Raw genomic sequence first — 58,859 nt, 5'->3', positions numbered from 1 at the left:
GGGCGGAAGCCAGTTAAAAATGTCCCTGGCTATGCGAGTCCTATCCCTTCAAGAACAAGGATATAGTGGGTAGCTAAAAACGGGAAAAACATGTTTTTCCAACTTATTACGCCAAAGGAAAGACCTATTAAAGTTCCTTGACTCAGTGTAATCCGTTGTCAAAAACCATTGGCTTTTCCTACTCTTAGTTTTATGAAGTGCTTATGGCTACGATGAATCAACTTAACATTTCTTTGTTATTCTGGTAGAAAATTGACCATTTTTATGTATGGCATTCATTATCCTATTTGTCATACATTACTTTATAATTGTACCTAAATCTGGCTGTGAATCGAGATTAAGTATTTGCTCTTTATTTTTTTGCCTTTGTATTTAGGCCAATATAATTTTGTGTGTATTTTTAAGAAAGGCAAATAAGATAGTTATGTTCATTCTTAGTTAATTTTAATAAAATGTTCAATTAAAAATGCTATTTGTTGAAATTCCTACAGGTTAGTCAAAAGTCTGTTGTTTTTTTAAGGTAAACTCCCTGCTTTAAATTCACTTCTAAGTTTGTACTCTGAAACACTTAAGCACCCTCTTCTTTTAATTATCGGAAAATATTTTTGTTTTGCGGAAAAAATTCCATTAGAGTGGCTCGTGCACATATGCTGAGTCAATAATCTGGGGTTCCTCTACCCCCTGAAATTTCTGGGTTTTTACGATGTGCCAAAATTGTATTCGCCAACAAAAACGATGTTCGTGGTAACGAACTGTAAGTGAGGAGCGACCCGGCTCAATAGTAACGGAATTTTACTACCAGTAGATACATCAAAAGAGTTGGATTTTTATGCTGATTTCAAATATAAAAGTTTCATCAAATTTAGTCTAACCCATCAAAAGTTACGAACCTAAAAAAATTTGCAGCATTTTCCAAAAAAGGGGAAACACCCTCTAAAAGTGATAGAATCTTAATGAAAAACAAACCATCAGATTCAGCGTAGCAGAAAAACCTACTGTAGATGTTTCAAGCTTTTATCTGCAAAAATGTGGAATTTTGTATTTTTTGCCAGAAGAAAGATTACGGATGCGTGTTTATTTGTTTTTTTTTTTTCCCAGGGGTCATCATAGCAATCAAGTAGTCCTAGAATATCGTGAGAGGGATCATTTTGATTGGAAATTAAAAGTTCTAGTGCCCTTTTTAAGTGACAAAAAAAATTGGAGGGCAAATTGGCCCCCTCCTACTCTCATTTTTTCCCAAAGTCACCCAATCAAAATTTTGAGAGAGCCATTTTGTTCAGCGTAGTCAAAAATCTAATAAATATGTCTTCGAGGATGACTTAGTTCCCCCCAGGGCGCGGGAGAAGGGCTGCAAAGTAATAGTTATTGGGAAGTATACAGACGTTTTCAGGAGGGGGGGGTCGGAGGCGGGGGTTACGTGCGAGGATCTTTCCATGGAGGATATTTCCTTGGGGGAAGGGAAATTTCAATGAAGGGTGTGCCGGATTTCCCATCATTTTAAAAAACGATCAGAAATTAAATAAAAAAAACAAGTTTTTTTAACTGAAAGTAAGGAGCAACATTAAAACTTAAAACGAACAGAAATTATTATTCATATGAGGAGGTTCTCCCCCTAGTCAATAACTCGCTCTTTACGCTAATTTTTTTAATAGTACTTTCAAAAAATCTATTTATTCTAATTAAACGGCCTTTGTGATTCGAACAGGGGTTTGTGATTCGAACAAAATTCGAACATTAGTGTTAAGATTGAGGTATTGACGAGGCGGCGAACCCCCTCATATACGTAATAATTTCTGTTCGTTTTAAGTTTTAATCTTGCTCCTTACTTTCAGTTAGAAAAAACTTGTTTTTTTTTTATTTAATTTTCTTTCAAAGACAATACATTTTTATTTAAACTACGGATTTAATATGCTCATTTTAACTCTTTCGCCCCGGAGCCCGTCAAATGACGGGTGGCTAATTTTTGCTCTCCAGATGCTATCTAGTGTGAAAAGTAGTAACTAAAACCATGCTCTTTGTATTCTTGAGACATCTACCAATCTATTTATGTATCACACGTGTTGTTCGGAACATTGCAGTGGACGAAAATTTAATTAGAAAAAAAGTGGGAAATTTCTAGTTAGAAATTCAAGTCTGCATAACGTTTATTTGTCTACTTTTGTAATTTCAATTAAAACTAGATAGCCGAAACTAATAAATGAGAGTACTATTTAGTGACTAGCGCCATCTAGTGGGCTGTCAGAATTTTCACAAGTCAGTGTACGTCAAATGACAAGACTGGGACTCTCAGACTGAGGGGCTTACTCCTTTCGAATACTTCTACAAGTATATTCCGCTTGAGTTTTTTGAGACTATGGCTGAAAAGACGGACTTTTACCATATGACGGAACACGGTAAAAATATAGCAGTCAGGGACAAAAGTCTGGCTCAAGAGATACGCCAAATGGTTGGGATCTCAATCCTTATGGGATCTCTGAACCTTTCGCAGATACGACTTTACTGGAACAAAAAGTACTTTCTTCCCATAGTGGCAAGAACACTTCCAATAGATCGATACCATAAATTACGGAATCATCTCCACTTTGCGTCCCGAGAGGACAGGAACGAAAATGATGCGTTATGGAAAGTCAGGCCTGTATTATCCCTTGTTAGAGCGTGGTGTTTCGACCTTGAAAGGGAGGAAAACCTATGTGTAGACGAGCAGATGATCCCCGTCAAAGGTCAGACGAGGATGAAGCAATGCATAAAGACAAAGCTAAGACCGTTGGGACTGGAAAACTTAGTTCTCTGTGGTTCTTCCGGTATAAGGCATGACTTTGAAGTTTATCAGGGAAAGAGCACCCCTACTGGGAAGGAGCACAGAGAAACATTTAGGGGCTTGGGAGGAGCCATTCTTCTTAGTCTGCTGGAGAAAATTGACAAGCATGTCTATCACAAAGTGTATTTGGACAACTTCTTTACACCGTTACCACTGCTTGAAAAGTTGACAGCAGATAGCTTCAGGCAGCAGGAATTATCAGAAAGGGCAGGATAGCCAAAGCAAAGCTTGCAGATGAGAAGGATCTTAGGAAGAAAGGACGGTGGTCGTGGGACGAAGCTAGTGACATTGAAAAGGGACTCGTCCTTGTGAGTTGGTTTGGCAACAGCACAGTAAACATGGCATCGAACTACTGCGATGCAGGTGCAGGCGGATTCGTGAAAAGATAGAGTAACGAGAAGAAGGAGAAAGTTGATGTGAAAAGACTTGACGTTATTGGTCACTATAACCGCAACTTGGGAGGAGTAGACAAGCTGGATCATCTCGTCGCCTTGTATCTAATTGAAACAAAGACGAAAAAGTGGACCAGTGTCACTTTTCGAGTTCCGGAACGGAGTTGCAGAAGCACTGCTGAAGTGTGAATATGAGGAGCAGATCTCTAAACGAAGAGCTGGTCGTCCTCACCAGCAACAAGATGCCGAGAATTCTCTGGCTCCTTCGCCTTCCCGACCTGCTGCGCGATCAACTTACACGATCGAAAGCGTCCGGTATGACCGAGAAAATCACTTGCTGTGCATTTAAAAGTTCGGGAAGCCCAGTGCTGCTTTGAAAAGTGCCCAAAAGGAAAAAAGGGGGTTTCACGGATTTGTTGTGAGAAATGTCAGGTTGTGCTGTGTCTGAACAAAGACAGGAATTGCTTCAAGATGTACCATGTTCACTGAGTTTGAAACTTGGCTTTGTGCTTATGTTTTGTGCCTTTTTTATATTTTTCGCATAAACGAAGTTGTCTTGCTAGTATACCCTTCTAGTCCCATTAATATCATTTGACAGGGATCGAGATTTCTAAGAATATGTGCCCCGACGGTGTTCTAACACAGCCATAAGTTTTTTAAGGTCGAAATGAGCCCTATACTAGAAAATCAGAATTTTCCTGTGTAGGAAAAATATTCAGGGCTGAAAGGGTTAATGGGGAATTGTTATAAACACTAAACTGTGACTGAAAGAACAAACTGTGGAGAAAATAGACCAAAGGGAGATTAAAAACCATGTGAACAATAGTAAAAATATTGCAGAAATTTTTTCATAAGCATCAAAACTTAATCAATAAGTTGTATTCTTTGAATTACTGTATGAGTGTTTGCATTTGTTTCTATTGGAATTGTTTCCGTCTCACGATGTAATGTTTATGCTTTTTTGAACACGATAACCCTTTGCCAAAATATTTTGCCCGTCTTGGGGCTCTCAAGCTGTGCAGCATCTGCTGGCCTACTCTAAGGTAATTCAATATGTTTTTCCCTTCCTTCTTCAGACTAAAATAATCTAGCTGCAAACTGTAACAAAACCTCGTAAGGTGATGTTTTCAAGTACAACAAAACACTGGAGTACTTAATTTCCAAAGATGCCTTTGATCGAGCCTTAGAGATGTGACAGACAATCGACATCACGGCAACTAATTTTATTAGTGTTTGATTTGCGTTTTTCTGTGCCGATTGACTTACTTAACTTGACTTAAGGCTCCTGCCGAGGGTTCGGCGTAGAGAACGATGAGACTAGGCGCCTCCAGGTTGACCTATCGCTTGCCAGGCTCGCAGCTTCTTCCATCGGTATGTGGGCTTGGGTGAGGAATTCATCGGCTTTGTCTTTCCACCTAGTGGGGGACGGCGTCCTCTGGGCCGCTTCCATCCGTGTAGGGTGGGGTCGAAGTCGAATGTGACCCGTGCTGCGACGTCGCATGACATGCAAAGGAGGTGGTCGTTCCACCGAACAGTACTCTGGGCGAGCTTCCTCGAGAAAGGAGTTTGTGCCGTACGTGACTGGAGAGTCTGGTTGCTAACGAAGTCAGTCCAGTGATGTCTTTCGATTCTTCGGAGATGTTTCGTCTGTGTGACATCGACGGCGCTGAAGATAGATTTTGCAGCTGGCCACGTCTCCGCTCCATACAGCAGGACGGTGCTGACTGACGCATTGTAAATGTGCATTTTGGTAGAGTGGCTAATATTTGGCTTTCACCAGATGCTGCTAAGCCTCCCAACAAGTGCTGGAGCTTTGGCAATTCGAGATGTAAGCTCTTTTGTGATCAAGCCGTCATTCGACAGAACAGATCCCAGGTACGTGAAGTCTTCATCCACATCTACTCGGTTGCTTCGGATGTTGACTTCCTTTATAGTAAAACGGGACGTGGGGGGCTTAAGGAGCATAACTTTGGTTTTCTGCCAGTTGATCTTCAGTCCAATTTTCGAGGCTTCTTCTGAGAGCTTTGGTGATCTTTTCGATGGTGCTCGCAACTAGCGCTATGTAGTCGGCGAAGTCAGCATCAGACAGTAGCCGGTCTCCGAGCTGAAGACCAAACTGAAGGCGACTCGTCGTGCAGGTCATAACATGGTCTATAACACAGTTGAAAGGCTTGGGAGTGGCGGCGCAACCTTGCCGGACGCCAGTCTTCACCGAGAATGTGGGACTTCGTCTTCCATTGACTTGCACGCAGCTTTCAGGATCCTCATACAGCTTTTTAAAAAATGAGCAATATTTCTTGGGTAGACCCGTAGTTCTTGGTATCAGCCAAAGTGAACGGCGATCAACAGAATCGAAGGCAGCTTTAAAGTCCACGAATGCGATGTACGCTTTTCGGTGGAACTCTCGCGTCTTCTCGATCAACTAGCGCATAGTAAACATTTGCTCCGTCGTCGACCTGCCGGGCATGAATTCGGCTTGCTGGACTCTTCTCTTTCTACGCAGAAAGGTGGAACACCTGTCTAGGAGTGACATGGCGAAGAGTTTACCAGGGACGGAGAGAAGCGTGATCCCACGATAGTTGGAGTAGATTACGTTTACGATTATGCCCTTACGTTTCCAGAGCGGCAATATGATGCCAGCACGCCATTCATTCAGTATGCATTCCGTCGTCCATACAGCTGAGAAGATTAGCTGGAGCCACAGAATCATCGCTGCACCCCCGTACTTGAGGAGTTCTGCAAAATACCACAGACGTCGGGAGCTCGATTATTATTTAACCGTTTCACAGCATTTTGGATCTCAGAGGCGGTAAACGGTTGCGATATGAGGTCGGAAGTAGCCTCGGGTGTGGCCATGGCTGCTTGAATCAGATCTGGGTCGGGATGAGCAACTGCCTCGGCGTTCAGTAGCGTTGAGAAGTGACTGCTCCAGGCAGAGAGTTGGCCTGCATCGTCATCCGCCATGCTTTTGTCAGCAGACAAAACACGGCTCACGGTGGAAGTCTTCCCTTCCGTCAGCTCGCGGAGGTGTTTGTACAGGGAGCAGGTGCCTCCTTTTCTTGAAGCATCTTCAAGATCGCTGGCTTTCTTGTCGACAAAGGTCTTCCTATCACTGTGCAGTAGGCTATTGCCATTGAGTCGTCTGTACTCTGGCATATTCTTTGCTAAGCAGGCCTTCTGGCGCAGCTCGATTACAGACAGAGTCTCCTGGGATATCCAGGGTTTATTGTTGTGTCTACTGCGGCCAATGGTACTGCCAGCAGAATCGAGTATATTTTCTTTGAAAGACTTCCATGCTACTTCAGGGTCGTCCAGATCTTGGAGGCAGCTAAACGGTTAGAGATATCGAGAGCATACTTCTGTTGCATCTCAGATGTAGCCAGACTACTCAGATCGAGCTTGGGGGGCCGTTTTTTTTGTCCTTGTGCTCTCAGGTGTAGCCTCAGTGTGGCGACTACCATCCTATGGTCTGTGTTTCCAAGCTCGGCCGACCTTTAAGTCCGGCAATTTGTTATTGACGAGCGCCAGCGACCTGAGATCATAACATAATCTAGCATCTTCTTTGTCTGGGTGTCGTTCCTATACCAACTGCATTTGTGTATATCTCGTCTGTGAAAAAGCGTGTATGATATGACCTGATTATACATTTTGCAAAGCTCGAGTAGTCTTTGTCCGTTGTCATTCAGTGGATCTGGAGTCACAGGACCGAGAACACTTCTCCACACGCCCTCCCTGTCATTTACCGTTGCGTTACGGTCTCCCAGAAGAGTGACGATGTCGTGGGGTGGGACTCTAGACACGGTCGCTGAGAGCTCCGCATAGAACTGATCCTTCACTTCCGCAGGACTCGGATTAGTGGGAGCATAGCCAGGGGCGTCATTTGGGGGTGGTAAGGGGGGCAGTTGCCCCCTCCCCCAATAATGTGGAGAAAAAAACATTATACACCCCATGCCCTTTGACTATCCAGATATAGACCCCTCTTGCCCCCCCCCCCCAATAAAATTGCTGGAGATCCGCCCCTGAGCATAGCATACAATAATTGTCCACTTTCCATGCTTGTGCTGGAGCTGAGCCATTAGTATTCTATCTGAAATTTGTTTATAGGAGAGAAGGTATCTCTTGGCTCTGGCGTTCAGCACGAGGCCTACACCATTTGTCTTGCTTTTTGGGTCACCAGACCAGATCAGGTGATATCCTTCACTAATATCCTCGGACTTCCTTCCGACAAGACGGGTTTCCGTAAGACCAACCACAGTTACATTGAAGCGTTTTAGCTCATAGGCAAGCATTTTAGCTCCAGGAAAGTTGAGTGTGAGTACGTTCCAGGTGGCGAGTCGTATTCCACCCTCGTCAATAAGGTTCATTCGATGGTCTGAAATCAGTCCACGGACATGCTGGGGTCGTGGAAGGTAAGGGGGGGGGGGGTAGGTCATCCGAGGCTGTATCATCTTTTTTCGTTGCGGTAAATTTTTCGGGTGGAGGGCGGCCGCCCCAACCGACTCTAGGTCTGAGATCTAATTAAAGCTAGGACTTGCCTATATGCTGAGAGTCCCTTGGGTGGGCTTCACCCACCTCTTTAGGTTGAGGCTGCCCATTAACATGGAGCGTTTAGTTAGGGGAAACCCCATATCCAGAGGCACGTGGTCAAAAGACATAGTCTGCCTCATTCCGGACGAACTCCATCCGCCTCCATTGGAGAGACAGCATTGGAGAGCACTGTGCCGACTGGAGACAGCAAAACGAACATATCTCGGGTGTTAGTTTCGAATTCAGTTTCTTAATAATTCTTTAATTTACTGTCAGATTTTATTCAATTAATTAATTGATTAATTATTGCTTCCTGTCATTCTTGAACTCAAATAAACCATCATTTTTATTTATTAGCTCATTTTTATTTTAATGTTATTAGTTCACTTTCCATTGTGAGTTTTCTATTTTGAAGTCAATATTATAGCAACATTTTACATATTGAACACTCGCACTACCTACAGAAAATAAAAAAGGAGCAAATTTCCTTGTGTCGACAAAGATGCTAATTCGGATACGGCTTTGCTAATTGAACCACTTGCTTGTCGACGGAGAATCAAACCAAATGGCAATGTTCCGTGTGTCGACAGAAATTCTAAATCAAACGAGGCTCAAACTTTTTGAAGGAGTTTGGTCTGTGGTTTTATGGTAAGTCCACCCAAATATTTATGATGGGAGGGGGAGAGGGGCTTCAGATTCGTTCATTTGAATTAAATATATTTTATGTCGTTCTCCATACATTCTTGTTGTTTCTACCTGGTTGCAATTGCTTTTAACACTTTTCTCTAAGGGAAAGATTGTTAAAAGAATCTTACCTTAATTTTTATGGTATCCAGTCTTAATCGTCCTTTTTTCATTTTTCTTTAAAATGTCGACATTAGATTTCCTGACTCAAGATATCTATTGATGATAATAATAATATGCTCTTATAATAAGTATGTACATGATGCTAGCCACTTACAAAAAGGAAAAAATGGAGTACAGCCGGAAAGAAAATAAACAAAAAGACAATAAAATAAAATTAAAAAATATTTATAGAAGAGGTGGATCAGACGATAGTTAGGGATGTCCGAGTTCTAGCTTATTCTTAGTGTCACGAATTATTTGAACACGAAAATAACTTAGGAAATTGCAGACAGAGATTCTGAACCCATCGAAAAAAGGTACTTGAGGTATGCAAAATGAATTACAATCCCTAGTATGAGCCGATTAGATTCATATAAAATAAGGAATTCACAATCATCAACATTTAGCAATGGTCCAATACTCTTAAATGCAGCAGCGACAAACCTGAAAGGATATACAAAATCAACCTCGGCTCGGCTAAGAAGAGGCAAGTCGTCAGCAAAACTAAATTGTATGCGTCTTTGAATCTCGAAACCCAAGGTCCCCGTATACAAGACAAAGAATTTTCAATGCATTAAAGATGTGAGGAGAGACTTCTGTCTAACTATGAACTTAACTGGTACATGTCCCATAACTTTAGAACGAGAAGGACAGAGCACTCACAACAAGTTGACTAAGAGCATGCCAAGCATGGCAAATATTCAAGGGTGCGGAAATGAAGCCTGGTGAAAACTAGTTGTTCCAAACTTCTTCTTTATAAGACTTGCTAAAACATGCTGACAAACCAGACCTGATCCGAATTTGTTGGTGTGGTAATTAACAAATTCTTATTAATTTATGTTCATTTTATCGGTTTAAAAAAAGTCTAATTGGTTTCTCTACATTTTGAATATATTATCATTATCGTCATGATAATGGCAAAAAAAAGGTTTATAGGGTTCAATGTTTTTTATTTGTGAGCATAATTCCTCTTTGTTGGAAGTTGGGTAGTCCCTTGGCTCTCTGCCAAAAAAATGATGGCTAAGAAATTCTTATTTCTAGAACATCTTTAATTACCATATAAAAATGCTTTTAATATTTTGCAGTCATTTGTATCTAAATACATTTCCTGATTCTCAGCTAATCTCAAGTTTGCGGTGGGTTATATCAAACAGTCTGTCACGACTGGGCAAAGTCGTTGTCGATAGTTTTCTTATCAGTAAGATTTCTAATCCGTCAAATTTAGTTCTAATCATGAATCCAGCGTATATAGACGGCGTTTGGTCTTTTTCCAAAAAGCAGGAATCATTTCCAGTTTTTGACCCTGCGACGGATGAAAACCTTGGACTGGTCACAAACTGTACTGTGGAAGACGCGCAATCTGCTATTCTGGCTGCCAATTCTGCTTTTCTGCAATGGAGTAAACTGACCCCAAAGGTATTGTTTTTTCTCCGTTATTTCAATCGAAGGAAAAAGTAGAGGATACGGATTTGGATTTTCGCTAACTCGGAAAGTTGTTTTACTAGGTGAACAACAGTTTCAGCAATCAACCTAAATTCTTAACTTGGGACTGGGAAGGCTTTTTTCAAATATCCATCCCGACCCTTTCTCTCCTTCTTGAAACTGAAGTTTTATGAAATAGGCAAATATTTATGCTAGGTGGGTGAAGCTATATAGGCTCTTGCCTGCACTAGGCCTACTTTAATGCTTGTATGATTTGAAAAATTGTATGAAAATAGGCTAAAAAAAAAAAGTCAAATTTAGCTCAAAACAAAGTTGAAATTCCGACTCAGCCAGAGCCTACATTTTAGAAACAGATTCTAAAGCAGGTTTGATTTCGTTTTTTCTGTTTTTTATAGATTCAAGACAGGTAGCAAAATCTCTTTAAGTGCTTCAAGGAGGGAAAGGCTGAAGGTAGAACTAGAGGACACAATCCCTGCGTTTATGTATATATCTATTCCTAAAAATTCCATTTCCCATGACAGGGTTTTAAGCTAGCAAATGCTTTATTTTATGTCATCTTTGACACTTCATCTACTTGTCTATTTGACGCAAGAGCACTCTAAAATTACGAAATTGTGATTGGAACTACGAATTGTCTCTCTTTTGGCAATTCTTACTCTTTTTGCTATTGGCCGGCTGAGTTTGTAGTAATGGAGGGTAAAAAGTAGGGGATTCAAGACCGCCCTCCCCCTGAACTTAGTTTCTGGGTCACCGCCCATCTCCTAACCAAACTTCCGGGTGCTCGCATTCCAGAATTTATCTAACTTATTACATTATTAAATAAAAAAACAAGTTTTTTAAACTGAAAGTAAGGAGCGACATTAAAACTTAAAACGAAGAGAAATTATTCCGTATATGAAAGAGACTGTCCCCTCCTCAACGCTGCGCTCTTTACGATAAAGTTTTTATTTTTTTAAAAAATAAAGTTGTGAGACAGAGTCAAACTTTAGCGTAAAGAGCGAGGCGTTGAGGAGGTGACAGTCTCTTTCATATACAGAATAATTTCTGTTCGTTTTAAGTTTTAATGTCGCTCCTTACTTTCAGTTTAAAAAACTTGTTTTTTTATATAATTTCTGAACGTTTTTGGATAAAAGCAGGTTTTGATCTTGGCTCACCGTACATGAATAATTAAAACAAAATTTTCATATTAATTTACTTTTATTTAGTTAAATGGGTTTCTCGAAACTTGTTTAATTTTATTTACGAACGTTTTTATTAGTAATAAATATACGTAACTTACGAATTAACCTACGTAACAAACTTCTATATTCATATATTTTTAATACGTTTATTAGGGGGTTCGCCCCCTAGTCAATACCTTGCTCTTTAAGCGAAAGTTCAAATTTTGTTCCAATTCTTTAGAAATGACTGCTTAATCACAAAGGCCGTTAATTAGAATAAATAGCTCTCATGAAAGTACTAAAAAATCTTTGGCTTAAAGAGCGAGGCATTGACTACGGGAGTAGAATAGGTATAATGAATTTGCATAGGCCCCCGTACCAAACAGGTTTTTCTGGTAGGTATTCTATTCTACAGGGGCATTACACCTTTCAAAGAGATTTACGCAATACCGGTCCTAGTGTGATGCTATTAAACTTCCGATGGTTAAGAAAGCGTAACGGGCAATTAAAGTATGAGGAATGGGATGTTATAATTAGAATGGTTTTAAGTTGAAAATTGTGACGTAAAAATAACTCTATTTGCGAATTTTTTGCGAAAACGTATTTGCGTAAAGGTATTGCGTTGGTTAAGAATGCCTCACGGGTAATTTAAGAATGGGATGCTTGCATCAACAATACAAAAAATATGCTCAGATACTTAATAGATTTGACGCCTACAAGAGACATTAGTAGAAGGTATTCAATAGCTCTATTGAAAAGTAACGATAGAATGACATTGTGACTTGGCCTCGCTTTACCTCTCCGATGTGTGTCTGTATAATACACAAGTAACGTTTGAAAAGTATTGTCAATTTAAAAAGAAATGGCTGAACAGTGTTGTGAGGGGGATGGGTTGCATGGAGGGTTGAGTTGCACGAGGGTTCAGTTAAAGGGGGTACAGTTACACGGGGGGGTCGGTTAGACAGGGGTTCAGTTGCACGGGGGTTGAGTTAAATGGGGATTGAGTTCCACGAGAGTAGTGCTTTGTCGTAGTTGAGCTTGTCAAAGTTACATTCTCTTGATCATTCAAAGTTCACTTTGATTTTACTTACCTGGGGGGTTCAGTTGCAAGGGGGATGAGTTAAAAGGGGCTTGAATTCCACGAGAGTGGCGCTTTGTCGTGGTTTAGCTTGTCACAGTTACTCTCTTTGGCCTGTTTGTGTTTCTTTGGGTTGCGTGTGTCTCTTTGGGTTCTGTGTCTATTTGGGGTGTTTGAGTCTTTTTGATCTGTTTTTGTTTCTTTGGGCTGTTTGAGTCCTTTTGGACTGTGTTTGTCTCATTGGGGTGTTTGTGTCTCTTTGGACAGTTTGTAGTTTTTGTATCTTTTAAAAGAGCTTTAAGGGGTTTGAGAGACTCAGTTGCCTGATTCCGTGTGGCTTTTTTTTACATGGTTGTCATTAAAAACGAAATTTTTGTGTTAAATAAGTAGTTTTTGTATCTTTTAAAAGAGCTTTAAGGGGTTTGAGAGACTCAGTTGCCTGATTCCGTGTGGTTTTTCTTTACTTGGTGGTCATTTGTTGTATATTTTAAAAGTGCTTTAAAGGGTTTGAGAGACTCAGTTGCCTGATTCCGTGTAGTTTTTCTTTAATTTGTGGTCATTAAAAAATAAATTTTTGTGTTAATTCATTAGTTTTTGTATATTTTAAAAGAGCTTTAATGGTTTTGAGAGACTCAGTTGTCTGATTCCGTGCGATTTTTCTTTCCAAGGCGGCCATTAAAAACGAAATCTTTGTTTTGAATAAGTAGTTTTTGTATCTTTTAAAAGAGCTTTAAGAAGTTTGAGAGACTCAGTTGCCTGATTCCGTGTGGTTTTTCTTTACTTGGTGGTCATTTGTTGTATCTTTTAAAAGAGCTTTACCGGGTTTGAGAGACTCAGTTGCCTAATTCCGTGTGGTTTTTCTTTATTTGGTGGTCATTAAAAACGAAATTTTTGTGTTAAATAAGTAGTTTTGGTATCCTTTAAAAGAGCTTTAAGGGGTTTGAGAGACTCAGTTGTCTGATTCTGTGTGGTTGTTCTTTACTTAGTGGTCATTAAAAACGAAATTTTTGTGTTAAATAAGTAGTTTTTGTATCTTTTAATAGAGCTTTACGGGGATTGAGAGACTCAGTTGCCGGATTCCATGTGGTTTTTCTTTACTTGGTGGTCATTAAAAACGAAATTTTTGTGTTAAATAATTAGTTTTGTATCTTTTAAAAGAGCTTTACAGGGGTTGAGAGACTCAGTTGCCGGATTCCGGGTGGTTTTACTTTAATTGGTGGTCAATAAAAACGAAATTTTTTTGTTAAATAACTATTTTTTTTATATTTTAAAATATCTTTTCGGTGATTTAGATAATCAGTTTCCTTAGTACGTGTGTTTTTTCTTTACTTGTTGGTCATTAAAAACGAAATTTTGTGTTAAATAAGTATTTATTTTATATTTTAAAATAGCTTTACGGGGTTTGAGAGACTCTGTTGCCTGATTCCGTGTGTTTTTTCTTCTTTTCAGTAAAGACACTCGATATCCTAAAAGTGTTTAATTCAAACTTTTTTAAAACTTCGAAATTTTTCAACTTTATTAATTTTTTTTTTTGTACATAACTTAAAATGTCAAAATATGCTTACAGTTCTAACAATTGCGCTCTGTGGTTGGTCAGAGACACGATGTGACTTTCCCACTGGTATTCTATGACCGGTTATTCACACTACCTAATCTATTGCATGTATTAAATAAGTGTTTTTTACGCAGTGGAACGATAAACACCTAAGTCATATCTTTAAAAAAAAGTGAAGATGGAGCATTTTAATAAAGTGTGTTTACATAACAAGGTTATTGTAGCATTGAATGCCGACAAAGAGAAGTATTCAAACTTTGAAACAAGTACAGGTGGTAGCACTATTGGAAATGTATGCATGCATTGTCATGACATTAAGGAATTAAATTTCTTTGGAATACCGAAAAAATTCAACTCTTATGTTGGTGGTTATACGAGATTGAGATCTCCAGAGATGATTGCACTCAAAGAGAATGCCAACATAAAAATAATCATTGATGATAGAGGACAACTCCTTGCTACTGCTGCAGGTAACAAATTACCTACTGATATATCCAATCGTCACCTTTCGGGTATTAGCATTCAACGGAAGATCAATAAAAGAAAGGCCTGCTCTTCTACTAATCTCGTAAACCATATCTTGTCTACGTGCCGAAACTTTTACCTGTGTAAAAATAATGTGATAATAGAAAGTGAAATTGCCAGAAAAATAAAAAGGGCATTGTCAGAAAATATCACGATGGAATATAAAGATAAATTGATGAAAAACAAAGCACCAGCAAACGTTACTGTCCTTTCTCAAACAGTCATTGAACAAAATAACACCAAAGACGAAAATCATATTAAGCCTGTTGATGAGACACCAGTAAAAATTGTGTATGACTCAAAATAGAATAATGATTACTCTACTGATTGCGAACTAAGAGAAGACAATAGCTATAATATCAAGAGAGAACATGGTGAACTATTTTATGGAACAGATTCAAAATGTCCAAAGTTAATCATTGATATTAATAATGTATCGTAATATATTTTTTGTATTAATATTCTACATAGCATTATTTCATTAAAAATATATTATGCATTACGTTGTTATGTGTTAATTATTTTTAGAGTAAGCTAGCACATCAAACGTTTAGAATGTCTAATAAAACGTCAGAGATGTAAGAAAAGGAATTTGCATACATCTATTGTCAGACACATGGGAACAAATTCTTTCTTGAATTCGCCTCCTGGATAAATAAAAAGAGACATTTCATTCAAGAAATTATGACGAAACTCTAAGTAAGCAACAAACTCTTTCTTGAATTTACCTCATGGATACACAATGCAGAAATTTCATTTAAGAAATTATCAAAAATTGTAAGTAAGTAACAAATTCTTTGAAAAATATGTTAATGCGTTTAAGCAATAAGTATCTGTAAGCTTAACCCATCTTTATTCTTTAGAAAAGTTTTATTCATTTCATTAAATTATGAAGAAATTGTAAGTAAGTAACAATAGCTTTCTTGAATTCGCTTCCTGGACACAATACAGATATTTAATTCAAGAAACCATAATAAAATGGCAAGTAAGTAATAAAGTCTTTATTGTTTTCACCTATTGGATACACAATACTGAAATTTCATTCAAGAAATTATGAAGGAATTGTAAATAGGTAACACACTCATGTTACCTCATGGATACACAATGCAGAAATTTCGTTTAAGAAATTATCAAAAACTTTAAGTAAGTAGCAAATTGTTTCTTGAATTAGCCTCCTGGGTAAATAAAAAAGACAGTTCATTAAAGAAATTATGAAAAACTTGTAAGTAAGTAGAAAATTCTTTCTTGAATTTACCTGCTGGATAAACAAAACAGACATTTCGTTCAAGAAATTATGACAAAATTCCAAGTAAGTAACGAATTCTTTATTGTTTTCATGACTTAGATACACGATGTAGAAATTTAATTCAAGAAATTATGAAAATATTCTCAGTAAGTAACAATTTCTTTCTTGAAGTCAACTCTTGGATACACAATACGTAAATTTCATTTAAGAAATTATGAAAAAAAACAAATTCTTTCTTTAAGTCAACTCTTTGATACAAAATATATAAATTTAATTAAATATATTATGAAAATATTTTTAAGTAAGTAACAAAATATTTTTGTTTTCACCTCTTGGATATACAATACAGATACTACATTCAAGAAATTATGAAAAAATCGCAAGTAAGTAACTTTTTTTTCTCTTTATCACAAACAATTTTCACTTAGATAAAAGATGTAGAAATTTAATTCAAGAAATTATGAAAAAATTCTCAGTAAGTAACACTTTCTTTCTTGAAGTCAACTCATGGATACACAATACGGAAATTTCATTCAAGAATTTCATGACTTAGATACACGATGTAGAAATTTGATTCAAGAAATTATGAAAAAATTCTCAGTAAGTAACAATTTTTTTCTTGAAGTCAACTCTTGGATACACAATACGGAAATTTCATTTAAGAAATTATGAAAAAATTGTAAGCAAGTAACAAACTCTTTCCTGAAGTCACCTCTTGGATATACAATACAGAAACTTCATTTAAGAAACTATGAAAAAAATTGTAAGTAAGTAACAAATTCTTTCTTGAAGTCACCTCTTGGATACACAATACAGAAATTTAATTAAAGAAATTATGAAAAAATTGTAAGTAAGTAGCGAATTCTTTCTTGGATTCACCTGCTGGATAAACAAAAAAGACATCTTCGTTCAAGAAATTATGAAAAAATTCTAAGCAAGTAACAAACTCTTAATTGTTTTCACGACTTAGATATACGATGTAGAAATTTAATTCAAGAAATTATGATGAAATTCTCAGTAAGTAACAAACTCTTTTTTTTTATTTTACCTCTTGGATATACAGTACAGATACTTCATTCAAGAAATTATGAAAAAATTCTCAGTAAGTAACAATTTCTTTATTTTCACTTAGCTACACGATGTAGAAATTTAATTCAAGAAATTATGAAAAAATTCTCAGTAAGTAACAATTTTTTTCTTGAAGTCAACTTTTGGATACACAATACGAAAATTTTATTCAAGAAATTATGAAAAAATTGTAACTAAGTAGCAAATTCTTTCTTGAATTCACCTGTTGGACAAACAACACACAGAGACAACACACACAAAGAGACGCCACACACAGAATGAAACTGAATTACAATATGAATATGGTCAGGAATTGTTTACAAGTCAGGTTGGCCGAGTGGTTAAGGCTCTAGACTCAAGATCTGGTCCCAATACGGGGTCTTGAGTTTGAACCCCAAGCCTCAAAATATTTTTCTTATGTACTTTTTTTCTTGAAACTTTCCTTGTGATTTCAGTAAATAGCTTCGTAAAAGAATCTATGCAGAAACTAAATTTTTAGGGCCTTTAATAGATTAAATAAAAAAAAACTAGAAAAGTGCAGACTGTTCAAATTCTCTTCTGAATTTTCTTAAAGAAGAGAAAAAAGTTAGCTCAATTCTGAACTTTACCAATGAAACTGAATTACAATATGAATATGATCAAGAATTGTTTACAAGTAAGGTTGGCCGAGTGGTTAAGGCGCTAGACTTAAGATCTGGTCTCCATATGGGGTCGTGGGTTCGAGTCCCACACCTGACAATTTTTTCTTATTCTAAATCTTTGGAAACAGCCTCTATTTCTGACCGTTTAAGTTTTGATGTTAGTGTTGTCAGTCAAAAGCTATGACCTTGAGAAAAGAGCTTGAGAAAATTGCCTGATTATCGAAAAATGGGGGAAACATCCTCCAAAAGTCGACAGGAATGCCCCCCTCCAGCGCTTTGTCAGATATGTTGAATAAAATATGCAAAGTCGACATAGATTTATTTAATTTTTTTAAGGTTAATTTAGACGAGGTTCTGAATTTTCTTAAAGAAGAGAAAAAAGTTAGCTCAATTCTGAACTTTACCAATGAAACTGAATTACAATATGAATATGATCAAGAATTGTTTACAAGTCAGGTTGGCCGAGTGGTTAAGGCATTAGACGTAGCTTTATTTCATTTTTTTAAGTTTATTTTAGACAAGGTTCCGTGCGCCCCCGTAACCACGTCTAAATTAACCTTAAAAAAATGAAATAAAGCTATGTCGACTTTGCATATTTTATTCATCATATCCGTGAAAGCGCTGGAGGGGGGCATTCCTGTCGACTTTTGAAGGATGTTTCCCCATTTTTCGATAATCAGGCAATTTTCTCAAGCTCTTTTCTCAAGGTCATAGCTCTTGACTGACAACACTAACATCAAAACTTAAACGGTCAGAAATAGAGGCTGTTTCCAAAGATTTAGAATAAGAAAAAAATTGTCAGGTGTGGGACTCGAACCCGCGACCCCATATGGGGACCAGATCTTAAGTCTAGCGCCTTAACCACTCGGCCAACCTGACTTGTAAACAATTCTTGATCATATTCATATTGTAATTCAGTTTCATTGCTAAAGTTCAGAATTGAGCTAACTTTTTTCTCTTCTTTAAGAAAATTCAGAACCTCGTCTAAATTAACCTTAAAAAAATTAAATAAAGCTATGTCGACTTTGCATATTTTATTCAACATATCTGACAAAGCGCTGGAGGGGGGAATTCCTGTCGACTTTTGGAGGATGTTTCCCCCATTTTTCGATAATCAGGCAATTTTCTCAAGCTCTTTTCTCAAGGTCATAGCTTTTGACTGACAACACTAACATAAAAACTTAAACGGTCAGAAATAGAGGCTGTTTCCAAAGATTTAGAATAAGAAAAAAATTGTCAGGTGTGGGACTCGAACCCACGACCCCATATGGGGACCAGATCCTAAGTCTAGCGCCTTAACCACTCGGCCAACCTGACTTGTAAACAATTCTTGATCATATTCATATTGTAATTCAGTTTCATTTGTAAAGTTCAGAATTCAGCTAACTTTTTTCTCTTCTTTAAGAAAATTCAGAAGAGAATTTGAACATTTTGCACTTTTCTAGTTTCTTTTATTTAATCTATTAAAGGCACTAACAATTTAGGTTCTGCATAGATCCTTTTACGGAAGCTATTTACTGAAATCACAAGACATGATGAAAGAAAAAAATTGCATAAGAAAAAATTGTCTAGCGTGGGGCTCAACCCCACGACCCCTTATGGGCACCAGATCTTGAGTCTCGTGCCTTAACTACTCAGCCAACCTGACTTGTAAACAATTTCTGATCATATTAATATTATAATCCAGTTTCATTCTGTGTGTGTCATCTCTTTGTGTGTGTTGTCTCTGTGTGTTGTTTGCCCAACAGGTAAATTCAAGAAAGAATTTGCTACTTAGTTACAATTTTTTCATAATTTCTTGAATGAAATTTCCGTATTGCGTATCCATGAATTGACTGAAATTGTTACTTACTGAGAATTTTTTCATAATTTCTTGAATTAAATTTCTACATGGTGTAGCTAAGTGAAAATTCTTGAATGAAATTTCCGTATTGTGTATCCATGAGTTTACTTCAAGAAAGAAATTGTTACTTACTGAGATTTCTTAATAGTTTCCTAAATTAAATTCTACATTTGGTAGCTATGTGACAATGGTTTTTGATAAAGAGAAAAAAAAGTTTCTTACTTTCAATTTTTTCATAATTTCTTTAATGAAGTATCTGTACTGTATATTAAAGAGGTGAGAACAAAAAGAGTTTGTTACTTACTTACAAATATTTTCATAATTTCTTTAATGAAATTTCACTATTGTGTATCAAAGAGTTGACTTCAATAAATAAATTGTTTTTTTTCATAATTTCTTAAATAAAATTTCCGTATTGTGTCTCCTAGAGTTGACTTCAAGAAAGAAATTGTTACTTACTGAGAATTTTTTCATAATTTCTTGAATTAAATCTCTACATCGTGTATCTAAGTCATGAAAACAATAAAGAGTTTGTTACTTACTTGGAATTTTGTCACAATTTCTTGAACGAAATGTCTTTTTTGTTTATCCAGCAGGTGAATTTAAGAAAGAATTTGCTACTTACTTACAATTTTTTCATAATTTCTTTAATTAACTGTCTTTTTTATTTACCCAGGAGTCGAATTCAAGAAAGAATTTGCTACTTACTTACAATTTTTAATAGTTTCTGAAATGAAATTTCTGCATTGTGTATCCATGAGGTAACATGAGTGTGTTACCTATTTACAATTCCTTCATAATTTCTTGAATGAAATTTCAGTATTGTGTATCTAATAGGTGAAAACAATAACGACTTTATTACTTATTTGCGATTTTATTATGATTTCTTGAATTAAATATCTGTATTGTGTTCAGGAAGCGAATTCAAGAAAGCTATTGTTACTTACTTAAAATTTCTTCATAATTTAATGAAACGATTAAAACTATTCTAAAGAATAAAGACGGGTTAAGCTTATAGATATTTATTGCTTAAACGTATTAACATATTTTTTAAAGAATTTGCTACTTACTTACAATTTTTGATAATTTCTTAAATGAAATTTCTGCAGTGTTTATCCATGAGGTAACTTCAAGAAAGAGTTTGTTGCTTACTTAGAGTTTCGTCATAATTTCTTGAATGAAATGTCTTTTTTTATTTATCCAGGAGGTGAATTCAAGAAAGAATTTGTTCCCATTTGTCTGACAATAGATGTATCCAAATTCCTTTTCTTACATCTCCTAAGTTTTATTAGACATTCTAAACGTTTGATATGCTAGCTTACTCTAAAAATAATGAACACATAGCAACGTAATGCATAATATATTTTTAATGGAATAATGCTATGTAGAATATTAATACAAAAAATTTATTACGATACATTATTAATATCAATGATTAACTTTGGACATTTTGAATCTGTTCCATAAAATATTTCACCATGTTCTCTCTTGATATTATAGCTACTGTCTTCTCTTAGTTCGTAATCAGTAGAATAATTATTATTCCATTTAGAGTCATACACAATTTTTACTGGTGTCTCATCAACAGGCTCAATATGCGTTTCGTCTTTGGTATTATTTGGATCAATGACTGTTTGATCAATGGCAGTAACGTTTGCTGGTGCTTTGTTTTTCATCGATTCATCTTTATATTCCATCGTGATATTTTCTGACAATGCCCTTTTTATATATATGGCAAATTCACTGTATATTATCAAATAATATTTAAAAATTTAAAAGATTCTGCACGTATAAAAGATATGTTTTACGATATTATTATAAGAGAATGCATTTATTTTATTGATCTTCCGTTGAATGCTAATAACCGAAAGGTGACGATTGGATGTATCAGTAGGTAATGTGTTACCTGCAACAGTAGCAAGGAGTTGTCCTCTATCATCAACGATTATTTTTATGTTGGCATTCTTTTTGAGTGAAATCATCTCTGAAGATCTCAATCTCGAATAAACACCAACATAATAGTTTAATATTTTCGTTATTCCAAATAAATTTAATTCCTTACTGTCATGACAATGCATGAATACATTTACAATAGTGCTACCACCTGTACTTGTTTCAAAGTTTAAATACTTCTCTTTGTCGGCATTCAATGCTAAAATAACCTTGTTATGTAAACACACTTTATTAAAATGCTCCATCTTCACTTTTTTTTAAAGATATGACTTATGTGTTTATCGTTCCACTGCGTAAAAAATACTGATTTAATACATGCAATAGATTAGGTAGTGTCAATAACCGGTCATAGAATACCAGTGGGAAAGTCACATCATGTCTCTGACCAATCACAGAGCGCAATTGTTAGAACTGTAAGCATATTTTGACATTTTAATTTATGTACAAAAATAAAAAAATAAATAAAGTTGAAAAATTTCGAAGTTTTAAAAAAGTTTGAATTAAACACTTAGGATATCGAGTGTCTTTACTGAAAAGAAGAAAAACCACACGGAATCAGGCAACAGAGTCTCTCAATCCCCGTAAAGATATTTTAAAAGATACAATAACTACTTATTTAACACAAAAATTTCGTTTTTAATGACCACCAAGTAAAGAAAAACCACACGGAATCAGGCAACTGAGTCTATCAATCCCCGTAAAGCTCTTTTAAAATATACAAAAAATACATATTTAAAACAAAAATTTAATTTTTAATGACCACCAAGTAAAGAAAAACCACACGGAATCCGGCAACTGAGTCTCTCAATCCCCGTAAAGCTCTTTTAAAAGATACAAAAACTACTAATTTAACACAAAAATTTCGTTTTTAATGAACACCAAGTAAAGAAAAACCACACGGACTCAGGCAACTGAGTCTCTCAATCCCCGTAAAGCTCTTTTAAAAGATACAAAAAAACTACTTATTTAACAAAAAAATTTTGTTTTAATGACTACTAAGTAAAGAAAAACCACACGGACTCAGGCAACTGAGTCTCTCAAACCCCGTAAAGCTCTTTTAAAAGATACAAACACTGCTTATTTAACACAAAAATTTCGTTTTTTATGACCACCAAGTAAAGAAAAACCACACGGAATTAGGCAACTGAGACTCTCAAACCCTGTAAAGCTCTTTTAAAAGATACAACAAATGACCACCAAGTAAAGAAAAACCACACGGAATTAGGCAACTGAGTCTCTCAAACTCCTTAAAGCTCTTTTAAAATATACAAAAACTACTTATTTAACACAAAATTTTTTTTTTTAATGACCACCATGAAAAGAAAAACCACACGGAATCAGACAACTGAGTCTCTCAAACCCCTTAAAGCTCTTTTAAAAGATACAAAAACTACTTATTTCACACAAAAATTTAGATTTTAATGACCACCAAGTAAAGGAAAACCTCATGGAATCAGGCAACTGAGTCTCTCAAACTCTGTAAAGCTCTTTTAAAAGATACAACAAATGACCACCAAGTAAAGAAAAACCACACGGAATTAGGCAACTGAGTCTCTCAAACCCCTTAAAGCTCTTTTAAAAGATACAAAAACTACTTATTTAACACAAAAATTTCGTTTTTAATGACCACCAAGTAAAGAAAAACCACACGGAATCCGGCAACTGAGTCTCTCAAACCCCTTAAAGCTCTTTTAAAAGATACAAAAACTACAAACAGTCCAAAGAGACAAAAACACATCAAAGAGACAAACACAGTCCAAAAAGACTCAAACAGCCCAAAGAAACATAAACAGATCAAAAAGACTCAAACACTCCAAATAGACACAGAACCCAAAGAGACACACGCATCCCAAGGAAACACAAACAGGCCAAAGAGAGTAACTATGACAAGCTAAACCACGACAAAGCACTACTCTCGTGGAACTCAAGCCCCATTTAACTCAACCCCCATGCAACTGAACCCCCCATGTAACTAAAATCAAAGTGAAATTTGAAAGATCAAGAGAATGTAACTGTGACAAGCTAAACCACGACAAAGCACTACTCTCGTGGAACTCAATCCCCATTTAACTCAACCCCCGTGCAACTGAACCCCCCTTGTTACTGATCCCCTGTATCACCGAAACCCCAGTGCAACTGTACCCCCTTGATCTGCACCCTCGTGCAACTCAACCCTCCATGCACCTCAACCCCCACAAAACACTATAGCCATTTCTTTTTAAATTGACAATACTTTTCAAACGTTACTTGTGTATTATACAGACACACATCGGATAGGTAAAGCTAGGTCAAGTCACAATGTCATTCTATCGTTACTTTTCAATTAAGCTATTGAATACCTTCTACCAATGTCTCTTGTAGGCGTCAAATCTATTAAGTATCTGAGCATATTTTTTGTATTGTTGATGCAAGCATCCCATTCTTTAATTACCCGTGAGCCATTCTTAACCAACACAATACCTTTACGCAAATACCTTTTCGCAAAAAATTCGCAAATAGAGTTATTTTTACGTCACAATTTTCAACTTAAAACCATTCTAATTATAGCATCCCATTCCACATACTTTAATTGCCCGTTACGCTTTCTTAACCATCGGAAGTTTAATCTACGTAAATTTAGTTATAGACAATACTGGTTTTAGATTTTTCTACTCGTAAACTAAAGAAGTAATTACCCTTTTCAAAAACATTAGTCGTTCTATTAATGAACCCATGAAACGAAACCAGTCTGATAGCATCACACTAGGACCGGTATTGCGTTAATCTCTTTGAAAGGTGTAATGCCCCTGTAGAATAGAATACCTACCAGAAAAACCTGTTTGGTACGGGGGCCGATGCAAATTCATTATACCTATTCTACTTACGGGGTGAACTTTTAAATAATGCTGGGAAGTCCGGCGTCCCCTTCATAGCAATGTCCCTTCCCCCATGAAAACTTATTTCATGGAAAGATCCTCCCACATAACCTCTGACCCACCCACCTCCCCACTACCAGGAAAAATCTCCCCTGAAAACCTCTGTATACTTCCAAATAACCAATACTATATGTTAACATTTGGTAAAGTTCATATCTTTCAGCCCTCCCCCCGGGAACTTCGGGGATTAAGTCATCCTAAAAGACATACGTATAATATTTTCAAACATGCTGAATATAATGGCTGTCTAGAAATTTCGATCGGGTGACTTTGGGAAAAAAATGAGCATGAGAGGGGGCCTAGTTGCCCTCCATTTTTTTTGGTTCACCTAAAAAGGGCACTAGAACTTTCAATTTCCATTCCAATGAGTCCTCCTACGATATTTTAGGACAACTGGTTCGATACGATCACCCCTGGGAAAAAAAAAAATTAAATAAACAGGCACCCGTGATCTTTCTTCTGGCAAAAAATGCAAAATTCCACATTTTTGTAGATGGGAGCTTGAAAACTCTACAGAAGGGTTCTCTGATACGCGGAATATGATGGTGTGATTTTCATTAAGGTTCTATAGCTTTTAGGGGGTCTTTTCCCCTTTTTTCGAAAATCAGCCAAATTTTCTCAGGCGCCTAACTTTTGATGGGTTCGATTATACTTGATGAAACTTATATATTTGAAATCAGCATTAAAATCTAATTCTTTTGATGTATCTATTTGTATCAAAATACCGTTTTCTAGAGTTTCGGTTACCATTGAGCCGGGTCGCTCCTTACTTACAGTTCGTTACCACGAACTGTTTGATAGCAATATAAAACAATCGTGGATTTAGTCGAAATAAATACATTGTCATGTTTTTCAAATAAATGTTGTGATCTGACTACATAATTTAAAACAGTTTACCTCTTATTTTATGGATTAAACGAGTTGTAATTTCTGTGTGCACTTATGTCAATTGTCTGTCATTGCAGTTAATATATAAAAATAGTCTTTAAGAGTGTTATCCTCAGTAGTGTATTAATTGCCCGGTAAATTATTTTGTACATATATTTAATTTCGTAATTAATCTTATATTTTTCTAGGAAAGAGCTTCATTTCTTCACAAGATCAAAGAGGAATTACTGCTGCAACAGAGTTATATTGCAAATATCTTGTCTCGAGAAAATGTAAGTATCAATGTATTTTTTTCGGACAACTATAAAAAAAAAATAACCGAAAACAGAGTAATTATACAGAAGGTAGAATAAGTTATACGAAAAGTTCTAAGCGCTTCAACGTTTTATCTTGGGGGGGGGGGAGGGGTAACTTCATTCTGATTTGTCTTAAAACTTAACCATTTTTTATACATCGAAGCACTAGCGAAAGAGCCTGTTGAACGGCATGCATAGGAAAACCCGTAGCATATACTCTTGCGAAAACCAGAGAAAAATATTTTGTCCTCTTTCCCCAAACACAAAACTATAAGCTCCCTTGCCCCCTTTTCCTCACAACAAAGTTTACCTGAAAGTTTCAACTCGATCTCCTACCCGTGAGTGAAAGTAGGGTAAACTCTGATCAGGAACCTAAAGGCCGTGATTTTAAAAGTGCCCCAGAGACATACTGGCTTCAGCTAGCCTTTGTATAACCTTGCGTGATTGACTAGACGTCACAGGAGCTTACCGCTTATGTAAAGTAAGACTAACAGAAACTAATTGATCATTACATATATCAAATGGTACAATATCAAGACTATATTATAATTAAATTTTACTATCCCAAAAATAATTGCTAGGATCGATTATAATCAGCGAAGCATGTCCATGAAGTTGTAGAATTCTCTTTCCAGTGATTGTTGGTGAATATCTCCAACAAAAATAAACATTGTTTGAGATATAGTTTAAAGCATGTCTCCGCTTAGTACTTTCCCCATAAAACTGAGCAGAAAAACACAAATTTCTTTTGAAATGCAGACTATGATTAGCGTCATGGATTTTCCGTACTGTTGTTGAAAATGGGACTGATAGATTACAGAAAAAGTGTGTTTGTGGAATTGGGGAAAATTCCAAAATAAAGATTGGCTATCAGGGTTCTGATTGGAGTATACACAGAATGAGCTGATCGTTTTGATTGTGCTACGTCAATTTTAAAAACAGACTAAAAATGCTATTGCATTTGATTATATGAGATTTTTTTTTAGGGAAAACCACTTCCGGAAGCAATGGGAGAGGTTGGCTTTGCGGCAAGCTTTTTCGAGTGGTTTGCTGAAGAAGGAAGAAGAGCTTACGGTGAGCACATTCCTGCCCCGTCAGTAGGTAAACAGATTGTTACTGTCCGAGAACCAGCAGGCGTTGTTGCCGTGATCACACCGGTACATTTTTTGCAAGTATCCTACGATTATTTTTAATTATCTTACAGAGTTTTCAATACTACAGGAGATTATGTAATTAATCTTTTTTTAATACCAAAACAACGCTAAATTAGTACGCTTACGTTTTTTTACGCTAGTTTTGTTACGCTAGTTCTTGGTAGAATTTATGTGGTTTTTGTCAGCAATATCTTTAGAAAATAATTTTCATCAGTAGCAATTTCCAAATAATTCTTATGTTTTTTCTTGTCCTAAGACACAGAACAAATTCAAATACTATTACGTTTTCCGGAAAAAATGTCTTAAACAAGTACATTTGTGACAATCGATTATGTTTTACTGGTTTAGAATGATCCTCATCTTCATCAACATTTCTGTCCTTTAAGTTGAGTTTAATTACAAAGGATGGGAAACTGATAGCTATTTAAAGCCTTTAAAAATAATATTTGAGTAACTTTTTTGTTTTTCAGGACTCCTCCCCCTCCCTCTTGCCATGGAAAACCAAAAATATGCAAAGCATTTAAAATTGTTAACATTTGGGGTAATCTAACATTTTGTTGACCCTTCTGGAATAGTTTCTTGCATCTCATATATTTAAACTCTTTGGGCTGGAAGCAGCGTCAAAAAGAAATCATGTGACGTTTTACGCATCATACGACGTGCATAAAGCGGCTTTTCAAATGTTTTTTTTAAATCTTCGTAAGTAAGGAGCGACCCGGCTCAATTGTAACCGAAACTCTAAAAAACGGAATTTGACACCAACAGATACATCAAAAGAATCAGATTTTTATGTTGATTTTAAATGTATAAGTTTCATTAAGCTTAGTCTTACCCATCAAGAGTTACACGCCTGAGAATATTTGCCTAACTTTCGAAAAACGAGAAGAACAACCCTAAAAAGTCATAGAATTTTGATAAAAATAAAACCGCTGAAGATAGCATCACAAGAAACCCTACAAAATAGGTTTCAATCTCTTATACGCACAAACATGGAATTTTGTATTTTTTCCCAGAAGAATTATCGGATGCGTGTTTATTTTTATTTTTTTCTTTTTCCAGGGGTGATCGTATCGACCCAGTGGTCCTAGGATACCGCGGGAGGGCTCATTTTAACGGAAATTATAAGTTCTAGTGCCCTTTTTACGTGACCCAAAAAATGGAGGGCAACTAGGCCCCCTCCCTCGCTCATTTTTTCCATAAAGTCACCCGATCAAAATTTTGAGACAGCCATTTTTTTCAGCATGGTCGAAAAATATGATAACTATATCTTTGATGATGACTTAATCCCCCATAGTCCCCGGGGGAAGGGCTGCAATTTATGAACTTTACTCAGTGTTTAAATATAGTATTGGTTATTGGGAAGTATACAGACGTTTTCAGAGGGGATTTTTTCTGGTACCGGGGTGGGGGGAGGTCGGGGGTTACGTGGGAGGATCTTTCCATGGAGGAAGTTTTAGTGGGGAAAGGGACATTGCTATGAAAGGGACGCCGGATTTCCCAGCATTATTTAAAAAAAAACGGTCAGAAATTAAATAAAAAAAAACTAGTTTTTCAACTGAAATTTAGGAGCAACATTAAAAATTAAAACGAACAGAAATTATTACGTAAAGAGCGTAAAGAGTGAGGCGTTGAGGAGGGTACAGCCCCTTTCATATACGGAATAAAGTTTTTTATTGTTTTAAAAAATAGAGTTGTGAGAAAGAGTCAAACTTTAGCGTAAAGAGCGAGGCGTTGAGGAGGGTTCATTTTTTTTAGCTAATTTCTGTTCGTTTTTTCGCTCCTTACTTTCAGTTAAAAAAACTTGTTTTTTTATTTAATTGAGAGTAGGAACAATGAATCGTAAGATTTCTCACGCCCGCTGAATTCAGAGTTGCATACTGTATGGTGTATTAAACGACTCAACGTCACCGGGGTCCTATAAAATTGAACTTTAAGATTTCATATAATGATTTAAGTTAAGATAGCCAAGTTAAAATTTTGTTTAATTTAACTTATTGATTAATAAAGTAGATTGTAATGAGATAACCAATAAAATTTTATCCAAAGTGTACTGAAACTCTTTATACTTAAGCATTCAGAAAACTTTCAGAATACTCTTAACTATTCCTGAGTTATTGCATAGACTATTTTAACAAACTGGATACACATGGTATCTTTTAGTTTAGTCTAACATCTCCCTCAGCATTCCGTGAAGTATTCATCAGTATTCCTCAGCATCCCCCTCAATATTCCCTGAGACTTTCAACTCAGTAACATTAGCCATTCGTCAGAAATCATAGATAAGTCTTTCTGACAACCTGGACACACTTTTCCATTTTGCAAAGCAGGACGTACTTACAGTCTTTCGATTTAATTGAGTAGTTCTAGTTGTAGTAGTTGAAATATAATAGTATTTGCACTTAGAATTGCAGTTGCAGTTGTAGTAGCAGTAGGCTACTAGTTGTAGTAGTAGCAGTCGCAAGTGGTAGCAGTTGCAATCACAAATTGTCCCATTTTGCAAGTGCAAGTAGTCGCAATCGCAATTGAAAGTAGTCACAGTCGTATTTGCAAGTAGTCGCATTCACGAGTAGTCGCAGCAGCAGTCGCAGTCGCAAATAGTCACAGTCACAAGTTGGCATAGTCGCAAGTAGTCCCAGTCACAAGTAGTCATAGTCGTAAGTAGTCACAGTCGCAATCAGAAGTAGCCATAGTTGCAAGTTGTATTCACAAGTAGTTGCAGTCGTCAGAAGTTGGAGATGCAACTATTCACAGTCCCAGTCGAAATTAGTCATAATCGAATTCGGATACAAACACAGTTGCAAATAGCTATAGTTGTTATCACTGTCGTGAGTAGCTATAGTCGTAGTAGCAGTAGTAGTTGCGGTAGCAGTTGCCCTGAAAATTCAGGCTAATACCCTTAGCTGTCCTTAAGGTGATTCAGATACGCCCTTTTGATAACCTGGATACACAAAGTATCTTTTGATTGATTTCAGTATCCTCCTCATCATTCCCTGAAGTTTCAACTTACCGTACCACACTTAGCCTTTTTACCCATAGTGTTAATTATTAAACCTTTAGACTACTTTGAACAAAATGACTTTTCGAAATTTCGATCAGTGTCGGAGAAGGGCATCTAAAAAGCATGAGGCGGCTCATGGCCCTCAGATCACTTTCCAATATACCCTCAACATGCCCTAAAAGTTTCCCGAGATATAATGTAAGTTTCCTGAATCTTTCCTGAGATATTGAGATACGCCATTTTGACAACCAGCATGTTCATACTTTTTGTTTTTTTTTTATAACCCCTCACCATTTGCTAAAAGTGGTCAAAAGTAAAAGCAGTTGTAGTCGCTAGTAGTTGCAGTGAGAGTCGTGAGTAGTCGCAGTCACAATCGCAAGTAGTCGCAGTTACAATCGCTAGTAGTCGCAGTTGCAGTCGCAGCAGTAATTGCAGTAGCAGTGGTCCTAAAGTTTTTATGTTAATACCCTTAGTCGTTCCTAGAATAGTGCAGATATACCTTTTTGATAACCTGGATGCACATAGTGTCTTTTATAATTATTTCAGCACCCCCCTCAACATTCCTCGAAGGTTTGCCTTAAACTTTTTGGAAACACCCAAAATCACACATTTTCCTTTTTCCAATGATTAATTTAAAAAACTTTTTCCACAAAATAAGTTGATTTTGAAAAAAAGTAAAGAGCTCCGTTAAGCTAAGAATGAGCAAAAAAAAAATCGAATAATCTTCCAAGCGTAAAACTACCACAAGTCACTATCAATAAATAAATTAAACTTAAAACGAACAGAAATTACAATAAATAGCCAAGTCAAACTCAAAACGATCAAAAATTAACATGAGTAGGGCTGATAATCCCAATGCCTTCTCAAGACCAGAACACAGTTTGCGCTTGGACTTTGACGTGGACTGTCAGTTTGATTGACATGATACTGATGTTTATTCCTTAAAAGTTTTGATAATTTCTTATTTATGAAAGTAAAAAAATTGAAAACATTTCAAACGTATTTTGTTTTCAGTAAAGTGCAAATTGTGTTCTGGTCTTGAGAAGGTATGGGGGTTATCAGCCCTACTCATGTTAATTTTGGCTTGTTTTGAGTTTGACTCGGCTATCTATTGTAATTTCTGTTCATTTTGAGTTTCATTTATTTATTGATACTGATGTGTGGTAGTTTTACGTTTGGAAGATTATTTGACTTTATTTTTTCTCATTCTTGGCTTAAAGGAGCTCTTTCCTTTACTTTGAAAAATTTGTCTAGTGGAAATATTCTTTTAAATTAATTTCTGTTCGTTTTTTATCGACATAGTCTTTTTCATGGAAGAAATAATATTTTATATCTTTACAGTTTATATCTTTTAAAATTTTGATTGGATGTGTTTGGGGAAATGATGGGCGTGAAGGAGGGATTAGTTGCCCTTCAATCACTTTTGACTATTAAAATGGGCACTAGCTCTTTCAATTTCCAGTTGAATGAGCTCTTTTCGAAGTTTCTGCGGCAACAAATGGCCAACTCAAAATTTCTGTCAGATGCATTTCGGGAAAATACGAGGATCACTCTGGATATTAAAAAGGGCACTAGAACTTCTGATTACCAATCGAATGAGCCCCCTCCGAAGTTTATACTATCAACCTTTCTATATATACCTTATGCCCCCCCCCCAGGGCATAACTTACAGCCCTTGCCCTGAGGGCTCTGGATGGACTGTCATCCTCAAAGACATAATTTCTGGACCTTTTATTTACGTTGAACAAAATTGCTATCTATAAATTTTGAGTGGATGTATTTGGGAAAATGGTGGGCGTGGGAGGGGGTTAGTTGCCCTCCCATCACTTTCGACCGTTAAAAAGGGCACTAGTCCTTTCAATTTCCAATCGAATGAGCCTTTTTCGAAGTTTCTACGACAACAAATGGCCATCTCAAAATTTTTATCAGATGCATTTCGGGAAATGCAATAGTATGGCGGGGGGGTATCCACCCTACCATCCTTCTGAATCTAAAAAAGGCACTAAAACTTCTGATTAGCAATCCAATAAGCCCTCTCAGAAGTTTATACGATCACCCTTTCTATATAAACCTTGAATGCCCCCAGGGCATAACTTACAACCCTTGCCCTGAGGGCTGGGGGGTGTCATCCTCTAATACATAATTTCCGGACCTTTCAACTACGTTGAACAAAATTGCTTTCTCAAAATTTTGATTGGATGCGTTTGGGGACATGGTGGGCGTATTGGGGGGGGGGGCCTAGTTGCTCTCTAATCAATTTTGACTGTTAAAAAGGGTACTAGCCCTTTCAATTTCCAATTGAATAAGTCCTTTTCGAAGTTTCTACTACAACTATTTCGATACGAAGTGCCCTGGTCTAAAACCAAAAAAAAATAACACATTATGCCGACATCGCTCTTTACTTAGGCGCCTATGATTAACTCTGTACCTTAAAAGGGACAAACAGCATAATTTACATCCCTTGTCCCCGGCGGCTGTGCAGGCCATGGCAAACCTGGAAAAACAGTTATAAGACCTTTCATCTATTTTGAACAAAATCGCTTTTCCGATATTTCGAATGGCAATGAGGGGGGCATATAAAAAGGACGAAGAGGGCTGCTTGTCCCCCCATCACTTTTCAACATTCCCCTCAAAAAGCCCTAAAAGTTTCAATTTAATACCTTCAACTGTTCCTTTGCTATTGCGGATACGCCCTTCTGATAACCAGCATGCACGTAGTATATGTCAATTTTCTTCAATATCCCCCTCAACATTTCTTGAAAGCAGTCGCAAGTAGAAGCAGACGTAGTCGAAGTTGCTAGAAGTCACAGTTGCAACTAATCACAGTCACAAGTACTCGTAATCGCGGTTGCAAGCAGTCAGAGTTGCAGTCGTACTAGTAATTGCAGTAGTAGTGACCCTGAAAGTTTGAAATTCATACCTTTAGCCGTTCCTGAGATATTGCAAATACGCCTTTCTGATAACCTGGATGCACATAGTTTCTTTGATTTAGTTCGGTATCCGCCTCAACATTTCCTGAAGTTTCAGCTATTACCCTTAGGCCTTTTGGACACACTCAGGATCAAGCATGCCCCCTGTTCCCAATGATAAATCATGCATGTAAACAATGGGAAAATTGCGCAATTTATAACCCTTGCCTTGGGGGCTGTAGGGGGTGTGGTATCCCCAGAGGCATAGTTTTTAGATTTTTCGAATATTTCGAACAAAATATTTTTTTTCTGTCTGTGTTGAGGGGTATTTAAAAATTGCAAGGGGGCTGTTCACCCTCTGGTCACTCTTCAACATCTCCCTCAACATCCCCTTAAATTTCCTGCTTAATATCCTCTGCCGTTTCTTAGATATTGGTGATCCCACCAGTATACACATAGTGTTTTTTTGATTGTCCAATATCCCTCTCAAGATTTCCTGAAAGTTTCACCTTAATACCCTAGCCCTTTTTGGAGACTCAGGATAAAATTGTCTCCTTTTCCTAATAAAAAAAAACGTTATATGTAAGCAATGGGCAACTTGGATAACTTGTAGCCCTATCCCAGGGGCTGTGGGTGGCTATATTATCCCTGGAGGCATAACTGTTTGACCTATACACTATTTTGGACAAAATGGCTATTCCAAAATATTGATCGGATGTCTTTAGAGAGAGGTCAGCTAAAAAAAAGGGCGTGGGAGGGGGGCTGGTTGCCCATCGATCAGTTTTAACTCTAAAAATGGCACTAGAACTTTCAATTTCCAATCGAATGAGTCCCTCTGAGGTATCTATGACCACCCCTTCCATATGAAGTGGTTATGGAAAACTAAACAATACTAAGTAAATAAATAAAACATTGATACCTTGTAGTTCTTTATTATAGGAAACGCTAGAGCATTGCCTCTAATATTTCCATTTGTTGATCTCTTAAATACCGCTCCCACCAGGGGCGTTCCGAGAAGAGGGGCGCCGCCCCTCCCCCAACTTTTACGATTCGGTAAAATTTACGAAGATTGCCCCCCCCCCCCCAATAAAATGAGCCTCAGGACACCCCTGGCTCCCACACATGTATGGCTATGCTAGAGCTAGACTTGTATGTTCTAGTTAAGTCTTTGAACAAATCTGGTTCAAAACAACTTCTGTATTCAAACGTAAATATTAGTAATTCGATGAAACACCTTACAGCATAGCCTGCTCTAAAGCCTGAAATCATATGTGCACAGGGCCAGATTTATAGCTCTGATGCTCCTACGCCCAAGTGTTTTTGCCGCTCCGTTTTTGCGAGATTTTTGGGGAAGTCTCCGAAAATTCGGAGAAAGTGGAAGCACTGAACAGAACGCAACTGATTAGCCAAAAGTAATGAAAGAGAGAAGTAATACCGAACTCTCATCTGTCATTCTCGGTGGAAATCGGACAGCTTATAAGTCGCCACGTAATTTTTGTGTTGTTTTAAAATCCCTTTTCTGTGAAAAGGCTGCATGGCAGCGGACGGTAAATCCAGGCCTGCATGTGTAGTATTGCAATTTATGTCAGTCAATGAGATTTTTTGCCACCTATTTCTAGAAAACAAAAAGCTAAAATGGATTTTATTACTAATTACACGACTTCATATACGACTTTGTTATGTGTGAGACTAAGCTTATAATTTTGTGAAGACAAAAAAAAAAAAATATTAGTGTGTAGCTTATGTATCCCAAATTGAAATGCAGTCGATTTCACGGTTAAGATCATAAACTGATATTTAACTGCCGTAACTATCTTAGAAATTATTATTAGAATTATGACCAGTTTGCAAAGTCACGTCATAATTTAAAGTGAAACGAGTGAAGAATCATGAACTAATTTTTAAATGCTTGAACTGTCGAGGGACTGTCGTTAAAATTATTGGTTTACCAGTTCACAAAGTCAAGTCTAATGTCATCAGATAAATAACCGTTTGTCATTTTGCGCCCGATTTAAAAAGAAATGTGATCGCCAAATTGTGATGAAAGTGACATTGTGTTTTATATATGTATAAGCTTCACCAATGTTTGATATCTATTTCTAGTGGAACTTCCCTATTGGTATGATAGCAAGAAAGGTAGCTGCACTATTGGCTGCTGGGTGTACCTGTGTTGTAAAACCAGCGGAAGATACTCCTCTCACGGCCATTGCTTTTGCCAAGGTTTGATCTAAGCTACTTGATGATCTTCTGTTTTCGTTATATACTTAGCTTAACTAATCGTTTTTTCCTTACATTTTCGAACAATTGGAAGGAACCGATTGTTTCCCCTTTTGGAAAATTGCTTAAACTTTCCCATTGAAAGAAAAATTATCCGTTCAAATTGTACTACCTTATTCAGTATCGTAGTCAGGTTTCAAGATATTAGAACTTCTAGCAAAACTAGCAACCACCATTTTAATGAAAATGCCCACCAATAGGCGTTTTATTTTGTCATTACTCTTTATCATTTTTAATTAACCTACAGCTCTTTAATTGAAGAGAAGTTTGACTGACTCCTCGAATGTCTCCCTAAACCCAAAATCCTATTTCAAGGAATCTTTTTAAATCGGGTATCAAAATAAAGTAATCTAAACCACATATTACTTACCTATTTATTTTTGATGGTAACTAGACGCTGCTCCGCCTCGCCCGGCATCGACAATTTCACCATCAGAAGTCTTCCATGGGGCATGGTCATGGGCAACGGCTTGGACTTGGTAGAGCCAGTGTCAGTCCCAGAGTCGACCGAAGAAATGGAAGCCTCCAGGTGGTTGTACGTCGTTGTTTACCATTAACCACAAGTCTTCCTTCTGGCCTCCTGGGCAATGTTTCCAGTTTTCGAGCGGCTGTTCCTTAATAATGGACTTCGAGATGCATAGGTGGTCTTCATGCCTTAGACAATGGCCTAGCTATACGACTCGTCGTCTCTTTACAATTTCCAGGTCTGGGTAAAGCTTTTTACAGCGCTTTAAACAAAATCTAAACTACCTATGCATTTATTACTAATTTTATATCAGTTCAAATGAGGTAGACATTCCTAAAATAGTATTTTTTTGTACAGAAACTGTTTTTTTTTAATTTTACAAAATAATATTTGATGTATAAAGTATAATGTTTTAAAGTGTTGTATTTTATGGTAACTAATAATTGTAATTTTTACATTAGCAACTATTAGTAATTTATAATTTTAGATAATTTCACGTGATGCATGCGTTTTTAATTTCAGAAATAAAAGTTGATTCTATCTTGGGTATATTGAGATACTGACAAATAACGAGTCCACTTTTCATAGAAGGGTGACAAAATGCAGTGAAAATCATCATGAATTGGAAAGAAAACTCTGAAAAAGTTATACCACCTTTGCCTTCCACAGAGGCTATCTGTCTTGGCATTACTCTAATTAACCATGGCTCTCGAGTCTTTCATCACTCCCACCAAGTTGATAATTCAAAAATCAACGGATCCGATTACCTTCAAAGGGCTCACAGAACTGATCTGTCTTGACATATCTGTCTTGGCATCACTCTAATTAAGTCTTTCATCACTCCCACCAAGTTAAATGATCAATTTGGTGGAAGTAATGAAAGACTTGATACCCATGACTAATTAGAGTAAAGCTAAGACAGATAGTCTCTGTGAGAGACAAAGCTGGTATAATTTTTTCCGAGTTGTACAAAAATGAATCTTTCACCTTCTTAATGATAGTTTATCATCCGTCCCATGGCATTCTGTTGTCTGTTAAGGAATTTTCTTCAAATTTCGGGCTGCTTTCTTTTTAAATTAATTAAAAAAAAAAAAAATCAAAAAAAAAGTTTTTTAAAGAAAAGTAAAGGCTATTTTAAACTTGAGATCAGCAGATTCAAATGCCTGTTAAAATTCAAACTCAACACGACCAGAAATTACTATTAAAGAATAAATGAAACCCAAAAAGAACAGAAATTAAATAAACAATCATAGCAAATAACATACAACAAGTAATAATATAAATGAATAAAAGATCTTAAAGCGAGTAACGCTTAGATTGAATATGAAAATCAAGCTTAAAACGAAAAAAAATATTTTTCTATTGAAGTACAAATGAAACTTAACACGAACAGAAATTAAATAAACAATCAATGCAAACAAACATACAATAGACATTAATGTAAATGGATAAATAAATCTTAAAACAAGTGAAACTTAAATTGAATATGCAAATCAAGCTTGAAACGAACAAAAGTCCCCACAAACAAGAGTTTGGGTTTTGCCTCCTTCTCTCACTCTAAAAGTCTAAAACCTTCTGCGTCATTGGCGCTTTACTGAAAACCAATTTTATTACAAATATTTTCTTTTGTACTTAATATTGCAAATAAACATTAAAATTACAGTAAAATTTTGCACTGATGAGCTTTCAGCAATTTTTATCATTATACATCAAATATTCTGTCTAATTTATTAGTTCTTTCTAAAGTTGTTCAAGACGAATATAGTTTCACTACAAACAAGAGTTTGGATACTGCCCCCTTCCTTAACTGTAAATAAAAACCAAAAGCCTACTGCGTCATTGGTGCTTAACTGAAAACGAATTATATTACAAATATTTTCTTTTCCAGTTCTTACAGCATTGAAAACAGAAATTAAATTACAGTGAAATAAATTCTTGAACTGATGGATCTTTCAACGATTAATATCATTATGCATCAAATATTCAATTTGATGTTATTTATACTTTCCAAGACTGTTCAAGACGCATATAGTCTTCAGTAAAGTGCTAATGACGCAGTAGGTTTTAGACTTTTATAGTGAGAGAAGGAGGCGATACGCAAACTCTTGTTTGCAGTGATTTTTGTTCGTTTCAAGCTTGATTTGCATATTCAATTTAAGTTTCACTCGGCTTAAGATTTACTTATTCATTTACATTAATGTCTATTGTATGTTTGTTTGCATTGATTGTTTATTTAATTTCTGTTCGTGTTAAGTTTCATTTGTACTTCAATAGCAAAATATTTTTTTTCGTTTTAAGCTTGATTTTCATATTCAAGTTTAAAATAGCCTTTACTTTTCTTTGAAAAACTTATTTTTTGGAAAGTTTTTTTTTAATTAATTTTTTTCGTTTTTGATTGCAAAAAGTTTCAAGTTTTTAAAAATTCCACATTTCAAAATCAAACTTAAAAAAAAATCAAATGTTCATCAAAATTTCAAAACTGGTATCAAAGTAATAATATCAAAGTGAAAAAATGGGTTTGTGTCAACCTCGGAGTCTTATTATCTGATGTTTGAACTACTTGTAACAAAATGGCTATCTCAAATTTTTTATCGGATGGGTTTGGGGAAATAAATGGCGTGGTGAGGGGGGGGGGCTAATTGCCCTTCGGTCTCTTTTGGCTCTTTAAAAGTGAACTAAAACTTTCAGTTTTCAATCAAATGAGCCCTCTCTGAAGTTTATACGAGCATCCCTTCTATAAGAACCATATATACCCCCAGAGTATAACTTACAAAGTCTCTCCCTGGGCCCTGGGGGTTGTGTCGACCTCGGAGTTATAATATCTGATGTTTGAACTATTTTTAACAGAATGGTCTCTTCAAATTTTTGTCGTATGGGTTTATCCATCCGATAAACTCAAAAGCATGGAGGGCGGGAGGTGCTAGTTGCCCTCCGATCTTTTTTTACTCTGAGAAAATGAACTAAAACTTTTAATTTCGATTCAAATGAATCCCTTTCTGAAGTTTATACGAGCATCCCTTTCATAAGAACCATATGCGGCCCCAGGACATAGCTTACAATGCCTGCCTCCCGGGCTCTGGGCGGTTTTGTCGACACTGGATTTTTTTTATCTGACCTTTGAACTGATTTTTTAAAAATGGCTATTTAAAAATTTGTATCGGATGGGTTTGGCAAAAAAAGAGCATTGGGGGGGACTAGTGGCCCTCCGATCTCTTTTGACTCTTAAAACTTGAACTAGAACTTTCAATTTCCATTCAAATCATCCCTCTCTGAAGTTTATACGAGCATCCCTTCCATAAAAACAATATATGCTCCCAGGGCATAATTTGCAATGCCTGCCCCCGGGCCCTGGGTGGTTGTGTCGACACTGGAGTTTTTTTATCGGACATTTAAACTATTTTTGATAAAATGGCTATCTCAAAATTTTTATTAGATGGATTTGGGGGAAAAGGGGCGTGGGGGGCAGTTGCCCTTTGATCTCTTTTGACTGTTAAAAACAGAACTTTAATGTTCATTTTTCAATCACATGAGCCCTCTCTGAAGTTTATACGAGCATCCCTGCCACAACAGCTGTATAGGCCCCCAGGCATAACAAAAGCGCCTACTTCGGACCCTGAAGGATTGTGTCGACCCCAAAATTTTCGTTATATGATCTTTGAACCATTTTGAAAAAAATGGCTCTCTCAAAGTTCTTATCGGATGGGTTTGAGCAACATAGGACGTGGAGAGGGGGGGGGGTGCAGTTGCCCTCCGATCTCTTTTGACTCTTAAAAAGTGAACGAAAACTTTCAGTTTTCAGTCATATGAGCCCTCTTCAAAGTTTATTCGAGCATCCTTTCCATAAGAACTATATATGGACCCAGAGCATTACTTACAACGCCTGCCTCCGGGCCCTGGGGGGTTGTGTCGACCCTGGAGTTTTCATTATATGAAATCTTCGATTTTTTTTTAAATGGCTATCTCAAAGTTCTTATCAGATGAGTTTGAGGAAAAAAGCTATGGAGGGGGGGGCTAATTCCCTCCAATATCTTTTGACTCTTTAAAAGTGAACTAGAACTTTTAATTTCCAATCAAATGAGCCCTCTCCGAAGTTTGTACGAGCTTACCCTCAATAAGAACCATATATGCCCCCAGATCAATACTTACAACGCCTGCCCTGGGGGTTTGCGTCGACACAAGAGTTTTTCTTATCTGACCTTTGAACTATTTTATCGAAATGGCCATACATAAAATAGTTTTTTTTATATGATCTTTGAACTATTTTTAACAAAATGGTTACCTCAAATCTTTTATCAGATGTATTTGGAGAAAGAGGACTTGGAGGGGGGGGAGCTAGTTGCCCTCCGATCACTTCTGACTCTTAAAAAGGGCACTAAAACTCTCGATTTCCAATCGAATAAGCCCCCTTTGAAGTTTATACGACGACCCCTTCTGTATGAAGTGCCTCTGGGAAAAAAAATCAATTGGAGTGTGGGGGGAGGCTAGCTTCCCTCCGATCACTTTTAACTCTTAAAAAGTGAATTACAACTTTCAACTTTCAATCATATGAGCCCTCTCTGAAGTTTATACGAACACCCCTTTCATAAGAACCACATACGCCCCCAGGACAACACTTATAACGCCTACCCCCGGGCCCTGCGGAGCTGTGTTGACACTGGAGTTTTTATTATCTAATTTTTGAACAATTTTCAAAAACCTGGCTATCTCAAAACTTGTAGCGGATGGCTTTGGACGAAAAGGGAGTGGGCGGGGGGCTAGTTGCCCTTAAATCTCTTGACTCTTAAAAAGTGAACTAGAACTTTCAATTTCCAATCAAATGAGCCCTCTATGAAGTTTATACAAGTATCCCTTTCATAAGAACCACACATGGCTTTACGGCATAACTTAGAACGCCTTCCCTTGGACCCTGGAGGGTTGTATTGACACCGGAGTTTTTCTTATCTGACCTTTGAACTATTTTTAGCAATATTTCTATCTCAAAATTTTCATCAGATGGGCTTAAAAAAGAAGGCGTGGGGGGGGGGGCGAGTTGCCCTCGGATCTCTTTTGATTATTAAAAAGTTAGCTCGAATTTTCAATTTCCATCAAATGAACACTCTTTGCAGTTTATACGAGCATCCCTTTCATAAGAACCATATATGCTCCAGGGCATAACTTACAATGCCTGCCCCCTGGCCCTGGGGGGTTGTGTTGACACCTGAGTTTTTGTTATCTGAATTTTGAACAATTTTTAACTAAATGGCTATCTTGAACTTTTTATTGGATGTATTTGAGAGAAAAAGGGCGTGGAAAGGGGTTAGTTGCCCTCCAATCTCTTTTGACGCTCAAAAAGGAATTAGAACTTTCTATTTCCAATCAAATAAGCCTTCTCTGAAGTTTTTACGAGCATCCCTTCCATAAGAACCATATATTCCCCCGGGGCATAACTTACAACTCCTGCCCTCGGGCCCTGGGGTTAGTGTCGACCCCAGAGTTTTCGTTATACGGTCTTTGAACTATTTTTCAAAAATGGCTATCTCAAAGTTCTTATCGGATGGGTTTGAGGAAAAAAGGGCGTGGTGGGGAGGGGGGCTATGTGCCTTTCAATCTCTTTTGACTTTTAAAAAGTGAACTAGAACTTTCAATTGCCAATCAAATGATGCCTCTTTGAAGTTTATACTAGCTCCCTTCCATAAGAACCATATATGCCCCCAGGGCATAACTTACAGCGCCTGCCCCCGGGCCCTGGGGGGTTGTGCTGACACCAGAGTTTTGTTATATGATCTTTGTACTATTTTTAACAAAATAGCTATCTCAGAATTTTTATCGGATGCATTTGCGAAAAATGGCGTGGGGGGGGGCTGGTTACCCTCCGATATCTTTTGACACATAAAAAGTGAACTAGAACTTTCAATTTCCAATCAAATTAGCCCTTTCTGAAGTTTATACGAGCATTCCTACCATAACCCTTGCCCTGAAGACTGTGAGGGGAGTGTCCTGCTCAAAGACGTAATTTCCAGAACTTTCAACTGCGTTGAACAAAATAGCTATCTAAAAATTTTGATGGAACATTTTTGGTTAAATGGTGGGCGGGAAATGGTGAAAGGGGTGTTAGTTGCCTTCCAATCACTTTCTATTATTAAAAAGGACACTAGCCCTTTCAATTTCCAATTAAATGAGCCCATTTTGAAGTTTCTATGACAACCCTGTCTATAAAAACGTCATCTGTCCCCAGGGCATAAATTGCAACCCTTGAGCTGAGGGCTGTGGGGGGGTCATCTTCAAAGACGTAATTTCCAGTACTTTCAGCTACGTCGAACAAAATGGTTATCTCAACATTTTGATTGGATGTGTTTGGGGAAAACGTGGGCGTGAGACGAGAGGTAATCGCCCTGCTATTCTTTCCGACTATTGAAAATGGCACTAGTCATTTGGATTTCCAATCGAATGGGCCCTTTTTGAAGTGTTTACGAGAAAACTTTATATACAACCCTTATATGCCCCAAGGGCACGACTTAAGAACCCTGACCTGAGGGCTGTGGGGGGAGTGTTCTCCTCAAAAACATAATTTCTATCTGGAAATCAACTATATAGAGCAAAATGGTTATCTCAAAATGTTGATTGGATGTGTTTGGGGAAATGGTGGGCGTGGAAGGGGTGTTAGTTGCCTTCCAATCACTTTTGACCCTTAAAAAGAGCACTAGAACTCTCGATTCCCAATCGGATGAGCCCCCTTTGAAGTTTATATGATGACCCCTTCCTTATGAAGTGTCTCTGGGAAAAAAAATAAATAATAATAATAAAACATTGGAGCCGTATGGCCTTTACTACAGGCAAAGCTATAGCGTTGCCTCTGAAAGATATGTAGTCACATATATTTCATTTTTAATTATATCATAGGCAGCGCGCTAAAGAGCGATGTGGCCACAATGTATTATTTATATATATTTTTTTTTCTTTTAGACCAGGGCGCGTCGTATCGAAGCAGCTGTCGTAGAAACTTCAAAAATGTCTCATTTGACTGGAAATTGGAAGGCTTTGTGCACTTTTAAATAGTCGAACGTGCTTGGATGGCAACTAACAGCCATTCCACGCCCACAATTCCCAAAACACATCCAATCAAAATTTTGAGATAGTCTGTTTGTTCAACGTATTTGAAAGGTCCGGAAATTATGTTTTTGAGGATGACACCCCCCCCCTAGAGCCCTCAGGGCAAGGGTTGTAAGTCATTTCCAAGGGAAATATAAGGTTTCATAGGCAGCGCACTAGCGCTGCCTAACTAAAGAACAATGTGGCCACAATGTGTTTTTTTTTCTTTCTTCGTCAGGCACTTCGCATCAAAGGTGTTGTAGTATAAAGTTCGAAAAAGGCTCATTTAATTTGAAATTGGAGTGACTACTGTCCTTTTTAATTGTTAAAAGTTATTGGTAGGCAACTAGCCCCCCCCCCCACGACCATCATTCCCCTAAAAGCATCCTATCAAAATTTTGAGATAGCCATTTTATACTTTATACTTTTTTCAGTGGTATACTTGGTATACTTATACCATTTCAAACTGTTTTATAAGTAAATCCTGTGTTTCTCACGCACAGGGAACTTCAGCAGATACTTTCGAATGATCAATAGATCTCAAAGCTAAGTTTGAGATAGAATGTGGATTGTGCCGCTTCTTTCTGAATTTAGCAAACCGCCTTTTTTGGTTAAAACTTAAGCGTTCCCTCGTTGCAGGCGTAGCTAGTTGATAACCAAAAGAAAAAGCTAAATTTTCAAACTTGTTATGAATAGCTGTGTACTTCGGTTTCTTTACTGTATTAAATAACAAAAAAAAGTTTTTTTCAACTGAAAGTAAGGAGCAACATTAAAACTTAAAATTAACAGAAATCAGTCCGTATATAAGGGGAGGGGGCTACTCCTTCCTCAGCCCTTGCTGTTTATGCTAAAATCTTAAAGTTCTTTAAAATACTTCTTATTCAAGTTCAACTGCCATTGTGTTTGAGCAGCCTTTATTAATAAAATGTGAGAAAAATTCAAATTTTAGCGTAGGATCAAGGGTTGAGGTAGAGGTAGTCCCTCTCATATACGAAATAATTTCTGTTCGTTTAAAAGTTGCTTTTTACTTTCAGTTGTAAAAACTTGTTTTTAAAAAATCTAAGTTCTGACTGTTTTCGAAAAATACCACGAAATACAACCCCTCCCCCGCCCGTGGAAAATTTCCCCTGAAAAGCTCATCCTGGAAACTCTTCCCCCAGAAAATTCTCTCCGTGGAAAACCCTCCCACAGGAATCCGCCCCCTAAAAAAATCCACATATTCCCAATAACAAACACCTGTAACTTAGAGCCCTTTCTCCATGGACTTTGACGGTCGTATCACCCCCAAAGGCATAGCTATTGGAACTTTCAGCTATGCTCAATCAAATGGCTGCTTCATAATTTGATCGGATGTCTTTGGGGGAAAAAGGGGCGTGGGAGGGGGGGCATGGGAGAGAAGTTTCAAATACGAGGCCTGCTAAATTGGACTAAAGAGCATATTAAAGCTGTATAAAATTTTAACATAAAGAACTGGGAACTGAGAAGGGAGCAGCGCCTTGATTCTCAGAATAATGTCTGAAAAAAAAATATAATAAAGTAAAAATTATATTTTAATGAGTGAATAAGAAGGACAATTTTCAGTTATTCGAATTGAAGGTCTGCTTAGTGTCTGATCTTCTATGAACATATGTTAATCCACTCTTTACTGCAATTTTAGAGTTGGGGACACTATTAGCCTAGGTTGCTCTGTACTTACAGTTTGTTGCAAATGTAGAGAAGCAAAATCGAATAGTTAAGAATGTGACGTACAAAACTTGTCATTTATTTATTTAGATGACAAAATTGCATTACAAATTAAATAAAAAATGCTTGAAAAATACTGACTCAAGAAGAAAAAACATAACACAGGTAACACTTATGAAAGCGTGCTTTTCCTTGCGACAGACGGGGTTGAACCATGAAACCTGTAGTCTTTAAGCATGATTTTCTCCACCACGCTTTCGCAAGATATGAGGTATTTTGATTTTCCTACAAAACTGTGCGCAAACTTTTGATAAGAGGATTCTAATGGCTGAGCAAAGTAACTGCTTGTATACAGCAGATTTGAGAATTTTTTTATATTAATGGACACCAAAACATGAAACGGAAATATTGCGATGTATCACAGCAATCAGATGAAAAATAAGAAAGGTTCATTTTGGTTTCCCATGAAATTTTTACGAAGTTAATATTTCAAACTTTAACTTTTGGATAATTTACAAATCACAGTTGGGAAAAATTGAAATCTTATCAAATAATGGTTAACAGAGCCAATACCAAATTTTAGTCACACATGCAGACACCATCAAAATTAGACTGCTACAACTTGCAAAATTTGCTTTTTTTGCAAATTCGTACTATGAACCATTTATTAATGACTGCCGGCTCCTGCAAAAGATGATACAAGCCACAAAAATCAACGATTTATTTTTATAAATAGCTTAGGGCTACATCCGAGCAAATAAAGGGGCTATGGAGCTGGGACGGTAGCAGTTATTATAATATAACAGATTACGGTAGATTGCGAAGCCATACCAGGATTTTTTTTTTTTTACTGAGAACTAAACGGTAATATATCTCATTTTTCTATTTATATTCAATATTTAATGACTTCTTGTTTTCCAGGTGAATGTTTGTTCAATGAACTTATTAGTAAAGGGAGTGGAGGGAGAAATTATAGTTTTTTTTTCTAAATTTGGATTTTTCCACAGAAACAACTGGTAAAACGCTTTGATTTTACTTATTCCGGCTAAGGCTGAACATGCTAGCAACAATCTTTTATATAAGATTAATTAAAAAAAACTTTTTCAACAAAATTAGTTGTTTTTTTTTAAGTAAAGAACTCCATTAAACCAAAATTAATAAATGTGAAATAAACTAATCTACCAAGAATACAACTACCACAAATCATTATCAATAAAGAAATGAAACCCAAAACAAACAGAAATTAAAATAAATAAGAGTCAAACTCAAAACAAGCAGAAATTAATCTGAGTGGGGTTGTAAACCCTATGTTTTCTAAAAACCAGAATATAATTTGTATTTTACTGAAAAAATTCAAATGAATTTACTGAGAACAATCTGCATTGTCAGTTTAATATACATATGCTAATATTTATTTCTTAAAATATTAATTGATTTTTGATTTCTTAACCTTAGCAAAGTGAAAACATTTAAAAGAATTTTTTTTCACTAAAGTACAAATTATATTCTGGCTTTTAGAAAGCTTGGGGTTTAGAACCCTACTCCTATTAATTTCTACCCGTTTTGAGTTAGACTATTATTTATTTTAATTTCTGTTTGTTTTGTGTTTCATTTATTTATTGATACTGATTTGTGGTAGTTGTATTCTTGGTAGATTATTTGATTCTATTTTTGTTTTATTTGGTTTAATGGAGTTCTTTACTTTTTTAAAAACTTATTTTGTTGAAAAAGTTTTTTTTAATTAATATATAGAAAGGATGATCGTATAAACTTCGGAAGGGGATCATTGGATTGCAAATCAGAAGTTTTAATGCGCTTCTTGAGACTCAGAGTGATGGGAGGGTGGATACCCCCCCCCACACACACCTTGCATTTTCCCAAAATACATCGGATTGAAATCTTGAGGTGGCTATTTGCTGTCGTTGAACAACATAGTTGAAAGATCTGGAAATTATGTCTTTGAGGATGACAACCCCCCTCCTTCCCACAGCCCTCAGGGCAGTTGTAAGCTGTACCCTGGGGGCATTTAAGGTTTATATAGAAAAGATGATCGTATAAACTTCGGAGGGGATTCATTGGATTGCTAATTAGAAGTTTTAGTGCTTTTTTTTAGATTCAGAGTGATCGGGGGGTGTATCCCCCCCCCCCCACAAACACACACCTAGTATTTTCCCGAAATCCATCTGACTTCAAAAAGAGATCATTAGATTGAAAATTGAAAGGGCTAGTACCCTTTTTAATAGTCAAAAGTGATGTGAGGGCAACAAGCCCCCCCCCCCACGCCCATCAATTCCCAAAACATATCTACTCAAAATTTTAAGATTGTCATTTTGTTCTGTGTAGTTGAAAGGCCTGGAAAATATGTCTTTGACAACCCCCATACCTTCTCAAGACCAAAACATAATTTGCACTTTACCGAAAAAAAATGGCTGTGGATTGTCAGTTTAGAATTCATATAATGATATATATTCCATAAAGAGTAAATAATTTTTAATTTATTAAAGTTAAAAAAGGTAAAACATTTTAAACTTATTTTGTTTATTTAAATCATGCAATAAATACCCGATCCAAACTCAAAACGAGCAAAAATTAACATGAGTAGGGCTGACAACCATGCCTTCTCAAGACCAGAATATAATTTGTATTTTACTGAAACCAAAATATATTTAAATTGTTTTCACTTTTTTTACTTGTTTTAAAGGCTTTTACTAGATATATAAAGGGGGAAGTCCTCCCCCTTGCACTTCAATTATTGCCCGAGTGTTTAGTGCCCTTTTTAAGAGTAACAAGAGATTGGAGGGCAATCAGCCCTTCTCCCAAGCCCATTCATTTTTCAAACGCATCCAGTCAAAATTTTGAGATAGCCATTTTGTTCAGCATAGTAGAACGCTGCATTAACTATGTCTTTAGTGATAATAGGCATGTCAACCCCCCCACAATTATGCAATTGGCCCATTATTCTTTAAAAGTAAATGTTGCTTTATAAATAAATCAAAAGGCATTGTGTTAAATGGTTGCCAATAAGATTCCTCAGCAATATATCGAGAACGACTGGGGGTATTATGTAAGTTTTGGGGATACTACTAGTACTACTTCTGCTCTCAAAATTTAAAAAATTCAAAAGAATGTAACTGTATCCAGTTTGTCAAAGACTATATATAGAATCATTAGGGAACAATATTAAGTTTTATTTTTCAGGTCTACATCAGGAACTATAAAATGAAATGAGAAAATACTGTTTGTGTCAGGATTAAATATTGTTGAAAAGTTTCTCCAACATACAAATATTAACCCATACTTTGGATTCTTATAGTAGAAAACTGAAAAGATATACAATATTTTTTTTTCAAAAAAAACTAACGGAAATTAATTTAGAAAAACTTTTTCTACAAGATAAGTTTTTCAAAGAAAAGGAAAAAGCTCAATTGAGCCAAGAATGAGCAGAAATAAAGTCAAATAATCTTTCAAGCGTAAAACTGCCACAATTCACTATCAATAAATAAATAAAACTCAAAATGAACAGAAATTACAATAGATAGCCGAGTCAAACTCAAAACGAGCAAAATTTAACATGAGTATGGCTGATAATCCCTATGCCTTCTCAAGACCAGAACATAATTTGCGCCTTGCTGGAAACAAAAACGTTTGAAATGTTTTCACTTTTCTTGCTTTCTTAAATGAAAAATTATCAAAACCTTAAATAAGAAATGTCAGTAGCCTATATGTCAATTTAAATGACAATCCACGGTCATTGTTTGTTGTTGTTTTTTTTTCAGTAAAGCGCAAATTGTGTTCTGGTATTGAGAAGGCATAGGGGTTATGAGCCCTGCTCATGTTAATTTTTGTTCGTTTTGAGTTTGACTCGGCTATCTTTATAATTTCTTTGTAATTGTAATTGTAATTTCTGTTGGTTTTGATTTTCATTTATTTATTGATAGTGATTTGTGGTAGTTTACGCTTGGAAGATTATTTGACTTGATATTTGCTCATTCTTGGCTTAATGCAGCTCTTTACTTTTCTTTGAAAAACTTGTATTGTGGAAAAAGTTTTTTAAATTAATCAAAATATAATGGAGTGCAATTTTGAAAATTTGAGGCATCTGTAGTGGTAGTGGCACCATTTGAAACTAATAACTGACAAATTTTTAATTGTCTCTTAAAGCAGCATAATATAAAACTGCTGTTCTGCAACAAATCTTTGCATTTTGGTATACTTTGTTTTTAAAAAGACATTTGGCTACATATATTTTACTTTCCTATACCCTCATTAAGTGACGAATAGGATATCCTTGAATTAGTAGTGGGACCACCCTATCCGCTTTTGAATATTTCGTCTGTATCAAAAAACGTCTCACGGGATTTTTTTCTTCCCTTGTTTTTCGCAAGCAGTATTTTTTTAGAGGCACATGCGAACACCTACGGAGTTATACTCCTCTTCTCTTACACCGGGCGTTACATAATCCAAATGGCAATTTTCAAAACATCTTTTCAAATTTTCAGTTACTATTAAACTGAAAAAACATAAACTTAGCGTCGCCTTTAAAAATTCAAATATTACACAGAACTTTTTTAACAACGGCAAAGATAAAACCAGCCCCATTCTGGGTAGTGGTGTTTATAGAATTCCTTGTTCTTGTGGCTGTTTTTATGTTGGTAGAACCCAGCAGCACTTGGGGGAGAGGTTATCTGAGCACAAGTCCTCAATCGACAAGGCAATGACGTTACGCCAAAGGCCTGAGGTTTTTGATTCCGCCTTGGCGCAACATGTGTACGAGAATCCACACCATTTCATTTTGTTTGACGAGGCCTCGATCGTTGCCCCCGTTAAGGGTCTCACGCAAGTTTTCAGGGAGGCAGTTGAAATAAAAAAGCACATTCACCAAAAGGTAGCTCTCAATAGAGACACTGGAGAAATTTTTCTAAGTCCCATTTATGACAAAATTATTAATTCTGATCGTTTTTACATACATCCACAAAGTTATATTGTGAAATCGAATAGAGTCTCAGATAACAATCAAACTGTAAATCGATCAGCATTTAAAAGTGCTTTACGCAAAATGAAATTATGAAATGCAATTTAGAATTGTGTTTTTTATTCAGTTACCCTTTCACCGTTACTAGGAAAGGGTCGTCCAATTTTAGTTTGGTGTTTTTATTTTAAGGTTTGGTTTTATATTTTTATCAGTTTTATTCTGCACTGAGGACGGTCAAGCGGAGGTCTTGACCGAAATATTTGCATAATTTTTCAATTTTTTCACTGGCTGTTAATTGTCCTCGTTTCCTTTCTTCGCGATTTTTTGTTTATTCAGTTACTATGGGCAAGGTTCGTTCTTTACTAGGTTGCCCTTGTGAAACCTGGCTGTGAACATTTATGTTAATTTCTGTTAGTAATTTTAAATTACTATCGGACTTCATTTTCTAAGCATTCATCCTAGTTTCAAAACATTCATCCTTGAAGCATTTAGATAAAAACTAAGTTTTAGAGGAGAAATTGTAAGGAGATCTGATAGGGACGACAGATCTTCTGCTTGCAGGGTAATGTTGGTTTGATTTTCGTTGAAAAAAACATGTCTTTTTGTGTATAACCTTGCTTGCTAAAGTCCGGTTAAAAAAAAACTGCTGAAGCTACAGACATAACTAATTGTATGAAGGAAGACTGTATATATTTCTTTTAGATAGTTGAAAAATGTGGCATTCCCAACGGTGTTTTCAACTTAATACCGACATCACGAGAAAATGCACCTTCTATTGGAAAACTATTTGCAGAAAGTGCAGATATCTCAGTCGTTTCCTTTACTGGCTCTACCGTCGTTGGTAAGCAATTATATTCAATGGCTGGCTCATCTGTGAAAAGAATTGCGCTTGAACTTGGTGGAAATGCCCCTTTTATTGTGTTCAACCAAGCAGACTTGGCTCTCGCTGTGCAGGGAGCCATGATTGGAAAATGGAGAAATAGTGGTCAGGTAAGTTTCTGACTGAGATCAAGCAGGCCTTTGCATCTGAAGGCTCTTTTTTGTATTTCTTATTTAAACTATTAATTAAGTTTCGATACACCATGTTCGCTTTTGGATAGTTCAGCCACCAACTCCCCCATCCCTCCCGCGCACACGCAGAAATATTCACTGACTTCCCACCTAACTATTTTTGTCTAACGTACGAAGACTTCAATTGGCAGTTCTTGAATATTCAATTTAGTTTTGAGTAACAGCTAAATGACACTCAGTTATTTTTCAGGGCATTTAAGGGATCTCGCGCGTCCTTTGGGAACAAGGGAATGACTAAGATTGTGCCCTGGATAATTTAAAGAGGACACTGAAATGGATGGATTTATAAGGGGTTTTTCTCATGTATAAGTTCGAGGCATCTAGCGTAATGTAATTATGGATGTTTTTAGGACCGCTGATTACATTTCTATTGCATTTTAAACGACATATTTGTATCTGCCAGGAAATTTCTTTGCCAGGTTGTTAATCACGGCTGAGAAAAGGAGTCTTTCTGCAATGAGTCTTTCATACAGTTTCGACAATAAGGGAGTGAGAGAAATAGGGCCAACACCTTCAAAAGCAGTCTTTCCATCTTTTTTTTAAGCCCCTTCCCCAATATTTAAGGAAATTACCCAAAGATGCTAATGAGGGGGAAAAGGGTATCCAAGGGCCAAACACTTTTTTCTTAGTCTCTTAATTTTTCTTTCGATCTTCAAAGGATAAATAAAGGGTAAAAACGGGGAAGATCGTCACTTGGTGATTGATAAGATAACACCGGAAGGTTTTGGATGATGGAGGAAGAAACCTGTTAGGGCAATTGGGGGTAATTCAAGGGGGCTCAGGCTAGTTGAAATTTAGCTGGTCAAGTTTCTTATCATCCAACTTTTAAAACTCTGAATACCAGTTTTTTGCTTTGTTTTTAAACAATTCTTTGACGTTATTTTTGAAGTAGGATCGAGCAGCTACGGGGTTTTCGAACGGGTTGAGTTTTGGTATGATTAAAATATCTTGGTAAATTGACCTAAAGAGACAGCCCATGTTTTAGCCTATTTTTTAGCCCATATTTTGGCTGCGTGACATAATGAACGTGGACATAGATACTTTTGGATTTTTGGGGGAGTGGCCAAGGGAGAAGCTTTCGATAACATAAAGGATGATTTTTGTCAGTGTATCTGTCTTAGAAGGGTCAATGTTTTTACGAATTCGTAGTAGTAGTTATAATTACAATTAGAAAACTAATGTATATCGAATCTATGTGCTCAACATTTTTCAGACTTGTGTGTCAGCCAATCGAATTCTTGTCCAAAAAGAAATTCACGATACCTTTGTTGATAAGTTCGTTGCTGAAACAAATAAACTGAAAGTTGGGAGAGGACATGATCAAGGAGTGAATGTTGGCCCAATTATCAATGATAGACAGTTTGAAAGAGTAAGTCTCATTGACATATTTAAACTAGTGTCGTTTTAATACAAATTTTGTGGAATATTGGAATATTGATATTATAACTATTTCAATCAAGAAAAGAGCGTTTTTTTTCAAATGTCTATTAAGCATTTTTGTATTAGACTTTAGACTTTTTCAAATGTCTATTAGACATTTTTCTAAACAATCCCTCAGGCCCTATAAGCGGAATTAACCCCTGGAAAACTTATTCCTGAAAAATTAAAATATTCTACCATTTTTAGAAAGGTAAAAATGCATTTGAATTCAAATTTTTTTTTTGTTTACCAATTTCTTTTTTTTTACAGATTAGTTCTTAGTGTTACCCGTTGTTACCTTCTTATCTTGGTCTTTTATTATTATTTTTTTTTTATCTTCTCTTCCGTCAAGTTGAACTCGATGGGAGTCACTTCTGAACAATTTTGGTGAATGAGATATTACCTTATGAAATGAATATTTTCTCTTTTTTATCATTAATAACAAAAAAAAATTATACAAAGGAGAATTAAGAAAATAAGGAAAAAAGCTACTAAACAACTAAACACTCAACTTGTATTCAAACTATCCCTCAATTGCCGTATAGGTATCAGGATGAAGGTTCGGTGAATAGTGATACCTTACGACGTGCTCGTTAGAAGGTTCCACAATGTCAATTTTTTTTAGGCTATTGAATTTGCTCTCCCACGGTGGAATAATTAAAAGATGTCCAGTATATTTTTTATTGAACTTGCTGGACCTAACGCTTATTTATTTCGGTGAAAAGTGATCAAAACAGAGAGCGTTACAGAACATGGGGAATAACAAACAAAGGATAAAGCCTTCTAAGTATAGGACGACGACAATACAGAAATTCGTAAAATGGAATTATTGCATATGCTTTGGGGTCCCTTTCAAAAAATGCTCAATCACTGCTTCGCGAGTAGACTTCATATTGTGAAAACCGACAGTCCAAGATAGTTAAGAGACGGCTTTGGATTGATTGTGGTATTATTTTGTAGTAGGCTGATCATGTTCTGATAGACAACAAGCACATTAATGTTGATTTTTAAGCAGTGTTGAAAAGCAAACCAAACCTAGGTTTTTATCCTTTAATATGGTGCAATTATACTCAATCCTTGAAACAGAACCGCTTGTGTCAAGTATATCCTCAGCATAGTTGATGAGAGACGCAACGGTAGTTACATTTGATAGGTGTTTGCGGCACAATATCACCATTATTATATAAATGTGCCAAAATGATGGCCCTGGCATTCGGTACGTGGCAGGCTGGTATATGTGTGATTCTCAAATTACCCATTACGGAATAGCCTTATTATCGTGCTAATCTTTATTTTCAATTGCTATTCTTTTACAATTTCAATTGAACTAACAAATTTTGGACTGAATTCAGTTCCTTCTTCCTGTTTATTCTTCACAGAATCATACATTTTATAGAATTCGTATTCTCCTTGGATTCGTTGGGATTCTTGCGATTGCTTCTCTTCAAAGATCTATTCCTCTTAACCTTTTAATGATCCCTGACAATTTTAGGAATTGGAGAATAAAAAATAATCTTTGAAAACTTACAAGTCACCAAAGCCATCTTCGAGTGCTGCACGTCTTAAGCGATTCAAACTCTAAAGGACTGTTTTTAACTCTTTGTGCCGGAAGGCCAAATTCTTTTATTATTCAAATAAATTTTCGGAATGTGGGAAGGATATTACACTTTCAACTTTTAAGAAAAAAGGACTAGAACTCTGAATTTCCGATCGAATAAGCATCCTCCAAAGTTTCAATAACCACGAGGGAGAGATTGGGGATTAGGAGGGGATAGCCCCCTCCCATACGGAACAAATTCTGCTCGTTTTAGGGTTTAATGTTATTTTTAATTTCCATAATAACGATGTAGTCCAGAAATATTCCAGAACGGTGTAGTCAAGAATCGTTGAGGGGCGCGCACCCCCTCACCTTCTGGACCCGCCAATGTTTCTACCTCCACTCCGTTCCTTAGAGCTAATTCTGTAGTTATCTGAAGACTTCTTAGAACTACTTCTTTAAATCGAATCATTATGAAAGGATTGATGATAATTATAAACATCGTACCATTTATCTCTCTTTTTTTTCTTTTTTTTTAACCTTCTCTTGTCAATTTTGTAAAATGTATGAAATTACCAAAGTATCGTCATCTGAAATATGCGGTCCCTTCAAGCTAGATAAGATAAGGTTTATTTAAAAGAAATAGTTATCACCAACCCGGATGGGCCTAATTCGTATCTTGAAGTCGAAACTAAAAACAGACAAACATCAAAAATAGGTTTAAAACCAATCATCATTTTAAAATTGCAGAAGAACGTACCGCTATTTTATCAAAATTGTCAAAAAAAAAAAAAAAAAAAGATGTGTATACATATACGGGCCATGACATGTCAAAAAATAAATAAACAAATAAATCTAGTAAATCAAGAAGGGTCATTAACAGCATAAAAAGCAGGACAAATTCGATCCAATACGAATTACAAGCAGTAGCTTAGATTTCCCCCCCCTCCTTATTCTGTAGTATAAGAAACAAAGTAGATTTTCCTATCTTGAAGTCAATCTACGAATGGGGACAACATATAATACGTAAGATAAGATATTTATTGCAGAAAGTTAATAACACAAGCCCAGAAAGGCCGAATTCAGAATTTGGAGTCAGTAAGTAAAAACTTGACAACAAAAATCACTCAAAAAGCACGAAATTAAAAAATATGGCAAGTTAACGTGCCAGACTATTAAAGTTCGTTTATTTCAAGGGTTTTAAGGAAAATTTTTGTAACTGTTATTTAGAATGAGTTCTACTTTTCGTCTCCAGACAACATGATTGTAGAATCAGATATTTTCATAACATAAAATTTTTATCATGTTTTTTTTATTTTCGTTTTCATCAAATGAATTCCATTTATGTTAATCCAACAAACAGGTTTATTAGCCTCATATAAGCATATAATCTGGCACTGGCAATTATTTTTCCACAGGCAAGCACAATACCTGCAACTTGCATTTTAGATTTCTGAAGACTATTGTCAACAATGGTAATAGTTTTAACACCATTTTCAACAAATTTGTGGATTGAATTTTCCTCATTTCCAACAGTATCGAACCTATTTGTTCTAGTTATCTTCCAACAAGAAGAAAATTATAATGTTTTTCTTGATAATTTCGTGGTTTCAATCTTTCTGTTTCCACCGCCAAACGGAAAATCGGATAGGTGGGGTTCGAACCCCAGAATTCGAATGCGGTTGTGTTCTTACCAGGCTGCAGCTATTTTCCAACGACAGGATGTGTCGTTTTTGGGTTTATTTTTGTCTCCTTGCCTCTCTTCAAATATTAATGTCATTATGTCAGAATGTAAAATATTTGCAAATATTTGCATTTTCCTTAATATTTTTTTCAAATATTATTTTCACTATTTTGCCAATTGTTTGAAACATCTACAATTGTCAAAGCACCGTCGTTCAAAGTGTGCATTCTCTAAGTTTTTTTTGGCATGATTTTGCATGACATCATAGATACCTAAAAAGCTTCTTTTTCATTTTTTTCCCCAGTAATTGTATTTTACTTTAATGACGTTGCTATGTAATTCAGTAAGAACCAGTCACGTTCCATTGCATATACTCTCTGAAATATCTAAAAATAAACTATGCGTCAGCATAATTGTCGTCGTTTTTCTTTATTTCTAAGTCATGGGGTGGTCCTTCACAGACGCTATAATGACACGTTCCTTCATTCCTTTTTTTTTTTTTTTTTTTTTTTGCTTTTTATGTTTAGAAATAATGCGAATTACCTCCTTGATAATAACCAGTCGGATTTTACAGAAAAGCGAAAAAAAATACTGAAGTACATTTGCTATGATGGTTTTGAAGCCTCAATGGCATAGTGCTATTACGTCAAAAAATTGATACCTGTTTTGTATCAATTTGCTTCGTTTCAGCTTACCAATAAATATTTTTCACTTCAGATTGTTGATTTGGTAAATGATGCCGTAAATCAAGGTGCAAATGTCGTTACTGGTGGGAAAGCCTTACCTAACCTCTCAGGTCAGAGATTTTACGCTCCAACTGTGTTGACTAAAGTTACAAAAGAGATGAGAGCCTTTAAAGAAGAAATATTTGGCCCAGTTGCCGCCATCATTCAATTTCAAACAGAGGAAGAAGTTTTGCAATTAGCGAACGAAGGAAATATGGGATTGGCTGGTAAGTGACAAGAAATGTACAACATTACGACTAAGTTGATGGGTGATAATCTTCTCGTGGTGCCCTTAAAGGTAGTAAGCACAACTAGGAGCCTACTACATTTAATTTCAGTCACAGTTCAGCCACTGGTCGTCTTGCGCAGTGCATGATCATGATGCAGGGTATTTTGTGGAATACACTGTTGAGATTGGATGGACTAAAGCCACTAATGGCTCCCAAAACCATGCCCAGAGGGTCAATGCCCCTGGACACACGAAACGCTGACCGTGGCACAAGCAAAAACTCCTTGAGGAGCAATCCGAGGTGGGAAAAAGAATTTCTTTTGCTATTCCGGATTCTGAGTAGCAAATGCTGCTTGCCTTTGATGGCTGGCGATTGGTGGGTGACCCTCCCCTCTTTTCTGAAGGACGAATGTTGCCTGCTCAAGCCCCTCTGAAGCTTGTGGGTGGATTTTTCAGGATGGGGAGGACTATGTGGCTTGAGCCCCAACTCATTTTTTTAATTTGCCGATAACAATAATAGTAGTAGGAGTAATAGCAATTTATCGCAAAAAAAAAAAAAAAAAAAAAAAAAAAAAAAACAGAGACAAGATCAATCGGTAGCACACCAAAAGCGTTGGTTGCGAGGGTGTGCTACTAACAAAAAAATAAAAAAAAATATAAGAAGAAAAATAAAACAAAACAAATAAACAAAAAGCAAAAAAAAACAAGTATAATTTATACTAAGCAGACGGGTGAAACCGTGAACCGAAAAAAAAACATACATAAATAATTCATACACAATAAAACAACATAATATCATGATCCTGAAGCAAAAAAACAATAAACAATTACTGTCAAATTTAATTCCATTGATCTAAATCTGTTTCGAAGGTATGCTTACCAAGCAACCCCACGCGTAGCTCGGATTTAGCTCGGACTTGGACAAGCTTATTCGACAGCTTAGCCCCTCTATAAATAACTGAAAAAGCAGTCCTACTAGAAACTAGGCGAGGAACCTCAATATCTCCGCTTATCCGAGTTTCGTGACAATGAACATTGGACCTTTCCCGAAATATTCCTGTAAAACAGTATGGAAGGCACCCATAACAATACTTATACATAAAAACTAGTATATAAAAAATCACGCAATCCAGCTACATACATTATATTAATTATACTGTACATTGACCTGACCGAATCCCGGTTCCCTATTCCACAAAATGATCTAATAGCATTATTCTGCAGTACACGAATTGGGCGAAGTATTGAGGGGAAAGTACTATGCCATACTGTCGAATACTACAAAATATACGGATGTATCAGAGAAAAATATAATAACCGTAAAACGTATGAAGGAAAAAAGTGTCTTAATTTACGGATAATTCCTAAATTCCGCGATAGTATTTTACTTATAGCTTTTACATGGTACTTAAATGATAAATTTTTGTCAATCATAATTCCAAGGTACTTAACGGAACTTGACAGCTTAACAATTCCCTTTGGCGAAGCTATTTCAGTAATCTAAGAATAATAATTTGGAGACCATGAAAAGATAACAAAATTTGACTTACTTATATTTAGGTCGAGCCGGCTTCCTTCAACCATAGACATGTCTTAGTCATTCCTGCATTAATTGTAGAGGTAAGTAGTTGTTCAGTTGAAGCAAAACACATCAATATCGCATTATCAGCAAATAACGGTATAGTGATCCTGGACCCAGAAGGTGCAGGATCGACTAAATCCCTAAATCTAGAAGTAGTTGAAACAGCATTTGGCAGATTATTAATAAAAATCAAAAAAAGAGTAGGACCTAATACAGAGCCGTGGGGGACACCACATTTAACAATACTTTTACTTGAAGAAAATCCATTAAGGTGAACGTACTGCTCCCTATTATGGAGGTAATCATGAAGCAAAGCCAAAGTAGCCTCTCTTAGTTCATAAAATTTACATTTTCGCAATAGTATTTGGTGGTCAACAATGTCAAATGCCTTAATCAAATCTTGAAACAAACTACCGCTAATTACCGAAGTTATATATGTTAATGCCATCTCTGTAGTTCTACCCTCCCTCAAACCAAATTGAATTGGATTTAACAGTTTATGCAGTTCCAAATGATCATATATTCTAGTGTTAATACACTTTTCTAGTACACGCGAAATGACAGGTAAGGCCAAAATAAGCCGATAATTTCCAAGATTATTCTTATTACCACCTTTAAAAATAGGAGGTATCCTATCGACTTTCAAGCAATCAGGAAACCTTTCCTGTTTCAAACACACATTGATAAGGGAAGTAAAAACATCAGCAATATAAGGAAACGCTGTTTTCGACACAAGAAAATTACGAGAATCACTACTAACCAATGTACTTTTCATCCCAAAAATAATTTTCTCTACTTCATCACGAGAGATGAAGTAGCTCATTTTTTAAGCTGTCGATAATAATAATAACAAACATCGGAACTGAGGAATAGTTGTTCAGCAGCTTTTATTGTGTGATTTTAAGTTTATATTTTGTGATCTAGTGCGTTTTCCAATTAATTAGGAATATTTGGGTGTTTGATAAGTTTAGAATATTGGTTTTTTTTTGTGCAATTCAAGCATTGCCTTAGAGATTAGTTTGCTATATATGGCGGTTAGAATCGAAACCTTGGCCTTTTTTATTTTCATTAATTTGCCATAAATTCTCAAGTTTTATTACAAGAAGTTTACAACTTCTGAGGAAATTTCTAGGGAAGATGCTTATTCTGAGGAACAAGCATGGGCGTAGGGAGGGGGTAGGGTAATTATATATTAATGTAAATATATAATTTACATTATATATGGTGGAAAAAGCAGATGGTTGGAAAAGCAGTTGATAAAAGGCCCTCCATCACACTATCGACTGCCCCCCCTAGACAATATGCTGCCTACGCCCATGGGAACAAGCACCCTATCTTCGCTCTTCTTAATGTACAGAACTAGTCTTGTGACTGATATAGCCATTTTAAGAAAGTCAGACATTTTAGAATTTTATTTTATTTTAGGTTATTTTTATACCAATGACTTACGGCAAGCTTGGCGAGTCGCCAGGAATCTGAAAGTAGGAATGGTTGGAATTAATGATTCGCTGGTTTCTACTTGTGAAGCTCCGTTTGGGGGAGTTCGACAGTCAGGAGTTGGAAAAGAAGGATCCAAGCACGGACTCGACGAATATACTAACTTGAAGTTAATTAGTTTTGGTGGATTAAACTGATTATATTTCAATTGAAATCTTTGCTAGATTACAAACTTACAACAATAATTTCACTGTTTTTGTTGGGTAAGGCTCCATTCCTTATCGAGCAGAAAAAAACGTTGGATACGAGAAACCAGAAGTTAAGTAAAAAGGGTGGCTTTTCACGAAGACAGGGATTTACTAGAAGAAAAACTAAGCGATCTTTTGAGTTATATATTTAACAGTCATCTTCCACAACCTAAGTGATCTTTTTAGTTGTATATTTAACAGTTATC

The 58,859-nt window shown here is 36.3% G+C and overlaps 1 protein-coding gene and 1 non-coding gene across 2 annotated transcripts; one reads left to right on the top strand and one right to left on the bottom strand.

Moving 5' to 3' along the window:
* Positions 1-9,812: 9,812 nt before the first annotated feature.
* On the top strand, positions 9,813-58,650 carry LOC148939398 (succinate-semialdehyde dehydrogenase, mitochondrial-like). Its single transcript, XM_089106693.1, has 8 exons — positions 9,813-9,999; positions 25,087-25,170; positions 26,181-26,351; positions 34,359-34,475; positions 49,424-49,711; positions 51,006-51,161; positions 55,150-55,384; positions 58,394-58,650. Exons 1-8 carry the CDS (start codon positions 9,817-9,819, stop codon positions 58,600-58,602), a joined length of 1,443 nt encoding a protein of 480 aa, XP_088962819.1. The 5' UTR covers positions 9,813-9,816; the 3' UTR covers positions 58,603-58,650.
* TRNAL-UAG (transfer RNA leucine (anticodon UAG)) lies at positions 18,534-18,616 on the bottom strand. Its single transcript has one exon. It is a non-coding gene; the product is annotated as a tRNA-Leu (tRNA).
* Positions 58,651-58,859: the final 209 nt, after the last annotated feature.

The sequence above is a fragment of the Artemia sp. Qi Xiang Cuo genome, chromosome 21, assembly GCF_049724085.1.
Source record: "Artemia sp. Qi Xiang Cuo chromosome 21, ASM4972408v1, whole genome shotgun sequence".
NCBI classification, from domain to species: Eukaryota; Metazoa; Arthropoda; class Branchiopoda; order Anostraca; family Artemiidae; genus Artemia; species Artemia sp. Qi Xiang Cuo.
Note: the sequence above shows the minus strand (reverse complement) of the source record. Positions and strands in the feature narration are given on the sequence as shown.

Bases quoted from the DNA above. Each gene is read 5' to 3' on its own strand.
- LOC148939398 (XM_089106693.1), top strand. From the start codon at position 9,817: ATGAATCCAGCGTATATAGACGGCGTTTGGTCTTTTTCCAAAAAGCAG. The intron at 34,476-49,423 runs GTTTGATCTAAG...TATTTCTTTTAG, and splicing joins CGGCCATTGCTTTTGCCAAG to ATAGTTGAAAAATGTGGCAT. The intron at 49,712-51,005 runs GTAAGTTTCTGA...AACATTTTTCAG, and splicing joins AATGGAGAAATAGTGGTCAG to ACTTGTGTGTCAGCCAATCG.